This window comes from Dendrobium catenatum, unplaced genomic scaffold (assembly GCF_001605985.2).
Source record: "Dendrobium catenatum unplaced genomic scaffold, ASM160598v2 fragScaff_scaffold_943, whole genome shotgun sequence".
In the NCBI taxonomy this organism is placed as follows: domain Eukaryota; kingdom Viridiplantae; phylum Streptophyta; class Magnoliopsida; order Asparagales; family Orchidaceae; genus Dendrobium; species Dendrobium catenatum.
The window spans coordinates 990,408-1,047,464 of NW_021319405.1; the positions used below are offsets into that span (position 1 = coordinate 990,408).

At 33.7% G+C, this 57,057-nt stretch overlaps 4 protein-coding genes across 12 annotated transcripts; 3 read left to right on the forward strand and 1 right to left on the reverse strand.

Moving 5' to 3' along the window:
* The first annotated feature begins 11,753 nt into the window (after positions 1 to 11,753).
* LOC110104269 lies at positions 11,754 to 14,384 on the forward strand. The gene has a single exon (XM_020833296.2). It carries the CDS (start codon positions 11,975 to 11,977, stop codon positions 14,174 to 14,176), a length of 2,202 nt encoding a protein of 733 aa, XP_020688955.1. The 5' UTR covers positions 11,754 to 11,974; the 3' UTR covers positions 14,177 to 14,384.
* A 10,429-nt stretch (positions 14,385 to 24,813) lies between these two features.
* Positions 24,814 to 35,336, reverse strand: LOC110104275 (uncharacterized exonuclease domain-containing protein At3g15140). Of its 3 annotated transcripts, XM_028697479.1 has the most exons (8): positions 34,996 to 35,333; positions 34,728 to 34,771; positions 33,956 to 34,158; positions 31,462 to 31,542; positions 27,433 to 27,558; positions 27,037 to 27,160; positions 26,083 to 26,316; positions 24,814 to 25,093 (listed from the first exon to the last, which is right to left on the reverse strand). In XM_028697479.1, exons 1-7 carry the CDS (start codon positions 35,207 to 35,209, stop codon positions 26,116 to 26,118), a joined length of 993 nt encoding a protein of 330 aa, XP_028553312.1. In that variant the 5' UTR covers positions 35,210 to 35,333; the 3' UTR covers positions 24,814 to 25,093; positions 26,083 to 26,115. The 3 variants fall into 3 exon arrangements, with proteins under 3 accessions (XP_028553312.1, XP_028553313.1, XP_020688963.1); XM_028697480.1 differs by lacking the exon at positions 27,433 to 27,558 and having other exon boundaries at positions 34,996 to 35,336; XM_020833304.2 differs by lacking the exon at positions 34,728 to 34,771 and having other exon boundaries at positions 34,982 to 35,331.
* Positions 35,337 to 39,046: 3,710 nt separating this feature from the next.
* Positions 39,047 to 45,764, forward strand: LOC110104289. 6 transcript variants are annotated; one of them, XM_028697484.1, is made up of 6 exons: positions 39,047 to 39,154; positions 39,425 to 39,562; positions 39,661 to 39,742; positions 40,442 to 40,558; positions 45,218 to 45,280; positions 45,368 to 45,764. In XM_028697484.1, the coding sequence occupies exons 2-5, from the start codon at positions 39,444 to 39,446 to the stop codon at positions 45,275 to 45,277; spliced, it is 378 nt and encodes a 125-aa protein (XP_028553317.1). In that variant the 5' UTR covers positions 39,047 to 39,154; positions 39,425 to 39,443; the 3' UTR covers positions 45,278 to 45,280; positions 45,368 to 45,764. The 6 variants fall into 6 exon arrangements, with proteins under 6 accessions (XP_028553317.1, XP_028553315.1, XP_028553316.1 ...); XM_028697482.1 differs by having other exon boundaries at positions 45,403 to 45,764; XM_028697483.1 differs by having other exon boundaries at positions 45,406 to 45,764.
* A 1,753-nt stretch (positions 45,765 to 47,517) lies between these two features.
* Positions 47,518 to 51,760, forward strand: LOC110104336 (D-aminoacyl-tRNA deacylase). 2 transcript variants are annotated; one of them, XM_020833400.2, is made up of 5 exons: positions 47,518 to 47,611; positions 47,684 to 47,775; positions 50,283 to 50,349; positions 50,510 to 50,540; positions 50,650 to 51,760. In XM_020833400.2, exons 1-5 carry the CDS (start codon positions 47,570 to 47,572, stop codon positions 50,796 to 50,798), a joined length of 381 nt encoding a protein of 126 aa, XP_020689059.1. In that variant the 5' UTR covers positions 47,518 to 47,569; the 3' UTR covers positions 50,799 to 51,760. The 2 variants fall into 2 exon arrangements, with proteins under 2 accessions (XP_020689059.1, XP_028553314.1); XM_028697481.1 differs by having other exon boundaries at positions 50,510 to 50,567; positions 50,650 to 50,790.
* The last annotated feature ends 5,297 nt before the right edge of the window (positions 51,761 to 57,057 follow it).

A 57,057-nucleotide genomic window follows, 5' to 3' on the forward strand; every position in this document is an offset into this window, starting at 1 on the left:
GCATATCATCATAATAAATATCTTATAAATCAATCGAATACTATAGAAGCACAATTAATGTGTATAAACATAATACTAATTATAAACATGTAATTTAAGTATCTCATAATTACATAAATGCAGATTTCGCACTATAAGAGAAGAGGCTTTTGTAGCACTTAATTTAAGTTTCGTTTGAGATTGTTTTTTTACTACTTTCTAAAGTAATTTTTTTATACAAAATTTTCTCGAAATCAACAAAAAAGTAAATGCCAAAAGTTGTCCCAAACGAAGCTTCAGGTTTTGTTTGGGATGACTTTCTTATTGCTTCTTGAAGCAACTTTTTAGTATAAATTTTTTATTTTTTTTATTAAAAAATTATTTTAAAAAGCAGCAATAAAACCGTTTCAAATGAAGCCTTAGACTATTTTGACAGTTTAAACCGCCGCAAAAAATCTTATAGTAGTTTCAAAACCGCTACAAAAATATCATAATTGCTATCTGCTACACGATCAGTGTAACATTTCAATAAGAAGAATGAATTTGTCAAGAAATAAAAGTTATAATATTTTTTTTTTTGGTAATTAAAATAAGAGAAGCATTCAAAATTTTGAAAATGTTTTAAATTTTCAAGAAGAAAATATTTATCTTTTTATTTTATTTTTAAATATCTTCTAATATTAAATATCTATATTTTATTATTTATTCTACTATAAAATATATCAGAATGGTACACATACAATTTTCATTTCTTATTTCAGATAAGTTTCTATAAAGATTTTTTTATAAATTTTCTATAAAAAAAAAAGGATATCATATAATAAGAAGGCTTATCCATTGGTTTGGTAGATTAGTGGAACTGCTCTCTTTATGAGCTGTGGGCAATGCATTTGTATCTGAAGCTTTATAACTACCAGTAAATGCTCACGACAACAACTACATTCAGAAAACTACTTCATTTGTCGCTATCATTGATTGAGCCCATGCAGAAAAGAACATTAGAATATTTAACTCAAAGATGAACAGTCTTTTTTTTTTAACTGAACTGATTTCACCTAATTAGATTGGTGGTGTTGTTTTCAAAGTTGTTAGTGAAAAATATTATACTTAAAAGAGATAATTAAGCTCAAAGTAAGAGTGAGATGAGGAGAGTGAGATAATTTAATGGATTTTTTTAGGAGTTTGGTTTAGAAAAAATTTTACTAGGAAGTTCCTTTCTACAATATTTTTTAAAGAAACTTTTTTCTCTATAGTAATTTTATAATCATCTTAATAAAAATTTGTTGCCGTCCCAAACGGATCCTAAGATTAGTGTTAAAAAATAAATTGCATAATATAATTATATATAGAATGTATATATAGCTTAAACTTAGTGTAGCTAGTTGTGTAGAAGGCAACTTAGACTTCTTGTTCATTAATTGTCAGGCAACAATGTGTGAGTTTTGAATTGAGAGTAAGTACCTTTGGTGAGCTGTTTAGATGTGACTCGCTAGTTAGTTAACGAGTACATTGGATGAGCTTGTTAGGGAACAATGAACCAAATACAAAGACAATTGATAAATCACGGTCTGCAAAACACAAACGAACACAAGAGATTTATGTGGAAAATCCAAACCTAGGGAAAACCACGGGGGAGAAGGGAGAACGGCTTCACTATAGAGAAGTTGATGAGTATTAAATGTCTTACAAATCTTAAGCCCTTTACAACATACTTAAAGGGCAATAATCACTACAGGAAAATCACTTATTACCGGCGGAATTTTCCGGCGGCTTTCCGGCGGTTTTTGAGGGGATCGGAGAAGGGAGAACGGCTTCACTATAGAGAAGTTGATGAGTACAAAATGTCTTACAAATCTTAAGCCCTTTACAACATACTTAAAGGGAAATAATAGGGCACCAAAAAATAAGTGAAATTCCAATAATATCCTTGCAACGAAAATTTATTTCGCGAAACCCCAACAGGGGCACTACCTATTAATCCAGTGACCTAACCGAGCAGGTCAAAACCTGTCAGGGGGCGTTGCCTCCTTAGACCCTCGACATATTTGCAAAGCATACGATAGTCAAGGACATGAATTAAGAATGGTTGATCCAAATTCAAGGCAACTCTAACAAAGCTAATAAGTTCTTTTGAGAAATTATCCTTAATTAATGGGTGACTTTAAGTGTCTATTAGACAAATTCAGTTGTTTACTAATGAGGACCAGGCTAGATCAAACTTTTTGGGAAAATTATTCGAGATTCAATTTTGGACGACTTCAGTTCTTAGGAGACTTTAGCCTTGGTGAGTTTCAAGTTGAAGGCAGTTTAATTGATTCGCATTCATTGACATCTTAAACTTAGTTGAGGTTCTCATAATTATTTGATTAATATGATCAAGGAAAATATGAATGTACATCAATATTTGATTCTCTTATCCTTCCATAAAAGCTGAGAAGGATAAGAGAAGAAAACAGTTAAAAAAATAGCAATTTAGCTAAGATGACTTTAGTTATTAGCATATATTTATCTAGAACATTAGTTCAATAGAATACATGAATTTTTTGCACTTGCTTAGCACATCATAGTTGGTGTCTACAAATTCAAGGGTCATCTTCAAAACTTTGTTGTTTGCACTCAAATTATTTTGTTCTTAGTATGTAATAGCTTTAGAGCTCTATCTTAAATATATGAAGGAATTCAAGTTAATTTCATATTTTTTTGTGAATATTGAGCTTCAAAAGAAATTTAAAATGACTAAAAAGTATAATTTTTCTCTATTTACATAAGTGTATTCATTAGTGAAGACACAACTCTTGAAAAAAAAGTAATTAATAACATATAAAAGAAGACATAACCCCTATATCGAGCAACATTACCGCAAAAGAAAGTTCTTATGCTAAGAAGGTCGTAACTAAGAGTACAAAGACTTAAAGGATATTTTCTAAAGAATTTCCAAAAGTTAAGACTAATAATTCTCATGAAGTGAGATAAAATAGAGAATTTTACACTATTGAGCACTTTCTTTAGATAAAAATAAAGAAGCTTTTTTACACTTAAGTTTTTAACACACCCAAGAGTATGGCTCTCATTTTTTAACTAATCTCAAACCTATAAATTTATAGTGTAAGGCAAATCTTGAAATTTCTAGTATGACCCTATTTGAAGAAAATGATAAGTACTCTTAATTTTCTTACTTACTCAGTAAGAGGAGCAAAGGGAGAGTTCAAATGAACTAGATTTCAAAGAATCTATTGTTGAAATTACATTTACAATTGAATTTAATGTCATATGGTTGGCTTGAAAAGCATCATCATCAAGGAGAAGACTTCATAAGAGATAGATTCTATAAAAGTTAAAGTGATTACTCTAAAAAAGTTGAAGCTCGACAAATTATTGATAAGGAAGGAATTGAAATTAATGTGAGTAATGATTAGGACCTGTATGTGGAGATGAACCTCAATGATGCTAAGGATGAGGAATTTTTCAATAAGGGACTGCTATTAAAAAAAAGGAAATATTTTTTAGGTAACTTCCTCCATAGCAAACTCACTCACCAAAGGAAGAATATAAGATGATGATCCTATTATAAGTAAAAGATAATTGACATCAAGCCTTGAAATTGACATTGATGTTCATAAGAAAATGGTGTATGGGTAAATTATGAATGATTATTAAGGGAAGATTTACATAGCTCAAAATTTATTGTAAATTTAATAAAGATTACCTTACAAATGCGATGAAAGCTAATTTAAATTGGTAAGCTTCTAGTAACCCTATCGAGGTGCTTGAAATTTTTGCTCAATGCATTATTTTGGAGATTGATAAGCTTAGGATGAAAGACAACATTATGAGTAGGTTTTTAGAGCGAAGGATTAGTCGAATTATAGTTTGGAATAAATTCATCCATTACTAACAAATTCAAAATGGAGAGCTGACTATAACTACTATTATGAAAATATTATCAATTGATTGTCATCATTTGATTGCCATCAAATAAATATTAGTTGATCATCATAATGCATTCATGACTATCATTTGATTGCTGCCTCCCGACCGTCTTCGCCTCAACACTTCACATGATCATCATACTTTGTTCACTTCCATTTGGCCATCATCATCTCATTGTCATCATCAAAGCATCATCATCCAAATGTCATCACCCTTTCATTATCATCTTATCATGATTGTCCAATTAAGACCATTTAATAATTGCATATCTAACATTCTTCCTCACATTTATCGAATTGTAAATTTTTCTTTCATTTTCAATTGAGAGGAAAAGTTGAGCATTGCAACATATCTATTTTTTTATTTTAACCCGGCCTCATAAGTTGGGTTTTTCTGAAAAATTAAGCCATTAAAATTTTATCATTAAAAAAGATTATAATTTTTCTTGTTTGTAATAATATTATTTATGTTGAGTTACTATAACCAAACAAGATGAGATTTATATTTGATTATTTCAAGTAAATGACCTTAGGAAAATAAGGCAGGGCAGCTTGGGGCACGGACAAATAGCTTGCGGCTGGTCCCATCGGTACTCGCTAAATGCCAACACCTCAGGTTCATTTGGTCTATGGGTTTCAACAGAAGGTGAACGTATCCATATATTTTATCTAGTAATTCATGAAAAGTAAGTTTACGGTCATCTAGAAAGTGCGGGGCCCACAAGACAACGCCCTTTTCATCTGAATGCAAACTCTCACATGGAGTGGACTGGACATCCATTAAAATCATCAAAACACTCTACGTCCGGGCCGGTATAGGTACCATTGGTGAGAGTATTTCAACTTCTAATTATGCATCCCATAACGCCACTTTAAAATGTGGAGAAATTATTTTGTGCGGACATCGGATTATCTAGAAATGAATCATAACGCTTCATATTACTCGGTACAAAGTAAAAGAGTGACATGCCGCGTTCTGATTCCCCTCCAAATGGTGTTCGTATCCGCACAGAATAATTTTATCTAAAATGTGTATATTTTAAATTTGTACTGCAGGATTTCTTCTTAATCAAGCTGAAAGTCTTTGTGCGGTTGTTTGAAGTAATAATGGTTATGTTAAAAAGTTCTTGCCATCTTGTATTTTAACATGAATTGATCCTCGTCATTTGATATAAGATTGGATGGCTCAAATCAAACTCATACAGATTATGGGAATCGTCACATAATACAATATCCAATCAAGCATTTCCAAATGGAAGGTATATGCCACATCAATCAAAATAAAATTAAAAGAATTGAACTGATCTAATACATAAAAGAAAATGCTTTATCCAAATTTGACAAATAAATTTCTATGGATTCAAAAACCTGAGGAGAAACAATTAAACATAGTTTTGTCTAAAAAAAAAAAAAATGGATGCAGGAATCATGTAAATTTTAAATAATTTAATATAAATCTTAAACATATGAAATAAATTGCACGTGTTAGAACCTCAATGAAATAAAGAATCTGTAGAATTATTTCAAATCAAGTTTGAATTAGAAGATAGGTTTTCCTAATTTTCTTAAATTCAAATTTTCTTAAATTAATTAAAATTAAAATTAAGAAATCATTAAAAATCATAAACAACTTTGAATGTGGGTCCCATAGTAAACAATTGGCATTAAAAGTGAAGGATTCTTGTGTGGCCCAATGTGACTGGCTTTGCGGAGGTGATGGGGAGGATTTTGTTGGGTCTTAAGATGAGTTTCATTCGAGTTATAATTTGAATGTGGGTCGAATAGTAAACAAGCAAGCCTCTTCTCTTAGGGGTGGTAAGCGTCGTAAATGAAAATCTAAGAAGAAGTAATTCTTCTTGGACTTTGTTGGCTTGTTTTGGTTTGATGGTTTGGCTGTTGTTGTGGTTCTTTTTCGGCTTAGTTGTTTGGGTTTGGGAAGGTTGTTGCTCTGCTTTGGGGGTCGGGTGTGTTTTTTATTCTTCCGTGGTGGTTAGTTTGTTCTTCGTTGGTTGGTTGGGTTATGTTTTGCTTTTCTTTTTGGCTTTTTCTTTGTTGTTTCTTACTTGCAGTGTGCTGTTTTGTTGGATCTCTGGTGGTATTGGCACTAATTGCTTCCATTTGGCCGCTTGGGTGAATTGTTGGCTCCCCTTGTTTTCCTCTTATTGGTTTTTGTCTTTTCTTTTGCTTGATCTTGTATTTAGATTAAATCTAAGTCTCGTATGTTTTGCTTTAAATGTTGTATTTTAAAGGGCTTTGGATTCATTAAGGACTTACAACTTTGCTTTACATTAATGCATATGCACCTTCTGTGAATTTTATCAAAAAAAAAAACTTGGATGGTTAATCTTCAATTCAAAAGGATATCATAATCCTCAAGCAAAACTCATGAACCTTGATCATTGCTCCCAGCTATACCACTTAGTGGATAACTTCTAAACTTTTTTTAGAGAAAAATCAGAGCCTATTAAAGAAAACTATAATCTCTTTAGAACACATGAGATTAACAAAAAGAGAGGGAGATAGAGTAGATAGATTTTTTTAATTATTTGCAAAAATAAGAATAATTTTTTTAAAATAATTTAATTATTATTCAAAATTTTCAAAGTAGGAAAATCTTATTACCTATTAAAAATAAACAAAATAATTTTCCTGCATATTATGCTCGAGCAATAATTGTCTAGACTCATATGTAAAAGATGAGGACCAACTATGCATTAAGATTTTCAAAAATTATATTTTTGTACATTCTTTACATAATTTTGACATTTTAAGCCTCGCTGATGCCACTAGATTTAGTTTTTGAACATTTTGAGAATTTTAGGCTAAAAGTTTTAATAATTTCTTTCATGAAAGATATATTAACTTCCTCAAATAATAAAATTTTGATCAAGAGAAAATAAAAATAAAAAAACTTGGTTCAAGGTCTCAAGGGGGGTTCTCTCGTATCGTCCAAGGAGTGGGCATAACTTGGAGTACCTCCAAAATTTTGTTTTTTGTGTTAATACTTTTTCAAGACCCAAAGTATTTTTGAACTTGTTAATTTTGAAGTCAAAATATATAGAGATAATAGATACAACGTCAAAAATATATATTTTATCAAGTATTGATATGTTCTCCAAAAATTGTGTTGATCAAGCACGAATCTCAAGGTAAAATTGAACCGGAAACTTCAAAAATTAAATTCGGGAGCATTTGAACTCCGATTTCATCGAGCTTATAGTCAAACTGAGCGTCTCGGAAATACGAACCCAAAGACACCAAATTCAACTCAATCCGAGCCCAAATGAGCCCAAATCTAGAGCCCGAAGTGCTGTTGGAAAGCTCGTACCACAATTTAAGTTATTAAACGGTCTTCGATTTTAACGAGCTTATAGTCGAATCGAACGGCTCGACGAGACGAATCCAACGAACCCAAGATTGCAGAATTCCGACATCACTAAAACCTTCAAATGTCCAACAAACGGTGCACGATCGAAGGATTCAATATCAGCCGTCCATTCGGCCACTCCCTATTTGCCCCTGATCTCACACCTATTTACGAGATATGTCACTCAATAAAAACTATAAATAGAGCCCTCATTTCTCATGAGGAGGGGACCCAAGCAAGAATAAGAGAAGAGAAGAGAAGAGAAGAAGAGAAGAGAAGGAGAGGAAAGAACAGCTCCTCCTCGACCATCGTCGGAGTTCTTCCTGTCGTCAGAACGACGCTGGAATCCCGCCAGACGCCCGAGTGACGCCGGAACTCTGCTCGACTTTGTAACTGAATTTCAATTCAGAAGAAACTTATTGTAATCTGATCGTCCTAACTTGTTGGACGAATCAGCCTCTTGTATCTCAAACTACACTAGTGGAACTTTTCAACTGGGCGTGGCCCCGTGGTTTTTTCCCTTTTTAGGATTTTTCACGTAAAAATTGTGGTGTTCTTTTATCTTCTGTTTGTGTGTGCTAGATATTCGTACAACGCTCAGACGAAAATTTTCTAACTCTACCGCCTCGTATATTCTAGCCCGCAACAAGTATAAATTTTGATATTATTTTAAATATAAAATGCCTATGTGTTGGACCAAAATTTTTAAGAAATTGACTTTATGATCATTTGAACTTCATTTTCATTAAATTTATAATTAGCATGCTGGTGTTACAAGAAGAACCTAGCGATACTAAGAACTTCTATATTTGAGTTCAAATGGGTATAAATTAAGCACTTGAAAGTATAATGAGAAAGTTTTTTATATCATTTCGGAACTGAACTTTTTCTTGATAAGATGATCTAATAAGTCCAATATATTACAATTATGAAGTCATTAAGAAACTAGAATACTAAGAAACAGTGACGGAGCCATAAAATTTATTTAGGGTTGGGGGTGGGGGGCTATTTTTTTTCCCCTCAACTTTTTCATCCGGGTTTTGGATCAATATAGGTAGTTTCTAAACATTTTTTTAAATTTATTATCTATAAATGTATTATATTAAATATAAGATATTAAACAACATACAATTTATAACACATACTATTCTTATTCTGAAAGAGTTGAATGATTATTCAGTTATTAATCTTCAATTCTATTTTACAAATGATTTTTATAATATTCATAGCAGAAAATGCTCTTTCAACCCCTATTGTTGCAACCTGTAATACTAATGTTAATTCAAATAATCTAAAAATAATATGATATATTATGTCTTTTCTACTTTGAATCATTTTCTCAGCAAGGTTTCATATATCTTTCAATGAAGAGAATTGATCATTAGATATCATATTCATAATATAAATGTCCAACTGAATTTCAAGAACCTCTTGATCAAAAAGAGTAAAATTAGTTGGATAAAACTCATTCTAATTAACTTATCTTTATTGAATGCAAAAAATCATTATTAGGATTCAAACATGATATAGACAAAAGTAGCTCAGTATTTGCTTCTGTAAAATAATTGTTCAACTCTTGAAGTTGCATAACAACAACTGTATAGAAAATTTCAACCCAAAAATTGTATGAATTTATTATATCCTGAGCTCTATGACAAGGCCGACCACAAGCAACTCATTTATCATCCATATGTGGACCATTTATTTTCCGCTTCTTACAAAATGAAGATATTTTACTAATGAAGTATGCCCACTTATTGTCTCTCATTTTTACAAATATATATTAAAGATATAACATTTATAATATCTTGTTCTCCTCTCTGCAAAGCTTGTGATTATTCATTAGTGGTACCAATTATATCTTTCAATAGATATAGGCAAAAAAAAAAAAGGTTTGTAATTATTTCAATAATATATAAGCTCATCTCTTTATTTTGAGCTTATATCATCTTCCAAAATAATTTCTTGAACACCAATTACTGTAGATAACATTGTGATCACTTTATAATTGATTCATAATGCAAACCCCATCGTATATTGCTAGCACGCCTAAGAGTTATTTCTTGATTCAAGCCTCGTCCCAGTTATTAATTCTCTACTATGTAATTCTATTAATGAACAAAATTGATCATGAAGCTTACATAAAATGTCAATAATATTTATCATATTTGAAATTATACCAAATAACAAAATAATTTGAACATGATTTTTCACAATTGATATCAATACTAACTAAAGCTGGTGTGAGAAACATTGAATGTAATGTGCTTCTTTTTTCACTTAGAAATAGAACTTTACACAATTAAAATATCCTCTTATATTGCTAGCACCATCATAACCTTGACCATGCATTCAAAAAATGCTCAATCTATAAATTGAAAGTAGTTGTTCAATTGCTATTTTTTGACTGCTTGATGTTACATCTGGCACATGAGAATCTTCAAAAATCATTCAATTATCTAAACTTTCTTGTTAACAGAGCACACTATAGTTATCATTTTACTCTTTTGCATGTGTCATGTGATTCATCAACTAAAATTGAGAAAAAATTATCACCAATCTCCTTCTATATGAATTTAGTAATTGAATTAGCTGTAGCTCTTATTATATCTTTATGAATATCATGAACAATTAATTTTAAACAAGAGTGCAAAAAAATTTCAAAGAATTTCTCTCCTACATAAAAGACTCAAGAAAAGGGAATATTAATGCAATGTCAAATAGAATAAAAGGGTTTTTGCCCTATCATAACATAACAAACTTAATAACCATTAAACACAAATCAGCAGTGTTTGATAATTATGATTGTCCATAGTTTAATTAAAAAGTTTTCCACCAGTAATTCAAAGTGATTGAAACAAAAGAGCTCTTATAGAAACTTTGAAGGACAGGAATATCAAAATATTAGAACAAAAAATTGTGAAAACAATTATTAAAACATCACATATGATTCAAACATTATATCTTTAGATAGTTTTTTATTAAATTTTATAAAATCATATGAGATCCTCATTTTTATAAATTTTTAAACCTCCCTATGATGTTATCTTGTGACATTGCAAGCAACATATGATTCAGAATGTTATAGGACATTGAAATATAATCTTTGGAACTTAGAAGACAAAAAAAAAAAAAAAAAAAAAAAAAAAAAAAAAAAAAACTACCTTAGGTTGACTGACAAGCAACATAAATTAAAAATTAAATAAAAATAAAAATAAAAAACTGGATGATCTATTGTCCTTTATCTAGGTTAAGGACTTCAGGTCCAGGGAAACCAAGCAGAGAGAAGCTGGAAGTTTTGTCTGCACACACGAAAGATGTTCAATCATCATTAGAAGTTTCGTTTGTCGTTTGCACACGTGGAAGAGGTGAGACAAGAGGAGCAACGTGTCTGCATCCACGCTCGAGGTCACTAGGGAGGAGCAGAGGATAAATGAGATGTGGAGTTGAACCGAATGAATGAATTAGGGTATATTGAGTGAATGAATGTCCCTCCATGATAAATAAGCTCTATTCCAACATAATTTATGGAGACTTTTTCTAGAGAAAAACTATACTCAAAGAATATTAGAACTATGTCATCTTTGTTGTTGACGACATCAACAACTCCCATTGCAAATGTTTGATCATCACCCATCAATCAATAACAATATCTACCAGCATCAATGTTCAATAACCTCCATTGCTGACATTAGACATCCAACATCACCAACGTCTGATGCCTATTAATCTCAATAAGAAGCATGTTTTCCTACTCCTCAGATCTACCTTCTTATAATGAGAGGGACCAACCCAATTTGTCTGCCTTTCAAAGTTCCACATCAACTATTGCTCAATGTCAACAAATGATCAATGTTGACGTTCGATATATCTATTCTCAATTGTCCCATCTTCGATAAAGCCAAATGCATCTCATCATTAGTTATAACTCTAATACCTCAAAAATGTTACTGTCACATGATACCTATTTCATTCATTATTTATATCTATTATATTATATTAACCTCTTACTTAATTATGAAGAACAATGCTCATTATAATATTTAATCACTTTATTGAGATCATTTTGAGAGTGCTAGACCTAGAGTTTATTTAAGACAAGCTAGCTCCAAAGCTAGTTAAGGTTCAACTCCACAAATAGCTCATATCTCGTAACGAATCAAATTTATACTAGTCCTAATTTGACCCCTTAACTCACGAGTCGACTTATATAAAAAATATTAACATAAAATTCACATGTATATATTCAAGAATAAAATTGTTAAAAATATGTAAAAATAATCTCTATTCCTCTCAATCTTAAATCATTTCAGATTATCTCATCTAAATTGAGTATTGTTTTATAATAAATTTTATTCTGACAAAAATTATTATTTTTTATTTTATAATAAATAAACAAACAGTTCATTAACTCAAATATAAAAAACTAAGCTCAATCATAAACTCAAAACTCAATTATTAATTAAGCTCAAACTCAGAGTAAAAATAACTTGTACTTGATTCGGGCTCATTTATGCGCCGAGCTGGACCTTATAAATTTTTCGTTTTTTTGTTTTTATTTTTTAGCCGATTGATTGTTGCGCCTTCCTGCAGTCTCAACGTTTTACCCATTTCGCCTGATCCCCTTTTTCCGTGCATCCTTTTTTATTCGTAGCTCTCTGCACAACCCTCTTTCTTTATTCCAGATAGCATCAAGCACATGAAGAAGAGAAGAGCAACAATGGAGGCAGTAGAAAGATCCCATCCACACCCAAGCAGGAGCTCCTCCGGCGGCGCCGGCGACTTCTTCATCTGCTTCAGTGCCAGGCCTTCTTCCTCATCAGCCACATCCGCTGCCACCACCAAGCGCGTCCCCTCTACCAAAGCGCTCATGAGCCCTGGCCGATGCCGCGACTCCTCGTCGGCACCGGCGCTCTCTGCCTCCCTCAGCCGCCGCCTCCGTAGTAGCGGCAGTGTCAAGGGCGGCCAGTCTCCCATGTTCCCCTCAGGTGTGCCACTCGCAGGAAGGAAGAAAGGTTGCGCCTTTGAGGCTGCCGAGCCCTCCTCGCCTAAAGTCACCTGCATCGGGCAAGTTCGCGTCAAGGCCAAGAAGAAGGTGAAGTCGACAGCAATGGCGAGGTCGAGGTCGAAGAGAGGAAGAGATTGCTGCCCTGGGAGGAACCAGAGTTGGGTTCATCAGCTTCCGCTCAGCATCTGCGAGGCGTTGAGAGGTATTGGTTCCGATTTCAACTGCTTTGTTCCTTGTGGAGCTAGAACAGGGAAGGAGAAGGGGATAGGAGAGACGAGGATGGTGAGGTCGGCGAGCTCGAGTTCATGCGGAGCAGTAGTGGCAAAGTGGTTGTTGGCGGTTCAGGAGAACGAAGAGGAGGTGAAGGGAGGGGAGAAGGTGGAGGTTGGGTTGTTGGTAAGGGATGAGGAGAAGGTGGAGATCGGAGAAATGGGAAACATGGGAGGGGAGAGAGGAGAAATTTTGGTTGTGGGTGATAAGGGAGAAGGTGAAGAGGAGGCGGCAGCGGCGAGGGTTAGTGTCTGTATTCCACCGAGGAATGCTTTGTTATTGATGAGATGTAGGTCAGATCCAGTGAAAATGGCAGCTCTGGCAAACAGGTTCTGGGGATCTCCGGTTACCAGGCCTCCATGTGAAGAAGAGCAGGAGGAGGAAGAAGATAATGAAGTGGAAGAAGAGGTGGAAAGGCATGGTAGCAAGCAGAAAATGGAAGAAGATGGTGAAAAGCCGTTGGTGGAGAAGGAAGAAGTCGACACTGTTGAAGCTCCTGGAGTAGCAGGGGAGTTAGAGGAAGAAGAGGTTGACTGCAGAAAGGCCACTGAAGAAGAAAATAGGCTAATAGTGGAGGAGGAGCAACTGATAGATGAAAATGGTATCACAAGAGAAGAGTTTTCATGTGGATCTCCGTATGTCTTGGAGGTAAATCCCCCAGAAGATGAAGAAAAAGAAATAGTAAATGGAGAGCGAAATCAAGAGAAGAAAGCAGTAGGAAACAAATTCCTTTCATTTAAGGAGAGGGAAGAGAGAGCAGACGGAATAAAAGTCTCGGAAGAAAGAAGATTTGGAACTATGAAAGCTTCCAGATCTAAGGAGAGAGGGAGGAGGCGCTGGAAGGAGAAGGATACCAGACGGCACAGTTTCTCATCTGAACTCGACGCAAGAAGGCACAGCTTCTCATCAGATAGAGAAGCAAAGAGAGCAAGTTTCTCCATTGACAGAGGGAGGAGGTGGAGCTTCTCCTTAGAAAAGGCTGACTTGGAGCCAAGCGATCATATAAAATCTCTCACTTTTTCGGCTACAGAAGCTTCTCCCGAAGAAGAGAAGAAGAAAGAAGTAACACCAGAAGAAGAAGAAGAAGAGACGGAAGCCGCTGGAGAAGCAGAAAGCGGAAAGCTAGCGACTGCTGAGGAAAAACATAAAGCAGAGGTCGAAGAAGAGAAGAAGGGCGAAGCTGGGGAATGGACTGAGCTTCCCGACTGCTTATTGATGATGATGTACGAGCCTAAGCTCTCCATGGAGGTCTCCAAAGAGACTTGGGTCTGCAGCAACGACTTCGTCCGGTGGCGCCCTCAACAGACACGCAACCGCATACCTTCGAAGCCCGCCGCCGTCGGCGAATCCGCTGACGTCAATGCCGCTCCTCTACCGCCGGAACCCCAGGCGGCGGAATCGGCGGCAACGGTCGTTTTGGTCGCTCCGAGGCCGGATCCATCGAAATCCACGGCCGTTCAGCATAAGCTATTGGCACGTCCGGCGGCCGTGGCGCCGTACGAACCGATGGTCCTTACGAGGTGCAAGTCGGAGCCAGTTAGGTCGTCAGCGAGGCTGGCCCCTGACGCCTGCTTCTGGAAAGACCGCCATCGGCCCATTGGAGCAGCCGGAATCGGCTTCTGATGCCGGGAGCGGCCGCCGTCCACCGGCCTTGTCCGTAATCTGTGGACTCGTAACCGTAGTTGTTTTGTTTGTTTGATTCTGCGTTGGCGTTTTGGCTTTTGCGGTTTAGAACTCGGTATACTTTCTTTTTCCTAATTTTTACTTTCTTGTGAACGGGTGGGGCTTGTATAATAATTAAAACAAATAATTTAAATTGTCGTTTTCTAGATTTGTTTATGCCCTTCAGTGAGTGGAGGGTAATGGCTCTGTTTGTCCTATTTGTGTCTGTTTTTTTTTTTTTTTTTTTTTTTTTTTTTTTTTTTTTTAAGCAATGTGTGTATAATTGCACTGTTAATTAAATTATTTAAAATAAAATTTATTATTTCCTTAATACTCTTAAAGATTTTAGTATTATTATTTTAAATGAACATTTATTAGTTTTAGAAAATATAATACTAAATATATTGGTTGATTTTTTCTTTTGCAAAAAAAAATAATAATATAATTAATGATCTTGAATTTATTCTTTGTATTTTGTGAAGAAGAACAAAAAAAATAAAAAAAAATAAAAACTTTTCAGCTTCAGTATATCAAAATTCTAAATTTTGATAAATATTTTTTAAATATATTATTTATATTAAAGATAATTAAATTTATTACTTAAGTCAATTATATTTTAATTCTTTCAAAATTTAATTTGAAAAAAAAAGTTATTTAAACCAATTTTTAAAATTTAATAATCAAACCTAATTGATGAAATAGAAAAACATGTCAGTCAGTTTATTACTTTCTTTACTAAATACTAAATATGGTTATAGTGAATTTTTAAGCAGTCAAATGTATTTCAAAAAAAAATTGTATTGTATAAATAAATTATATTATATTTATTTTAAAATAGTTTTAAAATTTTCAAAATTTATCCTAATTAAAAATTGGATAAAATATTCTTAATTTGAGCTGACTAATCATGGCGATGGATTAATGATTCCTACTTGGGGCGAATTATGACCTAATTAAGCTTTGATTAAGCCTACTTTGTCTCTTATGCCGTTGTATGTAATTAAAATATTTTTTCTTTAAGTCTTCTTATTATTGTCTGTCTTTTCCATGATTGCCGTTGACTAAGACAGACCAGTTACTATTATTAAAATTTAGCTCAACGACTGCCATACAAAGAGGAAAAATTATATCAGCAACATAGAAAAAGCTGTGATTTTTATTAATATCAATATCATTAGGAAGATAAGATCATACTATTGTATCCTAATTTTAAATATGAAGATAAGTTATAAAAAAATAAAAGAAACTTAAATGACGCGTGTGATTTTTATTAAATGGGATGAGTATTCAAATTAACATAATTTTTTTTATATGTTAGTTGAGATTTGAGAGCTTTGATTATCAACTAAGAGATATTAGATCTGAGTATTTTGTATATGATGTGTGTATGGGTTTATCTTAGATCATTTTCAAATGAACAGTATTTTTCGGTTTGCAATAGCTACGAGCGTCCAACAGAACGACAAAACGAACGTCATTTTTGTGTTTTGAATAGCGTGACATCAATATTGGCGCTGCACTGCTCGCAATAGAGAGAAAATGCAAAATGCATTTCTATTTGGTATTTGGGTGGAGTATTGTACATAGAATGTCGCCTTAGATGATTTGGTCACATAAAACGGCGGCCTTTCGATGACACGGTTAGGAAATTAGAGGTATTAGATTTGACTTATATTAAGAACATCATGAAGAAAAAGGATTCATGTAGCTGACCCCATGTAGTGAGACAAAGGCTTGTTGTTGTTTTTGTTGTTGTTGTTGTTCAGGTGGAGACTCGCGCCCTAAACTAGAAATAGACGATAGGCAAATGGAGTTCGATTCGGTTTGGTTGGAGATGCCCTTTATTAACCTAAATGTTTAAAAAAAAAAAATATTCAAACTAGCTCATTAGAATTCTCTCTCTCTCTCTCTCTCTCTCTCTCTCTCTCTCTCTCTCTCTCTCTCTCTCTCTCATCAGTAAATTATGTGTTTGAATGCTCCTGATACGAGTAGCTGATCCACTACCAAAAAATGGGGCTACCGCAGCACAATTTTTGACATATCTCAGTGGTTTTAACCGCTACTATTTTACTTGCAGCAGTTCTAAAACCGCTACATATCCGCTGTAATTGCAATACGCTGCAATGACATTCTGCAGCGGTTCAAGAACCGGCATGGTAGATATGCATACTTTAGCAGTGGTTATAACCGGTTCAAAGCTCCAGAATGGTGCCAAACTGGTGTTATTTGCATCGGTTAAAACTGGTGCAAAAAGAGATTTTTAAAAGTGGTTCTTAAACCGCTACTAATAACTCGTGCGAAAAATTCAGCTTTTTAGTAGTGAGTTCTCAGCCTTCAATTGGATGATGAGTTTGGCCATTCAAGTTTTTTTATTTATGATGAGAATATGATCATTTTGCTTAAGGTTGATCAATCCCCCACCTCACCCAAACACATAAGCATTGTACATAGAATGTACTTAATTATGGGACTATGCCCATAAGAAGTATCCCCCTAACTAAAGAACTCAAATTTACTCTTTATGTTATTTAAAAAAATATCAAATATCTTTTTTTTTTTAATTTTTCCTATCATTAATCTCATAATTAGATGCATTAAATGCAGGCTCTTTGGAAGCCCTCAAAGACTAATGACAATTTTGGTGGCAATATCAATCTTAATTAGCAAACAAGAATAGCAAATAAAACCTCATAGTTCAAAATAGGCACATCAAAAGCCTCTCTCACATTCTCATTGATATCATATGTGTTCCTTAGGGCATTAATCCAACTGCTCACATGCAAAAGGTATAAAGCTATAGAATTTATAAATAAATTCAATATACCAAAGCACGTGAAGAGCAGATGCCATCTTATTCATTTCTCCGGGCACCAATTTTGCATGAAATTATTGGAAAAATATTAACATTATTGATGTTGTTGTTGCTGTGTGCACATGCTAAGGAGTGATATAAATGGTAAGTAACGTAAATGCACGGGTGGAATCCGCCTTGATTTTTAGGGGGGGTAAATTTATAAATAACATATCTTCACAATGTGTTTGATTCTGCTAGGGGACATCCACCTAAAGATAATAGTATTTTAATTTTTTTTTAACTGGGGGAATTGACCCGACCCGACACGGGTTGACCCGAAACGGGTGCGCGAGTGGCCGCGCAGGCGAGCGCCAGCGGGAGCGCTAGGGAGCCCGAGCGGGCGGTGCGCGAGCGAGAGCAAGCGGGTGGCAGGCGCAAAAGCGAGTGCGTGATCGGCATCGGGGGGTAGCGCAAGTGTGTGCAGGACAGCGGGATGCACGCGGGCGAGCGCTGGTGTGAGTGGGCGAGCGCTGATGCTTCGCGGGCAGGCGGGGCAGCGTCGCGAGCAGGCGGGGCAGTGCGGGCAGTTGATTTTAAACAAGTTCGCGAGTTGACCCGGTAACCCGTTGGGTCTACCCAAACCAGACCCATTTTTCAAACGGGCCGATTTCTAGAACCCGAACTTGACCCGTTTTGAAATCGGGTCGGGTATCTAATTTTTTATATTTATTTATATATCACTTTAATGTCAAATCACATCAAAATAAATATGTGTTCTATTTTAAAAAAGTTAATGTTAGTGATGATTTTTATATGACCAAAAAATATGAGTGTTCTATAAGTAAATTTAAAAAATTCTGTGTTAAATGTATAAATACATAAGAATTTTATAGTGTGTATAAACTAATGAATAATCAGATTTATAATAAGGAAGCTGAATCAAATCAAAATATAGCTTCCTAGCCAAGATCAGTACAAGAACTTTTTAAATATTATTTTGGAATCAAGGGTGTAAGTGACTCAAGCCGACTCTGCGACTCATGAGCCGACTTGAACACAACTCAATAAATGGCTCATGAGTCTAGCTCGATGAACCAACAAGACAATCCTGAGCCAACTCCAACTCAACTTGTTATCTCGAGAGCTAGCTCAGTTAAAATACATTAATAAAAAACACACTTAAAATATATTAGCATTGGTGATTTTAATGATAATAGTATTAAAAATATTTAAAAACCATATCTCACTCTTTTTTTATATTAAGTAATTATTTATTATTTTTCTTCTAATTTCTCATTCTTTTTTTACAATTTTTTATAATAATTGCTTGAATAATACTAATCTTCTCTCTTTCTTTGCTGACGAGCCGGCTCAACTCAAGCTCAAGTTCAAGACAGGGGTGACTCAAGCTCGGATTGACTCATTTACTCCCCTATTTTAGATTATAGCCGTATGAGTGTTGGTTTCTGAGGATCAACATTTACTAGGACTAAAAAAAAAAGTAAGGCAATGGCTTGATAAAATTGTTATTAATTCCCAATGGAATGTTTAGTAATCTTAATCCTCTGTTTAAAACATAATTAGTATCACCGCTTCTGATCTCCCTTCATTAATATTGAAATTAAAAAAAAAAAACATATATTAAAGGACTTTTATCTAATAGTATTCTCCATTTGTCTGTCCTCCCTTTACACGCATATGAATCTTTGGGCTGAAAAGAATATGAAAATAATCCTTTTACAAATTAAGAAGAGATCAAAAATTTTATATTTTATTTTATTTTATTTTAAGTAGAAGATATGAATAGTAACCATATTTAAATATATCATTATTTATCGGCCATTTGTCAAATAATTTTGTTGAAGTTATGGAAATGTTCTAATTCTCAAGAAGTGAGAGTATGTTATTAAGATTTCGTTTGTGATGACTTTTTTACTATTTTGTAGCGCAGCTTTATAGTACAAAAATTAAAATTTTATACTAAAAATATGATTTAAGAAGCAGCAAAAAAGTCGTTCTGAAGGAAGCCTAAATAAGATGAAATACTCATGTCATTATGCGACAACTATCATTTTCATGCACGCAATAATATTGCAATTTTACAATAATTTTGATTGTCGAAATTTACGCAAATTATTCTTTATCCCATAGTGGATGGTCTATGATAAAATTTCATAAAATTTATTATTTTCTATGATTATTAAAAATTAATTAAAATGATTTGTAACAGCACATGTATGTCTCTGGAGAGAGAAAAATTATTACATGCAGAGTGCGCATTGTCCGCACAAGCATTGGGTACCTAGCAGTATCCAGCAGTACCGAGTGCGGGTACTCCTAGGCATCCAATACTTGTACGGACGGTTCTCCCCATCCCTACTCCGCACCTAATAATCTCTCAAAGTTCAAAGAATGACAAGCCCTGATACTTGAACTGGGCGGGTCCATACCTTCCTGGCGGTCCAGGCCGCTTTAATTTTGGTAAAAATGTATTTGAAAGACAGCTTTTTCACGGTTTGTTTTTTATTTTATCTTTTAAAAACTGTTTTTAAAAAGCATTTTTTTAACGATGATGGAGAAAGGAGATTTAAAAAGCAAAAGCATAAAATTTTAAGCTTTATTTGAAATGGCTATAATATTTTATAAAATTAATTGTGAAGTTATTATTGAAAAAATAATTTTGATACTGTGGTTGTAGAAAGCAGCTTTCCACTATAAATTTTTTGAAAAATAGTGAAAAAGCAACAAAAAAATTGTAGTCAAACAAAATTGTGAAGAACATCGTAATCGATCACAAAATATGGGAGTATCATTATATTCCTACTTCTCTCAAGTTCATCATATCTAATCTTAAGACCATTGTCCCAACACAACTCTCCAATGACACATACGCCATATGAAAATCACAAATTCTAAAACTCTTCGTGGCAAGCGGTTTCTCGAAGTATCTGCTAGGCACTGTTGAAATACAAACCTCTAACATTTCGGCACCTAACTCAAGTCTCATTCCAAACCTAGCCTACCTTTCAATGGCTTCTAATAGACCAAACCTGGCGTCAACACTCTGCTCTAATATTACTCCTTCTATTATTCCCTATATTCAGCATCGCCACACCTGTAGCGAGGTCTGGATCAGTCTTGAACGTCCTCTTCAAGCCACCAATCAAACCTATGTCATCCAGCTCAAGAACTAGCTTCAAAACATTTCTATGAAAAAATCCTTCATAGATAAATTTCTCACAGACATCAAAACACTGGTAGACAACATTTCATTTGTCGGATCTTCCATCTACCTTGAAGATGTCATACTCTACACCCTCAATGATCTCCTTCTCCAATATCAAGCATTTAAAACCTCAATCAATACCAAACTCACGTTTATAGCTCTCGATGACTTCTACTCTCTACTCATTAGTGAAAAAATGAACCTCGCCACAGACTCTACCAATACCCAACTACCTCCAAATACTTCCCATGCTCTCTACACCACATGCAATATTAGATACCCTTGTAGTTGATCACGCTTCTATCTCAACTCCACAAATAGAGACTCTCGTAATCCACCTCTATCCCGCAACTTATATGTGTCTATTATCGATCAAATCTACAACAAAATAGGTCACACAGCCAACAACTATTGGTACCGTGTTAACAACAACTACAACTCCACATCAACCAGCTCTACTCTGAAGGCCTTTCTATCCTCGTCCTCATCGACACTTCCCAATGAGTGAACTCTGAATTCAGGAGCCTCATCCCATCTCACACGTTACTTTGACAATCTCATTCAACCTACTCCCATACTCATGGACACTTATTCTAAAACTATGTTATGCATGCTGAATTCAATGCATTACAAAAACAGGGCATATGGACGCTTGTTCTAAAATCATCCAATACTCACATACTCGTCTTACCAAACACATTCAGATCAATTATCACTTCATTCACCAACATGTTCAAGCTAGTCATTTTCAGCCTCAACCAATATCATCTGGGGACCAACCCTCTGGCATCTTTACCAAGCATCTCCCAACTCGGCAATTCCAGCAACTAAGGCAACCCAACCCACATGCTTCCAACAACCAGACACTACATCTACCCTACACGTGTAAAGCAGATAAAGGATACAATAATATCACTACCTATAAAGCTGTATATACATGCGTTTGTACTAAGAAGAAAAAACTAAAAAATGATTCATATAAATGTTATCTATATGAAAAAAAAAAAAAAATTTGGACAGTTAGGCCAATTAAGGCAGATTTATACACATATATCATACATAAGACTCGAATTCAAGACCTCTTAGTTGATAGCATAAGCTCTCAACCAATAGATCAAAATTAGCTGTGTAAAATTTTTTTTTGGAACGGGGAATCTATCCGTTACCATTCCAAAGAGAGCACTTGGCAGCGTAACTAATTCTTCGATGAAACTTAGCGAAGCCACCCACCGAGATCGGGCCCACTTATTTTGCCCCAGTGAAGAGGTGACCTTGTAGTATAGAGGATCGAAAAACAGGATGTAGGGTTTCCAATCGTGCTCGCCCACCAATCACCCTAAACCTCATGGATATGAAAATTTAGTTTAATTATTGGTTTCTTTAGAGAGTACAGATTTATTCTAACTTTTATGGCCTGCGTTATATTTTGCCAAATTAGTTCAACGGCTATTTCGGATTATGAGCTTCGGCTTCTTTAGTGTGCATCTGTGATCTTCCTGCATAAAAAGCCAGCATTCGAATTTCGAACGCCAAATGTGGGCTTGAAATAGTAGATATAAATGAGTCTTAATTGCTTTCCTTTAACTTATTATATATATTTTTTCAAATATAGATTAAAAATATAAAAATTTAAATGAAAGTAATTAAATAATCATTTTAGTTATTTTTTAAAATTGCAACCTATGTTAGCCAAATGATTGGGAGCTAGATTTTCAATCAAAATATCTTAATGTGCTGTATATAAGTTTACAATTAAATCTACTTAAAGTCCTAAATAAATAACTTAGTTTTTAATATTACTTTTAGATGTGATGTAATTATTATAAATTTTATTTGTTTTAATCAACAAAATTTGATAATACCAAAATATATTAGATATCCATTATTAATTTTATAGTATATATCAAAGTTTGGCCTAACAAGATAATTAATTAGAGGTGTAAATGAGTCAAACCGAGCTCAAGCTACACCGAGCTTAAATTATCCACCCCTAGCCTTAACTTGAGCTCGACTATTTAATCAAGTTCAAGCTCGAGAGCTTAAGGTTTCAATTATGACAGGTTCTCGTCACTGCTTTCATTATAATTTCAAGTATTTTTTGTACCAGAAAGCTCTTTGAGAAAGTAGTTAGAAAATTGTCCCAAACGAAAGCCAGCTCATTTATAGTAAAAGAGGAAAATAATTATGATTCAAATAATTATTATCATAATTCTTTTAATTAAAATATAAAAAGAATAAGAAATTAAAAAACTAACATATAATACAAAATCACTTTATATAAGAGAGTGATATATTTTTTTTTATAGCTTTATACATCAACTCTTAAATTCTATATTTTAACTAGGGGTGTCGATTTCAGGTCACAGGTCGAACCTGGAACTAACTCGGGTCGATCCTAACCGACACGAGTAGGTAAACTAACCGGAAACTCGGACCCGGAACCGGACCCAACCCGTCGGGTTGCCGGTTGACCCGAACCGACATGGGACGCGGGAGCGCAGGCGGGAAGCGAGCTCGTGCGGTGGACGCAGGCGCGCAGGTGGGTACGCAGATGCTAGCGAGCAGGCAAGCAGCGCAGGCTCAGGCGGGTAGCTAGGGCAGGTGTGCGAAGCCTTGGGCAGCGCGGGCAGCTCATTCTAAACAGGTTTCCGGTTTAACCCGGGTTGGGGTTGACCCGGCAACTCGTCGGGTCAACCCTAACCCAACTTGTTTTTCAAACGGGTCGAGTCTATCCCGAAATTTCCGAGTCGGGTTTTCGTGTTGTGTCAAATATTGACGCCCCTAAGTTTAACTGCATTGTATATTAAAAAAATTTTAAACAATGACTTATAAGCTCATTGAACTTAGCTCATGAGCCATTTTTCGAGCCGGATCACAAATCAGCTTTATTCACTTACACCCTCAAAATTAGCAAGCTGAGAAAGGAACAAGCCTATATTCAACCATAAATTTAATTTAAATTAGACCTTACGATAAATAAACATATTTTAACACTTTATTTCTATATTAATCTTTCAATAAACTAAACGTAGAATACGTTAAAACAAAAACATACAGATTAAATACCCTAATAAAAAATAATTAGAGAATAAAAGATGTACCTCTCGTACTGAGCTGTGGGAAATAGACAATCTTTGTGATATTTCCAACCAAATAATTTATTTATTTGAACATATCGATGCTTGAATTCATATAATTAGGTTGCCTAATCAATCATTTTATCTGACTAATGACACAATTAATTACTGAATAATGGTCTCTGTCAACGTCTTAAACAGAAGAAATCAATGCGTCTTATCTCTCCAGCTAGCTTATAATTCAATAAATCAGTTGAGCTGAAATGGACTTTGAAGGCAACATATATAGGAGCTTAATTACTTTTGATTTTAGAAAACAATTTCTTTATTTCTGGTTTTGTTACTGATGATGAAGCAAATTTCTGGTTCATTTGAGAGAGAATCAGTTGAGGCTGACTTAACTGAGCTGGTCTTCCTAATTTTGTGTGTAGTAGGAGCAAATCCAATAAGAAATCCAAAAAGATGTAATTTCTTGGGTGTTTTATTTGTGTTGTGCTTTTTTTTGGTTTGCTTGATTCTTCTTCGCTTTAGGTCGTTTTTTTTTTCTTGGAATGGTTAGTGCAAATTGTTTTTTCTCTCCAGCTGTGCTGCTGCTCGCTTCTGTGTTTCTAGTGTTCCTTTGTTGGGCTGCATTGTAGCTTTTTCTTAGTTGTTTGGATTTTCTTTTTGATGGTTGTTTTCTTGTATTAATAGGACCATAGGCTCCTTCGGTTTTGATTCAAATGATGTATTTTTAGTAGAGCTCTTGATCCTTTAAGGACTTGTAACCATTTATTTATATCAATATGTAGGCCCCTGCATGAGTTTTATCCAAAAAAATAACAAAGTTGCATAAGACATTTTAGATCTATAATTAGTTCAATTGGACTAATTAAAAATGCAGGGCCCACCATGACTCCTCACCCATTATTATGGGATGCACATAGGCAAAGAGTTTTTTTTAAAAAAAAAAAATTTACATAGGCAAGAGTATGTAGTAAAGTAATCGGAAAGCGCATCATCTCACAAGGATTGCACCCACAAAGTACCGAAAGTGAATTGATTCTAACTCTATTTGAGTAATTGAGATAGGAGTTATGGCAAGCAAAAAATCAAACAAACTAATTGCAAAAATTAAAAAAAAAATGCAAATAGTTGAAATTAAGGGTTGAAAATCCAAAGGATTAAATTTCAACAGGATAAGTTATATTAGTTTTATTGCAAAGTGAATCGACTAATGAAATCAAACTTGTCGTAATCATATTCTATAATACATCATATCATTCTCTCAAAAATCTATGGCCCATTAATTTATCAATACAACATATGATCATCCACATGGAAGATTCAATTTTAATAAATTCTTTTGATTTCGTACAAGAGATCTTAACTGATTGCATGATTTCAACATAGACATCTATATCATATGATTCATAGTGATAATCCAACCAAGATGAGTTTATTCTCTACCTTCCAATTTCATATAAACCTCTAAAACTCACAATTATTATTGGCTAGTCAATGACAAGTAAATAAGCACTCATTGAAAATATGCAATAAAAATGAAAGCATACAAATCAAATGATCACAATAATAATAACCTAAGTACATCTAATTCCTAGACTAGGGATTTTGCTGATGCTAGAAAGAAATAAAATGCAAATATACATGATTGAAAGCAAGAACATCTAAAGAGGGGAGGAAAAAAAACTCGGATTTGTGAGCTCTCACTCTAGACGATGGCAGCTGGATGTGGCGACTGATGATAGTTGGTGGTGGTGACCGGTAGTTAACAGTGTTGACTGCAATTGGTGAATGGCAACGAGTTATGGTGGAGATAATTATTTAAACAGAAACTCAATCAAAAGCTTATAAAAATTGATCTCATATTCAAACAAAAAAACAAATAGGCAATCAATCATCCCATTTATATGAAAGAACATCACACCAAATTAACTCCAAGTGCTAAAAGATTGGTGATCAGTAGTTTCTTCAAAGAACAAGTCACTTTTGGATGATATGTCTTGGAATGTGCGCAATTTTAATTGGACAATTTGACAGTCATTTTCGGGTATTGACAACATTTTGTCCCTAAACCCTTAACCCTAAAACTTTGATTGCATTTGTCAGAGGAAATTTTGAGTGTTGCATGGCTTTAGTCTCTTAGTGATGGGGCGGCTATTTTTTAATGTTATCTTCTAATAAAAAAAAGTCATCCTATCATTAAGAGATTAAAGAAAAAAATATTTTAAGATTTACCAAAAAAATAGTTGCCTCAATTATATGGGTTTTATTAATTATTTTGAGTGGCTACACATTACAAGTCTAAGATGGACTATATATATTCATTTGTCAGACATAAACCAGTAAGCATATTCAGTGTACCATTGGAGTAAAGTAAAAAAGTGTGGACCAAATGCAGATTAAAATTGGACCAAATATGTCAATGATTATATCTATTTATAACCTAAAAGTTTATAAACATATTCTTTTGACATCATATATGGGATTTGAAGTCTTTCTGGAAAAGTAGGGTGTAATGGCATCCAAGGAAGGATAGAAAGATGTAGATCAGTAAGTTTGATATTAAAGATTTTAAGTGTTGAAAGATGTTTATCAAAGATATTATATGTACCATAAAAAAAGTACACTATCTTTGAGATGAAGTTCAAAAAAATTGGGATATTTTTGAAAGACAAGTATTTGAAGTTGTCTGCCTAACTTCAATAAAGAATATTACATTCAAGATTTTAACTCAAAAGATAAAATTTGTATGAAAAAAAAAACATACTGATATTTCACGAGGCCTCTGAAGAGTGAACCTTCACACAATTCGGTTCTTGAACAGAAATTCCACGTCGCTAGGGTTTGCAAAGCTTCTCCTTGCAGTAATCTTAAGCAGAGCTCCATCAGCAAGTAACCGTTGGAGAACCCTAGCTATATTTTTAGCGTCATCAATTCCAAGATGGTGGCTTCCCAGCAAAGGGATCCCTAGTTGCCTCATCATTGTTCTCATTCCTGTAGCCTGAAAGCAAAGGAGCCCAACAAACTTTCTTATTTGATAAATAGAGAAGAAAAGGATTTTTTTTTTCTTTTTTTGAAACGATTAACGATGAATTATAAACTGTAATTAAAACCTTTTCTGTTCGCTGGTTGATATATACTTTCACAAGGATAATACTTTCTCCTTAAATTGTTTAGCTGAGAAGCATCTTAGATGGCGCTGAATGAGATGAATAGATATGGAAAAACTAAGCTATCTTCATAAACACTGTAGGGTTAGACACAGCTTTTTTTTGGTCTGTTGGTTATTGGTTGAGAGCTTTGTCTACCAATTAAGAAGTTCTGGGTTCGAGTCTTACATATGTGACGTGTGTGTGAGTTTGTCTTAATTGACGTAAATGTCCCCAAAAAAAACTCTATAGGGTTACATTAGTAATTCCATACCTATTCATTTCATTACTAATAAAATTATGCAATGCCAAAAAGTTGTCCTAAAATGCAGTCCAAATAAAGTTGGATGGGTAAAGTACAAAATTATTAGCATGAATTGTATTAAAACTGATAGTTTTGTATTTTACCTCATGCCACATTATTTAGATGGTGTTTTGTGACGACATGTTCGGACAAATAAGCATTTTTCTCAGCAGAAATATGAAAAGTGGTATCTGAACTGCACTTATTTCCTAGACTGACATCTAAATATTCATTTGATGCCCAAAGAGAGTATAGCAGCTATGCGTACTCTTCTATTATAGAAGTTGAGATAGATGTCCTTAAGGTTAATCCACTCCATAAAGTATGATGGTGTTCTTATCTTCGAAACTTTGCACTGTTGAGGAATCTTTGTCTTCAAATCCCAATTCCCACTGGCAAGTACAACATAAAAGAAATTAATACATTAATTATTGATAATCCAGCAAGAACAATAAGAAGATTTATTGCACAAAAATCTTTTGTTGTTTTGTTGGTGCAAGGAAAAGGGCTGGAGGCCCTACGAGAAATTTTAAGAATAAGATGTTTGATTGAAGATTCAACAAGTGGAGAAAAAATTGTTGATTGAAATTCTTTAGATTGCTACAACTTGGAGAAAAATGAAAGAAAAACATCTCAAACTGCATTAAATAATTTAGTTATTAACCATGTTACAAATGCAGCTCGATGCAGTGATCCTCCAGCCTGCTTATTCCATAATTGATGACCAGTCATCCATTTCTCAAATTCTTCCAACGCATCTTTGAATAGGATAGCAGTATCATGCCAAACTCTATGAAATTCATGTCAAACAAAATAGAATATATAAGCTTTCTTAGTTTCAGTATCGCCCTTAAATTTAAAATGAGTAGACATCATTCATATATATTTGTCCAAATTTGTTAGCCAACGAATTCCAGATTATTCCAAATATGCAGGAGGAGGAGCTTATATAATTTTGTTAAAAAAAAGGTGAACTTGTCAAACTATTTGCAGAGGATAGCATCTGCACATGATTTCTGAGCTTTGCGCCTTATATGAACTTAACAATTTGTCTCAAAATATTAAAAAAATAAATCTTAACCCAACGGAAATGCATATTGAACAATGACAAATTCTATAAACAAATTTTGTTAGAGTTTATATTAGTGAAATAAGAAAAGAAAAAAATTTGAAAAACAATCCAAGTTGGTGGCTTAGCCAGCAACTGGCCCGACATGGCAGCCACATAAGACCCATTCACTCGGACGGGTTAAGACTTGATCCTTGGCCTTTTTTTTTTTAATTTTACTTCTTGTCCGTCCATCTTATTCGCTCGAAAGGAAAAAACCTCAGCTTCACTTTGCGAAACCAAGCGAGGACCCCCACCAACCCATACTTCCTGCTCGCGAAACTCCCTAGCATCTTACTCCCACACAGATCCAGCTTGCCCTCACTCCAACTGAGCCCCATATACAACATGAGACTGAGCTTCAGTGAGGAGAAGTCATAGGTCGTTAAATTTAAAATATGAACACAGTAGCATATTCAGTGGGTGTGATAGAAACAAGAAAGAGTCTTCTTGCAGGCAAGAGGTTGGTTGGGAGTGGAAAGAGTAGTTTTAGCTTTTTGCCGACTCAGCTTGAGCCGCATGAGATGGGCCTAATCATTAAAGGAAAGAAAAAGAATGAAGAAAATTTTAATATAGGCAAATGATGTGCTGATAAAAAATTCTTAAGATTGAAATCAATCGTTATGTAACCCATTTTTTAAATCTCTCTAATAGATGCTTATTTTCAAATAAATGTTTTGCATTAAATAGTACAACAACAAGCCTTTATCCTATCACGTGGGGTTGGCTACATGAATCATTTTTCTTCATTGTGTTATATTAAGAGTCAAATTTAAATCTAATTTAAAAAAATATATATTATATTTCATACTTCTAATCAAATCTTTTTAGATCTACCTCTATATTTCATATGTCGAATCTAATGCATCTAATCTACTAAGTCATTGAAACGTCAACTTTTTATGTGACCAAACCATCTAAAGCACTAAAAGCTAAATTATTTACATCAAACATTGCTTTCTTAGAATCCCTATGAGCCCCGCTATATCGAAACTCATAGCCACCATAAATACTTTTAAAATATTCTATCACTCTATCAACTTATTAAGTTAAATCTCATAAAATAAAAACTTTTTCTTTAGGAATAAATCTTTTATATTTATTCTTCTAAGTTATTCTAAAATTTAATTTTTAAACACATATTCAGCTAACTTTTAGAGCATAAACATTGATAACATTAATCATCTTAGTATCAACAATAACCTTTAAAACTATAATTTTATCTCTTATTCAATTGATTTTTAGAACATTATCATTTAAACTCTTAATGATAATCACACCTACATCATTTCTAGTATGAATCTTAACTGAATACCTAAATTTAAATTCTAAACTATCAATTTCGTTAAAATTTTCTCCAATCTATTTAGTTTCTTGAATACCTATAATACTTATCTTCTTATTTAATTAATTTGCCCGTAAAAATGCCTATATTCTAAGTTTCTATCATAATTCTTTCATGAACTAGCTTCTTTGTCTACCTCTGTCCATGATATGGGAACCCTTGCTTATTTACCACTATATTCAAGTGCCAGCGCAACGGTATTTGCACACCTTTCATTTTATTCGAGTCATACAACATGTCGCTTCCAAGGAGCATCCAAGCATCAATATAATGTATTAAAATATTAATGTTATTATTGTTCAATAAGTTTTATGCTAGTTATTGACTGTCTAACGCAATCCTCCACTTTTTTCATACAGGACTGAGGAACAAACAATGAAAATGTTTATGATTATCCTAACTGCAAAGTACTTACGCCCATCTTTCAGTAAACCAAACAACTTCAAAATTACTAGACATACATTCAGCTTATTTTTTACTCACTTGCAGCGGAAAAATAGTCACCAAATGCTACTCCAATTCCATGTTTGTATCGACCCTTTTTTGTTAACATAAAGGTTGCAGCTGACTAACGTAGATGACCAAAACTCATTAAAAGATTGAAGCTGACTAGCCAAGAGAAATCCTAGCAGAAACTAACTCTGGGATACACTATGAAATACAATTAGTCCAAGATGACCAAAAAATTAAACCCAGGTCCTTGAAGATGTGCAATTAAGAAATAGGATTCTCACATGACATATCAAGGGTTTAAAAACAAGGTGTTAATAATCACTTGTTATAATGATAACTAGGAATTGATATAGTACTCTTATGTTATTCTTTTTTTTTTTTTTGGGTGAAGGATGAACTCAGACAAATAAAAAAAAAAAGTAAATAGCTGCACAAAATTGCTAGCAAACCATTTACCCTCTAGCACATAGGCAAAATACAAATAATCTGTTAACACTTGACTTCAGCTCTCACAAGTAATGCCCATGTACCAAGGAAAAGTGACTCTTAAGTTTCAAAAAGAAGTAAATAAAGTGAACATGAAATGAGTGTAACGTTCAACCTAAGCTTTGTTCATCTCCTTTTAATCTTTATTCGGCATTATGAGTAAATGTTGGGGAGTGTAAACCCAAGAGGGAATTAAGTTAGACTAGATACAGCAACCCATTTTTAATCCAAAAGCTTAAGTTTATGTATGAGCCAAGAATTTCATATTTCTAAATCAATATATTTTTAACTATTTGATGTCAAACTAAACTTAGAGCCGTTTGCGCACACACACACACGTAAGAGCACTCCACATCACTTTAACTCAAATGAAAACTCATCAAGAGTATCATATAAACATATATCAAGACCCCACTCAACCATATGAATGAATAGGAGTCGCACATTTTTACCTTGCTCAACTATAATATAGTAAATACAACTATGGTAAAACCCACCATACCCAAAGGACATACAAATCACATGAATCACTCAATCCCAACATCATCAGCTTTGATACCGCCAAATCACATGAATCACTCAATCCCAATATCATCGGCTCTGATACCGCCTATTGGGGAGCGTTAATCAAAAGGAGGTCTAAGTTGTGCCAAATACACCCTTGATCAAACCCATTTCCACCTAAATGCTTAAGCCTAAGAGAAAGACTCAAACACTTGATATTTCTACGCTAACATATTTTTTAACCATCTAGTGTGGGACTATACCTAAAGCCCTCAAGTATCGTAATAGTCAATTGCTTGTTTCCAAATACAAAATGTATGGTAATTTTTTTCATGTGTGTCAATGTGTGTTTGTATATTTATTTATTTATAAGCACTAAAGAAAATAAACCTTTGTGTCTAATGAATGTAGCAAATATCATAGCTTTTTCATTGATTAATGTCACTTATTTTTCTATTACCACCATTTTCTAGAAAGTTTGAAATTGTTCATTCATTTATCCATACAACCCATTAAGGACAGCTCAAAAACAATCCTACTTTCTTTTACATTTCTTGGCAAATTTAAGGATTATTATAAGGAAAATGAAAATGATTAAATAATAGAGCAATGAAACTTTCATTGTCTAATCTGTAGATTATTCAAAAATTCTAGAATCGTAACTTCCGCAAGAATACATTACAATATCTGTCTGGCAATCTTCAGAATAATGAAATTAAACACATTTGCTTTTGGTCAGTCCATCAAAACGCAAATTGGAGAAAAACAATGACACAACTGGACATAAACTAGCACACCTGTCCACACCCATTTTTCCATATTTCCCGTCAATATACTGTCCAACTCTTTCTTCGCTCATTCCAGTGGGCCTGACGAACCTACATTCAAAGTAATTTATTTGATAACAACTTCAATAAATCCTAAATATAGAAGTTTATACCAATAAACTGTAAAAAAAGAAAAGAACCAGTCATGACATGAACATAAATATCAAGGGTAAATGAAGCATTATGTAGAATAACAGAATATGAGCAGCGTAAGTTGAATTATCCAGAGAACCATTCCTCACACGCATGTCCCATAAAAATTTGTAAAGATGTTTTTGTGGATATTTAGTGAATAAACATTTAAGTTACATAGAAGCATTTTGAAAACCCAATGTTGATTTCCCAATCTAAATCCACAATATCCACTCCAATTTAGCTAAATTTTGAAGTAAAATGCAAGTCTAAATCATGTCACAAGAAATGAAGTTACTTAATTTCCTTTGAAAGCAATTAACTATAAGTGGACAGATTCATTTACATGGCTTGACCTCCTTGTTTTCTTTGATCCACAATTACCGGAGAATCTACTATATTTTAGGAGCTTCATTATAGTAGAGAAAATAAACAATTACGTTGATACAGAAAATTGGTTTGCTCGCATAAAATGGCGGCTTTCCGATGACCCGGTTAGGAGAGTAGATGTATTAAATTTGGCTAATGTTAAGAAAGATAGAGGTAGACTGAAAAAAGACATGGTTAAAAAATATTAGAAATGACCTTTTTTATTAGATTTAAATGAGAATTTAACTCTTAGAAGGCTATAATAGATAAAAAAGAATTCATGTAGCCGACCCCACGTATTGGGATAAAGGCTTGATGATGTTGTTGTTGTTGATAAAGAAAGTGCAGTTTAAGAGACTGCATAATTGTTTGACACAATAGGTTATACTGCTAAAATTCATGACCAACAATTAGTTATATTAACAAAAATTAATCTTATAATAGTCTTTCACTGTTGCATCTTTAAGAACCCTTAATATATGAATCACCAAAAGAGCATAGGAGATATTTGAACCCTAATAATAATCCATTCTTAGTATAGTTTTGCTCGAAACTCACAAAGTTTTGAGTCAATTCTAAATTGACTAGATGAATTTTGAGCAAAGTAATGATTCAACAAAACTTTTGCCTTTTTTTTTATTTGATTTCTAGTCAGATTTGACATACTCAAAATGTGATTCAAATTGACTCAAAAAATATACATTAAATTAAGTTTTTATGCATATCTATGCTTTAGCAGATGACTCAATGGTTAAATTCTAATCTCACTCGCATAAAGAAGAGATTCAAACTTCTCTCATGATTCTATATGTTTTTTGGTTTACAATTTGAATATGGCTAGTTTGAGCCAACTCAAACTGAGTAGGCTCATAATCAAATCTTTTCGAGTTGAGTCAACGCCATTAAAAATACATTTTGATTTTAGTCTTTTATATTGAGTTGATGATTAGTCTTACTCAGATGTTATGAATGAATCACAATTTGCCTTCATTATGCAGTACAACAACACCAATGAATTTGGATTTATGGTGCATACAAAGCGAAGTTACGGAGAAAGACGAGAGAGATAGAGAGAATAGCACTATATTCTAGCATTAACTGTCATTAAATGAAATAGCATTTGATGGCAATTACACAAGTAATCAAATAGCACAATAGAATGATGACTATAGATCAGTGGTGCTCAAGTAAGAGCATCATCAAGCTCAAAATAGCTAATTAAGCCAAAATAAGACTTTTAGGACGAATGCCACATTTAAGACACTACTTACCTTTCCTAACTCCTAGAAATTGGAGTTCAACTGATTATAGGATTGACAATGTTAAGACAACGCTTGAAGTACCCAAATCAAAGCTGATTTGAACATGATTAATAAAGTCACTTACAGGTAATGAGCTAATTTCTTAGGCACGCCAACTAAAATTAAGAAACGGCTGAAACTTTTGACGCCACCACTATCTCATTAGCAGATGTTTTGATTGTTCAAGCAGCCTGGGATTAAATTATATCTGTCAGTTTGATTTTTACATATATAAGTTCCAAATGTGACATATTACAATCATAGCAAGTAGCAACCAGGAGTGCAGGAGTTAGGCTCAGAAGAAGGATGAGATAAAATAGAAAAACAGAACAGATCTGCTTCAAAAATATATATTAGAATGGAATTAAGAATCAATAACAAATAATCAAAAGCTTCATTCTGGTCAAATAATAACAGTTTCAAAGCAATGTGAAGAAGCATGATTAATGCCTCGATGTTAAAACACCCCAAATAAATCAGATAGTTAAAACTTATTATATTAAGTAAATCTTAAAAAAGAAAAAACATTTTGCCTTCATAATGGTTTATATCTCAAATATATGATACCCTAAGTTAATAAATTTATAATATGAGAAGAATAAACAACATTATGATTTATACATAAAATGTACATACATACAAAAATCTGAAGGACAATGCACCTATGAAATGAGTCGACGAAATCCATTGTTTTTGTCTCTATCATCACAACCGGAAATTCAAGAATCTCAACCTTTCCTTCCAAATCAAGTACCAAAAGGTAATCTATATCTTGAGGCCTTAGTTTACAAAGTTCAGAGGCATCTGGTTGAAGATCCACCAAATAATTGTGATTAAATTTCCCAAGGTGGCTAGCATCATCTATCTACAAAACAAATAAACGCCAAATGAAACTAAGGAACTTGAAAGTTCATTTACAAATCGAAAGATAAAAACAAAAAACATATTATGGTGGAATAAAACTACAAGCATTGCACATCATCATATTTCATTGTTTTTATGAGCATAATTTTAGATTCAAATTCGGGAAAATACTCTAGAGAAATAACCAAGAGTGATGAAATTGTACTCTTTCACATTAGGACATTTGATATAAGGGCCAAAAGTTAAGCATGCAATAAAACAATGGTAAAGAATCCAATGCCACACCAAGAACTTAAGCTATGATAAGAGCCAACCAATAGTATTTCTGCACCAATACATTTTTCTATCATCCAAAACTAAACACAATACTCTCACGACTTAACACTTCATCAAATCTATGTCACAGAAGCTATAAAACAGCATAAAACTCTCACAGAAGTTGATTAAACTTTTGATCACAGTCCATCTCCAATACCATTCATATTCCAGTGGAAATGCTCAGATGAATATACCTCCACTGCATACCCACCTACGACACAAATGAGTACAAACAGTGTAGGAAAAATTTACCAGGTCATCCAGATCTTCACAGCGTTTCCTAGTATGGAATGTACCTAAAACATCCCAAATCAAGAAATCCGTTCAAAGTGCACCAAATTGACAAAATCGCTTCCTATATTACCCCCTTGATAATATTAAATTAAGGAAATCGATCAAACCAATTTAATGAAATTATGAAAATGAACTAACAGAATTACTTAATGTAAAAACATTACACTGGTAAAAGAAGAAAATTAAAGAAACGCAAAAGTTCAGTAGCATACCTTCGTGCACTTACCTTGAGTGTAGTATAGACACATGGGCCTCCACCGATCGGTCTTCGAACTTGCAGCTTCGGCAAGAGAAGAGAAGTTCATAGCACTGACGGAAGCGGAGACAATGAGCTTCCTGGTGGAGGCAGCGGGTGCTGTACGGATTGAATGGTGTAAAGAAGAGGGTACACTAGAACGGAGAAGAAAGAACTGAGATAAAGAAACCCTAGCGCACGCCATTCTCTAGCCAGAGATTGATTTCGCCCCCAGACCTGATAGAAAAGTGATGACGAAACGAGGCGTGGGGAAGGATTCCGATAAGGAATTCCTAGCATAAATCGTGGCGACGTCGAATTTTAAAATTTACTATAAATTTGCTCTGCTATTTAGCTGATTTTTAATTAATTCGAATCAGTTGCAGTACACAACTCTCCTTGTCCTATTGGTTGAGAGCTAAGGCTTCCAACTAAGAGGTCTAAGGTTCGAGTCTTTGTGTATGCGTTGTGTGTGTGAGTTTGCCTTAAATGGCCTAAATGTCCCAAAAAAAAAAAATCAGTTGCAGTGCTTAGATTAAGAAAATAAAAAGAAGCTGAAAAACACAAATCAATGTATGTTTGGATTGATGATCAACTATAAAAGTTTAATTGATTTTGACAATTAGCTCAAAAATATTTTTTAAGTCAATTATTGCTATTGTTGGGCTGTTTGCTAGCAGGATGTAGGCCAAATTTTGAGGAGATTTGAACGAAATCCAGCTAAACGGCCTAAAATGCAAAATCACATCTCATGGCAAATAAAAGTCATCGTAGAAGGAAAATATCGTCTTTTCGTGCTAAATTTCGGATTTTTGAAATCATGTTTTTTGCTGGATTTACGAAATACATGTGCTTGAGAGGAAGAATATGCTCGTTAAGTCCGATCTATAGCCAAACAGTCACACGGGATTTAATAGAATTTATCAAGAATGTTACCAAACAGTTTTTAGGATTTAGGCCCCTCAGGATTTTCAAAATCCGGATTTAGAGGATTTATGAAATCTTACTTAAATCAAATCTTGAATTCTACCAAACAGCTTCTAAGTAAAAATTTTCCTACTTTTTAGTCATCAAAGTACTTAAATTGGTAGATGTATTTGAAGTGTTTATGGATCCATCCTTATGGGTTTTGGCCATCTTAGGATGCCCCCAAGGAATGAATTGTCATGAATGATTTTAGTTCAATACTACTTATCCCTCTGCCTCAAAGAAATAGATAACGATTTCCACTTATCAACTCCATGTATTTTATCTCCACCTCTTATTTGAGAAGAGAGATTATCATAGCCACCATGTAATATCAACATCTCTATCGCATTTCAACGTACACCATTATAGAAAATATTCACTATTTAGAAATTTTTTATTGCATTGATGCAATTTTTATTTTCAAGAAAAAACATTCCTTTAAAATCCAAGGGTAAAATTATTAAAAATTATATTAGCTAGCAATGCCCCTTGATTATTCAATTTTTCGAGTTTTCACTTAAAAGATCCATGTGTTAGATGTGTTGCATTTTTACGTTTCTAATTTTGTTCGGTAATTGTTTGAAGATAAAGTAATATTTGCTCCAATTATTATATATTTGTGTATTATCTGAAAGGGGATGAATATTATTATTTCTTCTATTATATTTTTTATGTATGACCTTCAAATTTAAAATTAAAAAAAAAGTTTTATTTATCATCAATGAATTGGGCATTATTCAAATAATTTTTAATATCATTTAATTAATTATCACAAAGATGTATTAATGTTATCTCAAAATAACCCTTATTTAATATTAATTTTCAACTTTGGGGACCTCGAAATGCTAAGGTGAAATTTTGAAAAAATATATTTGTTCTCCATAATTTTGAGAATTTTTTTTCCTAAAAGTGTAGCAATGTAACTCAAAGTCTCCATATTAATAACATACTGATCATGAGAAAATAACTAGATTCACAACCCCATGTAGGAAAATTTTATGAACTTGTTTATTTCAACATCCAAAAATAGGTAACTAATGTGTTCTAATAAATTTTATTATATTAGTCCTCAATCTAATGCAAATTTTACATTTAGTAGCATTGAAGAAATAAATCAAAAAAATTTCTTAATGTTGAACAAGAAGGAGAAATCAAGCTTTAAGAGTAAAGCCAAAATAAGAAGGTTTAAATATCTTATGTGAAGATATTAACATAAAAATTAAGTATGTAGACTTAAGGGAAGTATGGATCTCACTTTCATCTTGCATGAGCGTTTACGTCCTTCAAGTGAATGTGAAAATCTTCATATAATGAATGACACTCTCCACCAAAATGATCTAATATGAGGCATTATTAAAATACCCACAATGGTCTCTACTATTTTCCTTAACAACTCTCATTCCTTCTAATTATCTTGTGCAAACTCTTATAATAAATGGATTTATTTTAAAAAAAAAAGAGAAATTTCACTTTATAAGCCTCATTATATCTGAAATTGATGAAACATGCCAACTTATTGTTTTATTGAAAAAATATGCTCGAAAATTTGCTCGGACCAAAATAATCTCACTTTTGAACAAATAGGTAAAACCCTCATTGAACAATATTGTACAAAATTTTGATCATGCAAGTAGCATGACCCCTTCATCTCCCATGCTCCTTCTTTATTTCAAATCGTGCATATTCGACCAGTGGCAATTTTTCACAGTGGCGTCCTATCTATATTGATCATTTGTGATGAATAATAATATTATTTAGTTGGTTTATTTATGATGAGATGGAATATAAAAGGACTTACTATTAATCTTAAAGCTTGATAATTGTAAATATACGATAAAGGTATAATGCCTTCAGATATACAATAAAGATAGAATGCCTTTAGATAGTATGGTTTCAAGCATCTTCGAAGAAGATTGATCATAATTGAAGCTCCAAGATTTAGGATTTATAAAAATAATATGAATATGAATATGAATCATTCATTATTTCAAATATGTTCTTAGTAGATATGATAACAAATGGTGCAATATGCTCATTTTTTATTTTATTGGAAACATATGCTCGGAAGCTTTATATTGCCAATCATCATTTTTGAAAAAAATAGGTAGAACAATGGTTAAGAACCAAAAAATGCTTAAAATCATAATTGATTATCTTCAAATCATGCTTTAAACCAATAATGGATTATGCTTCAATCCTTGTCTCCATTCGTTTATTTGCTCATTGCTCTTCTTCGTGCGAGAGGCAGACTTTTGAATGATTCGCTAAATAACTTCTTTGCCTCCTTTGACGAAGTTCCTTTCTGTTGAACCTGAAGTCATGCTTCATCGCCGTTCTTCTATTTGATCGGAAGTAACAACAACGGAGCTTGCTCTATGAGAAGGTAGCCATCTTTTTTCCTTTTGCGTGCTTCTTCGGCCAAATCCCATAAATCCGTCGAACTATTGGATTTATTAAATCCAGGATTTATGACAAAAAGAGAGAAACTGAAGATTCAACAGGTTGTGAGATTTAACAATTTCCTAAATCCTATTTGATAGGATTCAACATAAATCCTGCTCAAATCCTACATAACCGTTGTATCCAAACCGTCCCTCAGGGGCTATTTGGCAACAAGTAGGATTTAGTAAATCCTATAAATCCTAATTTATTAAATCCTGTTAAAATTAAATCTTGAAAACTATTTGGCAAGATAAATGTTAAATATTGTAGAACTATTTAGCAATATAATCCAAAATTTTAGGAGGTTAGTTCATTAAAAAATTTAATTAAATTTCTATTTTTTTTAATTTACATTTTAAGTACATGTTATTTATTAATTATTACTTTAATTATCGACAATAAATTATAATTATAAAAATAAAATAATTAGAAACTAATTTAATTATGAAATACCTTATTAATTTTAATTTGATAATATTTTAATTATTTATGAGTTAATTATAATTCCAAATTAATCATTATAAATAATTTAAATTTAAGCTAATTATCAATTAATCTTTTTTAAATATTAATTAACGTTATATTCTTAATTAATATTAATTGACATAATTAAATTAAATTAATTTATTGTGGCAATATCTGTCCATCACTGCTTCCTATAGCCGCAGGTTTGCGAGGGCTGCTTTTCCTCTTCTCCAGCTGTTCATTTCTCTTCGACTTCGCCGGCATCCCGTAAGAGGTAAGTGTTTTGAACGAGTCGCTAAATAACTTCTTCACCTCCTTCGACGACGTTACTTCCTCTCGGATCCGTAGTCACGCCTCCTCGCTGTTATTCTGTTGCGTCGAAAGAAAAGTAGCCTTCTTTCTTCCTTTCGCGCGCCTCTTCGGCCAAATCCCGTAAATCCGCCGAACTACCGGATTTAGTGAATCCGGGATTTACGACAAAAAAGGGTAACGGAGGACTCAACTGGCTGTGAGATTTAAAGGTTCCCTAAATCCTGTTTGGCAGGATTTAGCAACGGTGATTGATGGAGCTTTTGGAGCAATGGAAAGCCATACTTAAGATTCAGAAATTTCGAAGAGCGGTATCCTACACTGGCTTTTACTGCTTTGTTACTCTCATCAGCTATGCATTCACTAGCAACACGTAAGAAATATCACCGCTGCCATAACGACACTATTAAAGTCTCTATAAGTATCCTCAGTTTTTCCTAGTTACTCCTGTCTTTGTTTGGTGGATTGCAGCACAAGAGCTGGCTTCTCAAATGGTGACCAGTACTATGCTTCTTACCCTGCTAGTATTGAGCTTCTTACAGACACAGCAAAGGTGCCTCTCATTTATTTATCATACTTTTATTTGTTGGGATTTACTTTCTTGTCATATCCTAAAAAATATCGTTTATATTTTGAATATATCATGATTTTCTGAGCTATATTTTAATATAAACAGCAACATGAGCACCTAAGTTAACTATTGGGACTACCAAACCTGAAAGTTTCACAACCTGAAAGTTTCACAACGGGACCAAAACTGAGTTTGAAAGATTAGGGCTTCATTTGGGATGGCTTCTCACTGCTTTTTAAAGCAGCTTTTTAGTACAAAAATTTAAAATTTTGTATTCAAAAGTTATTTTAAAAAGAAATAAGAAAGCCGACCCAAACGAAACCTTAGTCCATTGGCTGGTAGTGCCATATACTTATTTTATCTAACTGAATTTGAAGAATTAAATATTATTGAACATTTGTTTATTTTGCATATATCATTTGAGAATTAACTTTAAATTTTAATGAATTTTAAGGATGCAACTTTGTAGGCAGACGTTGTCCTGTTTTTAGCTTTGATGTTTTTGATATTATGAATTTGCATGCTTTTCGTCTAACTAGTTATCGTATCTGAGTTTTGCTTTGGTGTTTCAAAGCTAATGCAGCGCATTTTTTGGATTCTATGTTGTTTTTTGAACTTTTAAATATGTTTCTTTTACATATATAGTTGAAAAACTAACTTCAAAGCATTTCAATGATTCAGCTTTATAAAGCAGCCCTTGCTAACTGTTTTGAGGAGGAAGAATGGGGGCCTATTGAGTTCTGTGTAATGGCAAAGCATTTTGAACGCCAAGGAAAACCTCCATATGCATATCATTCTGTAAGTTGAAAGTTCTACTTGGATAATTTTTTTATATCTATTTAAATCAGTGAGTTTGGGTACTATCCTTTATAGTGTTTGCCCATCTTTTTTGCATTTGTTAACTCATGTTGCTAAAACTATCGTGGTAAGTTCCTGAATCAGGGTCGATGTTTTTTTTTGGGGTTGCAACCGTGGAGAGACTCAGTGTGAGGCTTTTGTTGATATCTACATTGAATTATATTATACAGATTAACTCCCTTAGTCTCTAATGACTTAATTGGATACTACATCGGAGGAGGGAGGGGGAGCGATTTTGAACGAAATGATGCGGCTGCACTCTTTGTCTACTTGAAGAATGACTATGAATTTGATACTACATTGAATCTAGTTTTCTGTTCTTGAAATCCATGAAGTGTTGGGGAAGCAAAACACAACGAATACAAACAAGAAAGAAAAATGCAGTGGAAAAAAAAAAAAGAACACTAGGATTGTGGAAAACCCAAAATCAGGAAAAAAATCTCTCTTTTCTCTCTCACTATCTCCTTGTCTCTTTTCACCTTTACACTGTTTTCTCACTTGATCTAACAAAGATACACACCAAAATAAAAAAGGATGCAACCCTTAATGAATAACGAGAAAAAATAGCCGAGCCCGCCTTGCAGCGTTGTAGTGCCAACTTTGGAGCATTGTGGCGCTTAATTCTATGTCTCCAGTCTGTCTGTCAGTGCTGTAGAGCTGGATCTAAAGAAACCTAGCACTTCGTTCTCTGTCTACCTCCAACCAAACAATAAAGCATCGCAACGCTCGGACACACAACACTACAGTGTTCTATGGTTGTATGAAAAAAATTCAGGTGTAAAGCATTCGAATCTAAGTTGGGGTGAGGAACCCCTACAACCCCTAGACGAGCTCGACCGATGGAATTGATGTCCAAGGCAGCAGTACAAGCCGATTAATCGACATAATCATATTCCACACAAAGCTAACAATCTCCCACTTGAAAACTAATTGTGATCAATCATCATCCTGATATGTAGCACTAATCATATTACAAGTAGTGTGGCTCACCTTTGCTCTCATCCCTTATGAAGACCTATTGAAGCTACACATAGTTTCCATTTATCAGTTGTCATCGTCTTCATCAGCATGTCTGTAGGAATTTTGGTCATGTGAATCATCTCCAAAATAAATGACCATCTTTAAAAAGCGATTTAATGAAATAATATCAAAGTTAGAATTGCTTCAATCTTGTTATGGAATGCAATGTTTTTGGATAGATGAATAGCACTCATGTTATCACTATGCAACTTCTCACTCTTGCCCTTTGCCAAGATCTGTAAAAAAACTTTGCAACAATATAATCTCTTTGCTAGCCTCAGTGATAGCAATATACTTAGCTTATGTGGTTGAGGGCACAATAATCTTCTTACTGCTTTTTAAAGTAGTTTTTAGTACAAAAATTTAAAATTTTGTATTAAAAAATTATTTTAAAAAGCAGTAAGAAAGCCAACCCAAACGAAACCTTAATCTATTGGCTGGTAGTGCCATATACTTATTTTATCTAAACTGAATTTGAAGAATTAAATATTATTGAACATTTGTTTATTTTGCAGATATCATTTGAGAATTAAGTTTAAATTTTAATGAATTTTAAGGATGCAACTTTGCAGGCAGACGTGGTGCTGTTTATAGCTTTGATGTTCTTGATATTATGAATTTGCATGCTTTTCGTCTAACTAGTTATCGTAACTGAGTTTTGGTTTGGTCTTTCAAAGCTAATGCAGCGCATTTTTTGGATTCTATGTTGTTTTTTGAACTATTAAATATGTTTCTTTTGCATATATAGTTCAAAAATTAACTTTAAAGCATTTCAATGATTCAGCTTTATAAAGCAGCCCTTGCTAACTGTTTTGAAGAGGAAGAATGGGGACCTATTGAGTTCTGTGTAATGGCAAAGCATTTTGAACGCCAAGGAAAACCTCCATATGCATATCATTCTGTAAGTTGAAAGTTCTACTTGGATAATTTTATGATATCTATTTAAATCTGTGAGTTTGGGTACTATCCTTTATAGTGTTTGCCCATCTTTTTTGCATGATGCTTACCATATTATTTGTTAAATCATGTTACTAAAACTATCGTGGTTAGTTCCTGAATCAGGGTCGATGTTTTTTTTTTGGGGTTGCAACCGTGGAGAGACTCAATGTGCGGCTTTTGTTGATATCTACATTGATTGATATTATACAGATGAACTCCCTTATTCTCTTTGAAGAATGGCTGAAGTGGATACTACATCGGGGGAGGGAGGGGGAGCGGTTTTGAACAAAATGATGCGGCTGAACTCTTCGTCTACTTGAAGAATGACTATTAATTTGATACTACATTAAATTTGGTTTTTTGTTCTTGAAATTCATGAGGTGTTGGGGAAGTAAAACACAACGAATACAAACAAGAAAGAAAAATACAGCGAAAAAAAAAACATTAGGATTTAATGTGGAAAACCCGAAATCAAGAAAAAATCATAGAGCCACGCCACACTCAGAAATTCATTATGAAAATTTGGGAGAAATAGTACAAATCTCTCTTCTCTCTCACAATCTTATTGTCTCTTTGAAAGGATAGGCAAGAACCGGAACAAGAGCTGGTTGCCAAACGGAGATAGAAAGAAATAAGGGAATTGTATTGAAATGTAAAAGAGAATACAAGAGACTTTAAATAGACTAAACAGGTAAAATGGTAATAATAGCTGGTACAAGATAAGGTAATAATGTTCTATGCTAACACTCTTTTCACCTTTACACTGTTCTCTCACTAGATCTAATAAAGATACACATCAAAATAAAAAGGGATGCAACCCTTAATGAAAAACGAGAAAGAAAATAGTCAAGCTCGCCTTGCAGCGCTGCAATGCCAAGTTTGGAGCGTCGCGGTGCTTAATTCTCTGTCTCCAGTTTGCCTGACAGTGCTGCAGAGCTGGGTCTAAAGCAACGTAGCACTCTGCTCTGTGTCTACCTCCAACCAAACAATAAAACATCGCAACGCTCGGGCACACAACACTACAGTGTTGTGTGGTTGTATGAAAAAAATTAAGGTGTAAAGCACTCGAATCTAAGTTGGGGGGAGGACCCCCACAACCCCAAGATGAGCTCAACCGATGGAATTGAGGTCCAAGGCAGCAGTACAAGTCGATTGATCAACACAATCATATTCCACACAAAGCTAATAATCTCCCACTTGAAAACTAATTGCGATCAATCATCATCTTGATATGTAGCACTAATCGTATTACAAGTAGTGTGGCTCACTTTGCTCTCATCCCTTATGAAGACTTACTGAAGCTACACAGTTTCTGCTTATCAGTTGTCATCGTCTTCATCAGCATGTCTGTATGACTTTTGGTCATGTGAATCATCTCCAAAATAAATGACCATCTTTAAAAAGCGATTTAATGAAATAATATCAAAGTTAGACGTGCTTCATCTTGGCATGGAATGCAGTGTTTTTGGATAGATGAATAGCTCTCATACTATCACTATGCAACTTCTCATTCTCTTGCCCTTTGCCAAGATCTGTAAAAAAACTTTGCAACAATATCATCTCTTTGCTAGCCTCAGTGATAGCAATATACTTAGCTTATGTGGTTGAGGGCACAATAATTTTTTGTAACTTGGAAACCCAACTCACAATTTTTTTTTCCAAAGTGAAGATATAACTAGTTGTGCTTCTACTACCATCAAAATCTCCAACAAGATCTGAATCTACATACTCCTATAGATTAATCCCTGCATCCTATGATAAAGAACTTTGTGAACTGATCCTTTCAAGTTTCTAAGAATCCACTTAATCACCTCTCAATGAAATTTGTCTGAATTACTATTAAATTTGTTGATTATGATACGACTGTTGACCCCACCTCAGTTGAAGAGCTAAAAAGCTCTAGTATTGTGGGTCCTAACCTCTCATTTCAGACCTATAGGAGGAAAAAGTTTAAGGGGAGATCATTGGAGGAAATGTGAGGTGCATTTATGGTGGGAAACGCCTAAGGGGAGATCATTGGAGGAAATGTGAGGTGCATTTATGGTAGGGTTAGGGCTGGTTTTAAGAGGGAACATTCGTATGTGAGAGGGACTATGTGAAGAATTTTATGAAGTAATTTTTCTTAGGTGATTTTGGGTTCTTAGTTGCTGTTAGGAAATTAGGGAAGAGTTGATTCACCTCTCGAACAATGAATCAATTGTATACTGTGTTTCATTGATTGAAGATTGTTATTTCACATTTATTAGTATTGTTCCTACATACCATTGTTGTTTTTTCTTGATTTTGGTGGTTGTTTTTTTGCTATTTGGTGCTGATTTTACTTTAGTGTCTATTTTGGTTGTTGATTTGATCTCCAAATCATATCAAATTACTCCCACTATATATGCTATATCTGATCTTGTACAAATCATAGCATACATCATGGAGTCCTCTTCATCTGTTCTTGCTATGCTTCATATTTAGGCGGTTGTCATCATTGCTGAAACAGATTGAGAAATGTCATCATATGAATTAGTCATGTAGCATTGATTTTTTTTATTGTTGTTATCATGCATATCTTTGGACAGTTGCAATTGAATTCTTTTCCTGCTGCACTTGGATAGTTAAATTTGATATACCATATAACATTTTTTTTTTCAGCAATATATGGCACACCTTCTTTCTCATGGGCAACTTGATGATGGGAGCAGCTCGCAATGAGAGGTGCACATTCCACACATCTGTTTCTTATGGATGATGAACATTGCTTTATAGTTTATGTAATACATTTTTATATTTTATTCTGTAAAGATTTAGGTTCTTTCTCATTTATAACTTGATTACAGCAGCTGCTCAGAGAGGGATTATAAAAACTATCATGGTGGTTTTTCTTATAGCCCTTGATACGAGATACTCAAATCCTTGGAGGAAATAACTTTCTGTTATACCAGGATCAAGCAATTTTGCTGCATGGTAGTATGTCTATGCTGCATTCAAATGAATTTTCACAGAGGGCAGGAGGATTTTCTCCACCATTAGGGACATGTGGCTGCAACGAAGTGTATTGTCTAATTCAAGAACTTCTTTATCCTTGCACATCACTCACTTATTAAGAACTTTATAAAACATTTTGTTTATATGCTATTTTTTTTTTTAAATTTTGTTTTAAGTATTCTTACTAAAATACCAATGGCAGTCGTAGTTTCTAGCAGCGTTTTTGGAAGTTGGCATTGGAATTTTCCTTAATATATGATGTAATTCATTAAGGTTTCGTTTGTGATGGCTTTCTTAGTGCTTCTTAAAGCAGCTTTTTAGTACTAAAATTAAAATTTTTGTATTAAAAAATTAGTTTAAGAAGTAGTAATAAAGACGTCCCAAATGAAGCCTAAGATTATTTGCTTAACGTAAAAAGATCCCAACTAAAGCTAATGGACTTGTTCTTGACTTACAGCTATCAATGTCCAAGAGATTCGCCTCTCGCTCCTGGGGCTTGATGATCATTCTTAGAAATTAGCATTTTATTACTAGGAACTCGTCATGGAGGTATATCATTTAGCTAGTACACGTGTTAGTGTTAATTTGTAACAATTATGTCACTTATTATTATTTTTTTTTAATTTTCTCTTAGGCTTAGCCTTTTTTAATATACGTCATATTCATTTCACTCAATTTTCTAGCTCTTATTCGCCAATAATATGTTAATAAGGAGTTGGTTGTACTTCACGATTAAATTTGAATCCAACAATGAATTAATTTTACGCTATGTGCTTTATATATTCTTATATATTATGTAATTCTATTAAACTTTTGTTTCAAAGATATTTAAGACATTTGATAAATAATTAAATTGGTAAAGTAATTAATCAAATTTGTAGGACATAAATGATACTTGCAAGATAGTTTTAATGCATAATTTGCAAATAATTTGAGAAAAAAAATGAACCAACTTAAACAATCTAATATTCAGCTTAATTCAACCCATTTACAACACTAGTAGTTAGGGGTGTCAATTTGGGTCAACGGGTCGGGTTCGGGTTGAACCCGAAGCTAACCCGACACTATTTGGGTCAACTTGAACCCGACCCGTTTTTAAAAATGGGTCAAGTTTTCGGACTCGACCCGACCCAACACGAATGACCCGGGTTTGACCCAAAATTACTAGTTTTCGGGTAAAAAAAAGGGTCAATCTCGAGTTTTCGGGTAAAAAACGGGCCAATCTCGGGATTTCGGGTCAAAAATGAGTTTTCGTGTCACTTTCGGGTCAAATTTGGGTTGCTGGGTGAACCCGAACCGATTTTTAAAACGGGTTGATTTGTTGAACCCGAACCCGACCCGTTTTGGGTTCGGGTTGACTGGAACCCAAATTTTTCTGGGTCGGGTTCGGGTCGGATTTCAGGTCGTGTCAAAAATTGACACCCCTACTAGTAGTGCATGAAATTTTCACACTAATGCAGGAAGTAACAGGCCTTTGTGGCAGCAAAAAATTTTGTAATAGTTATTTCATATTAAATTAGATTGAAATATTTTGATATAAATTATATTAGGTCGATAAGACAAAATATTCAAATTCATAAAATAAATACTTAAAATTAAAAATAAAGTTAATTTATTTTTTATTTTTTATTTTTAAATACCTTTTAATTTTGAGTATGTTATAATTCTGAATATTTCATCTTATGTTATTAATATAGATTATATCATCATATTCTAATATGATATTTTTCATTATGAGTTATTTTGTTCTAAATAAATTTAATAAAATGTTTGCAAAGCTTGGTTAAGTTGTTAATTTCAAAATTAATTATTTTTTCGTTAATCGCATCATTTTCTTCTATCACTTAACTTTAAAAAAACCTACATAAAAAAATACCATGTTCAAAATTTATATATTTACATAAAACAAATAAAGAATTCATTATTTTTTAAACACAAATTTAGGCAATAAATCATTAAATCAGATACGTAAATGGAGAGTAAATTAGCCGACCTAGGCCGCTCGGAGAACTTGAGAGTATGAGGGCCATCGTCCAGCGCGTCCTCTCAGCCAGCGTTGAGGTAGGAGACAAGACTCTAGCATTCTCTCAGCCGTTTAATGGCGAGTACCCATATCTTATTGCTTCGTTGCAGGTCGAAGGGCGTCTCGTGTCTGAGATTGGTCCGGGCCTTCTCGTGTTCATTGGCATCCATGAATCCGATGTCGAAGCTGACGCTGATTACATGTGCGTTTTTCCTATGTCCTTATTCATTGCTTTTTTCTCACTTTATTGGAGAAACTCGACTCCATTGAATGCATATTGCCCGGGTGCTGCTCGTTGTTTTGAGAAGTTTATCACTCTAAAAAATAACTGTGGTAAATTTGAGTATGGCGTTTGTTTGGATTGTTACTGACTTCGATGAGGGCCAGGGCCTTCCGTGCATGCACGAATGACTAGTTTGGCTCATCCTCTAGGATAGTTTTTTTTTATTATTATTTTATTTTTTATTAGAAGTTAATGACTGTCATTCATGAACGTATTTATCAATCATGGAGTAGCTCATATTTCTATCTGAGAGAACAATGTTTTTATTTTATACAACACAACAAAAGTACTAGTTTTTATTTTATATAATTAAAGAATAACTACCTTGAAATAATTGTACCTAATGAAGCAAATCAAAATTAATTCCTTTTTAGCCTACTTTGAGTTGTATTTTAGTGGGAGGTAACATAATCCAAACAGAAAATTGGGGCCGTTTGGGATTTTCCTCATAATCATCATCGCTTCATCTCTACTATTTGGGTCAGTTTTATGAATCCTCATTGTTCGGTTATTCTTGTTGAGTGCTAGTTAAGATATTCAAATTATTTTTTGTAGATCTTTTTGCACAATCATTGTCTATGTTGATGCAAATCTCAAAGCTTATAGTCATCAAGAATGCAAGATGAGTGAGTTGAGATGAGGAATTTGATATTGTGACAATTGGTTTTCCTTTTCTTCTCTAGATTCCAATCTTTGTTTTTATTTTTTAATGTTTATGAAATTTTACTTTTTAAATCTGAAACTTGAGTTTGGAGATATGAAATTTCATATTTTATTTGTCCGATCTCTCCTTTCAATACTTCCACCTTTCTTCCCGCTGTATGTCCTCAGATCTTTATAAGGCTCAAAAATTCGGATTTTCTCCCAAAAAACAACAAAAACAACAAAAACAACGATTCGAAGGAGAAAAAACTACTGCATGAATCAGCCCAAACAACCCCAAAACAGCCCAGGACACCTCTCAGATACCAATTTGATAGGAAATACTTGTAGGAATAAGAGTTTTCCTTGTTGAATTTGAGTTTCAACACTTGCAAACATATTGGAGAAGAATTTGGAAGAAATAACTAGAAACAAACCTCTTTAATTTATAAAAGGTGAAAGAAAATGAACAAGATGCAACATACAATGGATCCTCAATTAGAGAGGAGGGTCTATCTCTCCCAATCTCTAGCTAGCAGCTAGAGCCCAAACAAACACTAGGAACTCTCTAAATTTCAGCAAATATCAAGATAACCCTAACCCTAGATAATCTCATCTATTTAATGCATACAAATACAACTCCAATTTACAAAACAACCCCTCCCTAAATCAAAACCTTCCTAATCCACCCCCTCCTCTTCAAGTAATGGGCCCTACAAGGGGGCCGGTGGCTAGCTTGGCCGCCCTAGGGTAGGGCTGGTTTACCCGGCCCTCCTTGGGTTGGTCCCACCGGTCTAACAATGTAACATTGGGCTTTACAGATTTTTCCCTTTTTCATATAAGCCTTGATAAGATGTTAGTATGAATTTTGTATTAGGATTTAGTACCACCGCAAAAGAAAACATTCCATTGTTGTGGTGGGAAATTATTTTTCTGGTGTATAACATTTATTTATATAATATGATTGCTGATGCTTCTTTTGTAGAGAAATTATATTTTAATGAGGTGATTTAATTGCACAAATTACCTAAGATCATTATATCTGATAAGGATTTAAAGTTCATGAGTTATTTCTAGAATTTTGGGTAAAAAAATAGGAACTCAATTAAAGTTTTGAACTATTTCATCCATGAACAAATTAATGCAACCAATAGTAATTTTGATGATCTTTTGTGATGTCTAATTAAAAAGTATGCATTCAATTGGAATTTGATACTAGCCATAGTTAACTTTGCATACAATTAATCTATTAGTATGCTTATAGATGTGAAGCCATTTTAAATAGTTAAAGGGTTTTAACCACAAAGTTTGTAGATCTTATCTAATCACTTATCGTGATGGCCATTTTTTTTTCTCATGCAGATACTGACTCCTTGTGGTTTCACTTTTTCCTGCTTTACTTTTGAAAAGCATTTTCTTTTTTGGAGAAAGGTGTTTCGAAAGTTATTATTTTCATGCACGCCTTCTCTGTTATTTCGTAAGTATCTGCACCATCTTGTGGAGCAGCTCACATTTCTATATTAATGAAGAGATGATTTTATTTCTTATAAAACAAAAAAAGTACAACGTAGTGGTACCAAACGAAGCCTGCCTTCAACTGTCAGATGCTGAACAGAGTCTCAGCTACAAATATAATTAACTATTGCATATATTCGTATATTATTGAAGCCAATACTTTGAGGATTTAAATGTTGTTTTGACTTAACTATGTTGATTTTTTATTCGTGGTTCTTTCTCACATGGTATGCTATATTTGAATAACCAATTTTACCATGCAACTCCAGTTGCAGGAAGGTATTGAATATGAGGCTTTTTCCTAATGAGAAAAGTGGAAAAGCATGGGATCAGAGTGTGAGTTTTTTATCTGAATTATTTTAGTCCAATGTACTTCAGACATTTCAGCTCTTATGGCATAGAATTCAATTGATCTTCCATTTTCCTTTGCTGGTATTGTTCAAGGGTTGTATCTTACTAGTAAATGTTGCTGTTCTTTGTTGTTCGTAATGTGCAGGTTATGCAGCGCAGCTTTGGAGTTTTATTGGGTACCTAGTAACATTCCACATTTCCAAGTGAATCTCTTCTGATGATTAAAATTTAGTTTGGACAGATTATAGCAGAAATTTACTTTGATCTCTTTTGCCATTCCTTTAGTGAGCCAGTTTACCCTGTATGGTATACTTAAGGGCAACAAGCCGGACTTCCATGTAGCAATGCCACCTGACAAAGCAAAAGAATTTTATGCATCTCTTGTTAAAAAGTTTCAAAAATCTTACACAGAAGATATAGTTAAAGGTAATTAAACCGAAGCAATTTTGAATAAAGCAGGAACTTTACATATGTCATGTACATGTTTTGCTTGCAAATTTTTTATGATCACCATGAAACACCTTTAGGAAATCATATTTCTTGGCAGTGTCTTTGGAACCTAAAAAAAAATTCTGTTTGTGTGTTGAGTTTTACCTCTCATTAGTAATGTTTGGAAGATATTGTTTTTTTTGTTTCAAGTGATTAACCCATATTGCTTTAGCAGCAATTCTGCATGGTATCTCTTTCATATATCACATATGAATTCCATTGAAGATCATATACCAATTTAAGGTATTGAAACAGAATTCTATGTGACTATCATGATCTCGTCAAAGCATTATAAGCTTCTCTTCTTGATAAGTTTTGAAAATCACGTCCTGAACATGTAATAGAAACTTTGTAACCCTACTATAGCTTTATAGCAGAAATGCATTGATTTTATTAATTGTTTTGAAACATATCGACATACAACACTGCTACTATCTCTGCCACATACCTAAGCATTCTCTTGCTCAAAATCTTGCTCTTTCTGCACTCAACTTTAAAGAATATGCAGCATTGTCATGATCTATAGTTTTATGCTTTTATCCTATCAATATTTATATGCCATTTAGAAAAGAAAAAATGTAGAAAAAAAATAATTTTGAATTTTATTGATTGATTATGTACAAAGTTTGGATGTATTTGTAGGCTTTTGTAAGAAGCTTAAAATAGAAATAAATCTAAGTTATTTACAATCTGACAGCCATAATAGAAAGAGAAGGCACATAGATTTCAATCAAAGAGCCATAAGAGGTTCTATCTAGCAGTAGAACTCTTAATCAATGTACTCAAGGATCCCTATCAAGATTTATTGACATATGGATCCGACGATTTTTAATAAAGAAAGGTCATTTCTAATATTTTCTAAGTCTTTTTAGGTCTACCTCCACCTTTCTTAACATAGGCCAAATCTAATACATCTACTCTCCTAACAGGGTCATCGAAAGGCCGGCGTTTTACATTACCAAACCATCTAAGGTGACTCTCTTTAATCTTATGTCACTGGAACTACTCCAACATTTTCACGTTGTATCCTGTCTCTAAGAGTAAGTCCACTCATCCACCCGAGCACATGGTTTAAAATTGCGCAATAAGAGGCATGCGTCAGCGCAATTTTGAACTTTTAAGCCTCAAAGCCTACGTAATGGGAGCTCGCATTGAAGCGTATGCCTCAAGTTCACTGAGGCACGCCTCGCCTCATATTTTAGAGGCGTCTGCCTCTGTACAACAATGCTAGGTACCGCTCGGTACATGCTCGGTACCACTAGGTACATGTTCGGTACTGCTCGGTACATACTCGGTATCGCTAGGTACATGCTCGATATCGCTTGGTATATTTCCATAAAAATGACTTACGGAATTTAAAAATAAGCAGACCTTCAGAATTACTCTTACAAAAAAAAAAAATTGTTGAGGGCGCTACTCCCGGAAACCCCCGCAAGGGCGCTACTCCTTGACCCTGCTACCTGACCGGGCAGGTCGAACCCCGCTAGGGGGCAGCGCCACCTTGGACCCCCGGCTGCCCAGTATATTGTTCTATTCATCATCTTTAGTAATGGTTGTATTATATTTCATAGTCTTATTATTGGGATATTTTGATTTCACTTAATATCTTGTGCCTTTTTATGTTTTATATTTTTTACTCATTAGTATATAAAAAAATTTATCATTTTATGTTTACGCAATCTTTTGATTTTGAGGCTTACGCCTCAAAATGCCTTGAGGCTTATGCCTCGCCTCATGAACGAAAAATGCCTCAATACCTGATGTAACACTTAACTTAATATTATGCTTCTTTTTTAATGGCCAACATTCTGCGTCATAAAGCATTGCAGGTCTCACTTCTATCTTATAAAATTTTCTTGTAAGATTGAGTGGTTATTTTCTATCACACGACAAACCCGAATCCTTCCTCCACTTCAACCATCCAACTTGAATTCTACTAATATTATCCCCATCTATTTCATCATCACTCTGAACAATAGACCCAAGATATTTAAAACAAGTACACTTATTGATGACTTGATCACTCAAAGTCATAAACCTCCCACTATATCTATTATTACTAAAATTACACTTCATGTATTCGGTTTTAGATCTACTCAAATGAAAACTTTTAGACTTTTAAGGTTGACCTCCATAATTCGAGCTTACCTTCATCTCCCTCTCTAGTCTTATCAACTAGAAGAATATTATCAGCAAAAAGCATACACCAAGGTACATCCTCTTGCAAATGTCTAGTGAGAACATTCATGTCTGAAGCAAAAAATATATGGCTTAAGGATGACGCTTGATGTAATCCAACTGAAATAGGAAAATACTTGGTCAAACCACCTTGTGTTTGAACGCAGGTAACAGCTCCTGCATACATATTCATAATGACTTGAATATAAGCATTGTTAACCTCTTTCTTTTCTAGAACTCTCCATAGCACTTATCTTTGAACTTTATCATATGCTTTCTCTAAATCAATAAATATCATATGTATATCTCTTTAGTCTCTCTAAACTTCTCCATCAACCCTGTCAATAAATGAATAGCTTCCATTGTAGACCTACCCGACGTGAATCCAAATTGATTTTGAGAAACATTAGTATCATGTCGTAACTTATGCTCCATAACTCTCTCCCAAACTTTTAAAGTATGACACATCAACTTAATTCCTTTATAATTCGCATAATCTTGTGCATCATCTTTATTCTTAAAAAGTAAGAATTAACACGCTCATTCTCCACTCATGTGGCATCTTTTGTCTTCAAAATAATATTAAGAAGTTTAGTAAGCCAAGTAATTCCTCCATCTCTTAAGCATTTCCATACCCCTATTGGAATATCATCCAGGTCTACTAGTTTTTTCAAACTTCATTTTCTTTAAAGCTTCTCTAACTTCAGTTTTACTAATACGTCGATAAAAATAAAAATCTCTATTTTTATTTAGGTGCTAAGGTCACTAAAGTTAATCGTATTCTCGTAATCTTCATTGAAAAACTTAGCAAAATATATCATCCACCTTTGTTGAATATCTCATCCAATTTTGTTAGTGTTTTTTAAAAGCCCCCATATAATCTTTAGAGAGTTTTATTAAATTTTTCATATTTTGTTCTTTTATCTTAAAAGTCCAAAACTAATAAATGGTGGGTACATAAACTTTCACTCGAATAACTTTACAATCTTTGCAACCTAAATAATCTATTTTTCTTATATGAAAATAATCAATCCAAGTTTTACTATATTCATTCTTATAAGTGATGAGATGCTCATCTCTTTTATTAAATAAGATATTAGCAATTACAAAATCATAAGCTAGAGCAAAATTTAATATAGTCTTAGCACCTTCATTAGTCATTTCAAACCCATAGCTACAATGAATACTTTTAAAATCCTCAACCTCTCTACCAATATGTTCGTTTAAATATCCTCCAATAAAAATTCTTTATTCAAGAGGAATATTTTGAATTAATTATTCTAAGTCATTCTAAAATTTTAAATTTAAACACATATTTAAACCTACTTGAGGAGCATAAGCACTTATAATATTAATAATCTTAGCATCAATAATAATCTTCAAAGCAATAATTTTGTCTCCAATTCTATCAATTTTTATAATATTATCCTTCAAACTCTTTCTATAATCATACCTACATCATTTCTAGTACGACTTCTACCAGAATATCAAAGTTTAAATTTTAAACTATTAATCTCTTTAGTCTTATCCAACCCATTTAGTTTCCTGAATGTATAAAATATTTATCTTCATATGAATGATATTATTAATTAATTTCATTAATTTACCTGTAAGAGAACCTACTTTTCAAGATTCAATCCAAATTATAGTTTCATGGACTAGCTTGTTTGCTTATATTCGCCCATGATGTGGGAACCCTTAGCTATTTAAAACTGCACCCGGGCGTCGATGCAGCGGCCCTCGCACACTTTTAGTTGTATTCAGTTCATACAGTGCGTTCCTTACAGGGAACGCCCTAACATTAACACAATGTATTAAACGATTCATGTAATTATAATTCGACAAGTTTTATAATGGTTGTTGACTACCTAACATAATCCTCCACCTTTCTCATCTAGGACTTGGGACCTTGCAATGGCAATGTTAGGAAATAAATCAAATCCACTTAGTAAAAAAAGATCTCTAAGAGGGGCCAATGACTAGAATAGGAAGATGAGATACTGTTAATCAATTAATTTAATTTTGTTGAAATTCCTATTAATTAATTAAACATAATTAATCAATTAATTTCAAATAAAATCTGAAGTCTATAATAATTAATTTATTTATATTAAAATACTTTAATTAATTGAGCGATTAATTAATCAATCAATTGAATTTTAATTAATTAAAATAGGTTAATTTATTATTTAAATTGCATTGAGCACAATTTAAAAAGTGGTGAGAGAGCCACGCTGGTGAAAGTGTATTTTTAGATTAAAAAAAAAAAAGAGAAAACAATGTTCGCACTAACAAACCTAAATACAACTCACACTAACTAAAATACCCAAATTCCTAAAAAAAAACACCAAACAAAATTCTTAAACAAAATAACTCTCAAACTAAACAAAAACAACTCTCCAAGAACTTTAAAGCCACTGTGCAAGATCTCCAATGCTCCAAGCAAGTTACTGCATGTACAAAGCTCCAGGTACTTGCAAGTGAAGAAACAAAACTGATCAATACTAAAACAACTGCTAAAATAAGAAAAAGAATGTATTAAGCTAAATTACAGTACTGAAAGAAAAATAGAGCATTGAAAGAAAAACATGGTCCTAAAAGAAAACACCATTGTCAAGACTATAAAGAATTGAACTAAAGTAACTGTTGTCTAATCTACCCCAAACAAAATTTACAAGCAACTTCCAAAGGGAAGCGGTAAGTCTTATAACCCACTTGAGCCACTTTTAAGTGAAATAGTAAGACCCGCACGATAGGGAAACTTCTAAGCAATGTACAACAATCCTAAAATCTAAACATAATCTATAAGAAACTTCCAAAGTGAAATCGAGAAACCTACCCAAATAATCAAAACCACTGGGCCACCTTACTTATAGGGCTAAGGTTGTAAGACCCGCCTTCATGCCACTTCTAAATTCAGAAGCTGTAAGACCTATACCAAATAGCTAGGCATCTTCCAAGGGAAGTTATAAGAAATGCTATTTGGGTAGCTTTTAATGAAAGCCGTAACACTTCTAAAATAATTGGGCTACTTTCAATGAAAGCCGTAAGACTCATTTCTACAATAATTGGCTACTTTTAATTAAAGCTGTAAGACGCACTTCTAAAACAATTAGGCTACATCAAATGGAAGTTGTAAGCCCCGGACCAATTCGATTAATCGGGTAACTTCTAAACAAAGTCATAAATCCCAAACTAAATTAATTATTGGGTATTATAACAGATGTTAACCCCAAACTTCCATAAAATTACGCCCCACCTATAATCACTTTACTCTACTCGGGATCTCTGAGAGGAAGTAACCTATGACTGCTAATCAGATTCCTTGGACACTATGATCAATGATTATTAGTATTGTTAGACTAAAACCTACGGTATATCCGGGACGACGGAACCATGGGATTTTAATCGGTTTTATCTCCATTTTCCCCTACAACTGAGATTAAAAACACTTAAAATTATTCATTCTTAATCAAGATTTATCTCTTACGCGTTAATAGGTGTAATTAACTGTGAGTGCTTGCGCTCATGGGAAGTAAGGATCCAGATCTAACTAAGCATTGATACTACCCTCAGAGGAAATCGAGTTAACTACAATATTCCCTAAAAAGAGTTGAATCCTATGGCTGCAAAGCAGGATTCATGCTGACGCGTCGTTTTTCTTGAGCCAACAGACTGAGGCTGTTGATGAATTCATCTACTTATTACCTATCTCATGGATTGGGACTTGACCGGCTTGTAGAAGAGTATATGAAAAATATGATGCCGTCATTACCAATTTTCGAAAGAATCGTTAAAATCCTCACATTGTGTCGTTTTACAGATTTCCTGTTCATCATGCTTCATTATTAGCCGAGAATCTTGCTGGCCAATTCCAATTTCTGTGGAGGCCCTAGCTCGACACCACATAGCCATACATTTTGTCTTTTCTATGGTTGGACATGAAGCCAGGCGCCACTATGTTCATAGTTTCATTTCGCCATGGCAATGATTATTCATAGGACTCCAAGAAGAACATTTTCATTT

Bases quoted from the DNA above. Each gene is read 5' to 3' on its own strand.
- LOC110104269 (XM_020833296.2), top strand. From the start codon at position 11,975: ATGAAGAAGAGAAGAGCAACAATGGAGGCAGTAGAAAGATCCCATCCA.
- LOC110104275 (XM_028697479.1), bottom strand. From the start codon at position 35,209: ATGGCGTGCGCTAGGGTTTCTTTATCTCAGTTCTTTCTTCTCCGTTCT. The intron at 34,772-34,995 runs GTAAGTGCACGA...GGGATGTTTTAG, and splicing joins GTGTCTATACTACACTCAAG to GTACATTCCATACTAGGAAA. The intron at 27,161-27,432 runs GTTAATAACTAA...TGTACTTGCCAG, and splicing joins CGAGCTGCATTTGTAACATG to TGGGAATTGGGATTTGAAGA.
- LOC110104289 (XM_028697484.1), top strand. From the start codon at position 39,444: ATGGAGCTTTTGGAGCAATGGAAAGCCATACTTAAGATTCAGAAATTT. The intron at 39,563-39,660 runs GTAAGAAATATC...GGTGGATTGCAG, and splicing joins TATGCATTCACTAGCAACAC to CACAAGAGCTGGCTTCTCAA. The intron at 39,743-40,441 runs GTGCCTCTCATT...TCAATGATTCAG, and splicing joins TTCTTACAGACACAGCAAAG to CTTTATAAAGCAGCCCTTGC.
- LOC110104336 (XM_020833400.2), top strand. From the start codon at position 47,570: ATGAGGGCCATCGTCCAGCGCGTCCTCTCAGCCAGCGTTGAG. The intron at 47,612-47,683 runs GTAGGAGACAAG...GCTTCGTTGCAG, and splicing joins TCCTCTCAGCCAGCGTTGAG to GTCGAAGGGCGTCTCGTGTC. The intron at 50,541-50,649 runs GTACCTAGTAAC...CCATTCCTTTAG, and splicing joins CAGCTTTGGAGTTTTATTGG to TGAGCCAGTTTACCCTGTAT.